General features: G+C 35.2%; 2 protein-coding genes and 2 long non-coding RNA genes across 4 annotated transcripts in view; 1 reads left to right on the forward strand and 3 right to left on the reverse strand.

The window, feature by feature from the left end:
- The window catches only part of LOC114319543 (protein FAR1-RELATED SEQUENCE 6-like), a 2,782-nt gene extending 630 nt beyond the window's left edge, over window positions 1-2,152 (forward strand). Inside the window, exons 1-3 of the mRNA XM_082873165.1 lie at window positions 1-1,524; window positions 1,624-1,728; window positions 1,847-2,152. The exon at window positions 1-1,524 is cut by the window's left edge and continues 630 nt beyond it. Of these exons, the coding sequence (XP_082729291.1) occupies window positions 1-1,524; window positions 1,624-1,728; window positions 1,847-1,984 (1,767 nt within the window). The 3' untranslated portion in view covers window positions 1,985-2,152. The remainder of the gene's footprint in view (window positions 1,525-1,623; window positions 1,729-1,846) is intronic.
- Window positions 2,153-23,786: 21,634 nt separating this feature from the next.
- LOC114323337 (pyruvate kinase isozyme A, chloroplastic) lies at window positions 23,787-43,752 on the reverse strand. Its single transcript, XM_028270910.2, has 6 exons — window positions 42,897-43,752; window positions 41,117-41,207; window positions 40,805-40,998; window positions 26,328-26,449; window positions 25,515-25,993; window positions 23,787-24,380 (listed from the first exon to the last, which is right to left on the reverse strand). The coding sequence occupies exons 1-6, from the start codon at window positions 43,506-43,508 to the stop codon at window positions 24,079-24,081; spliced, it is 1,800 nt and encodes a 599-aa protein (XP_028126711.2). The 5' UTR covers window positions 43,509-43,752; the 3' UTR covers window positions 23,787-24,078.
- A 2,743-nt stretch (window positions 43,753-46,495) lies between these two features.
- Window positions 46,496-48,263, reverse strand: LOC145793104 (uncharacterized). The gene is made up of 2 exons (XR_014333641.1): window positions 47,538-48,263; window positions 46,496-46,967 (listed from the first exon to the last, which is right to left on the reverse strand). It is a non-coding gene; the product is annotated as an uncharacterized LOC145793104 (long non-coding RNA).
- A 21,974-nt stretch (window positions 48,264-70,237) lies between these two features.
- The window catches only part of LOC145793101 (uncharacterized), a 2,151-nt gene continuing 299 nt past the window's right edge, over window positions 70,238-72,089 (reverse strand). The window contains exons 1-2 of the long non-coding RNA XR_014333637.1: window positions 71,860-72,089; window positions 70,238-71,211 (exon numbers count right to left, since the gene is read on the reverse strand). The exon at window positions 71,860-72,089 is cut by the window's right edge and continues 299 nt beyond it. This is a non-coding gene — a long non-coding RNA (uncharacterized LOC145793101). The remainder of the gene's footprint in view (window positions 71,212-71,859) is intronic.

Here is a 72,089-nt window from a genome sequence, read left to right on the forward strand (position 1 = left end):
AGGATGCAAGCACATAGTGAGAGATTCTTTTATGTGATTGATATTGATGACGAGTTTCGCATTAGAAACTTGTTTTGGGCTGATGCAAGGAGTCGGGCGACTTATGAAGCATTTGGAGATGTCGTTTCATTTGACACAACTTATTTGACGAACAAATATGACATGCCATTTGCTCCATTTGTCGGAGTTAATCACCATGGTCAGTCCATTTTGCTTGGTTGTGGATTGTTGTCTAGTGAAGACACAAACACATTTGTTTGGCTATTCAAGTCATGGTTAAGTTGCATGTCAAATCATCCGCCAAAAGCTATCATAACTGATCAGTGTAGAGCTATGCAAAATGCTATAGAAATTGTGTTTCCACAAGCTCGACATCGGTGGTGCTTATGGCATATCATGAAGAAAATTCCGGAGAAGTTGAAAGGATATGCTCAATATGAAGCCATAAAGTTGGCTATGCAAAATGCAGTTTATGACTGTTTGACAAGAGCTGAATTTGAGAGTAAATGGGAAGAGATGCTTGCAACATTCAATCTTTATGATAATGAGTGGTTGGGGGTACTATATGATGAGCGGAATCGATGGGTACCTGTTTATGTTAAAGACATTTTCTGGGCTAGCATGTCAACTACACAACGAAGTGAAAGTATGAATGCGTTTTTTGATGGATATGTAAATCCAAAAACTACATTGAAGCAATTCGTTGAACAATATGACAATGCCTTGAGAAATAAGGTAGAGAAAGAGAAGAAAGCAGACTTCAAGTCTCGACACAAATTGTTTGATTGCCTAACTATATACGGGTTTGAAAAACAATTTCAGCAAGCCTACACCAATGCGAAATTCAAAGAAGTTCAAGGACAGATGCAGAGATTAGTTTACTGTCAGGCGGTGATTGTGAAAGAGGAGGGATCAATTTGTACATATAATGTCCAAGAAGCGATGGTAGTTTCTGAGAAGATGAAGCATGTGGACTTTGTTGTCTATTTTAATTCAACTGAATGTGAAGTTCAATGCATATGTCGGTTGTTTGAGTTTAGAGGCATTATGTGCGCTCACTCACTCGCTGTGCTTGTCAGAAGATGCATAAATGAGGTGCCAAGTAAATACATTTTGCCCCGGTGGAGAAAAGATGTGGATAGAGAATACGCAAGCATCAAAACCACATATACCGGCTTTGGGAACGATTTCAATTCAAGTACCTATGAGAGGATGAACAAAAAATTGATTGCCATTGTACAACTTGCTGGTAACTCTGAAGGCAAAACTAGAATTGTAGAGCTTGGGTTGGATGAAATCAAGGAGAGAGTCATGAAAGAAGAATCCGGTTATGGGAGTAATTTACCATGTTCAACAAGAAGTCCGATTCACACCGGTTCTATACAAGGAGGTACTAGTAGGAAAGTGATTAGTCCTTTGGTTGCTAGGCGAAGAGGTCGTCCAGTTACGAAACGGAAGGTTGCCAAAGTAGATCAAATTGTTAATCGGTTCAAGGCAACAGCAAAAAAACAAACAAAAGCAAAGGTAAATTGTGTATTCAAATGTTTTTGTTGACAAACTATATTGAAGTATGTAAAAGCAATTCATACATTTCAATATGTAATTATTCTTCAAAACATGCAGGCTGCTAAGTTGCTCCGATTTGAACCTGAAGCTCAAGCTGAAGCTCAAGCTCAAACACCGTATTATCCTTATATGGTTGGCACAGAAAATAGTATTTATGCACCGGTACGTGTTCCAAAGAGGCCTTCATGTACTTTTCCAAAGTGTATTCGAAAGAGTACTTCATGTACTTTTGCATCTTTCTATTGTTCTAACATGTACTTTTTGCAATGAATTGTCATAGGTGGCCCATGGTATTGGAGGCACATCTCTTACTCCATCGGACTTCATAAGTGGCACACAGGGAAGTTTGATGAGTGCTCCAACTCAGATTTATGGTTCTGCATCGGGAAACTTAGATATTACAGACTTGTTTGACTAGTTTCTATGTATTCCAACTGTTTGTTTTTGAGATTGGAAATTATGTAGTTTCTATGTAGTCACTACTTCATGTACTTTGATGTTGAGAAGATTGAATATTATGTAGTCTACTATTATGAGTTTCAAACTTTGTTATTTAATATATAGTGTTTATTTAGCATGTTCAATTTACCATGTTCAATAGTTTACCTGTATTCAACAATAGTTACCTTGTATTCAATAGTTTCCTGTATTTAACAATGTCCATTCAATGCGTAATGAAGAAAGTGTACAAATTTGAACAAGCCATTTTCCATTCCACTAACAACAAAAGAGGTACAATAAGTAGGTTTCAATACACAAGAAAACATGACTTCCTCCAAAACATCACAAAAGTATGAAGTCTACGTCAACAAGTTAAAGGAGACATGTACTTCTACTTATTACATATTCATAAGTTTAAAGGCACCAATTACAAACAACACGGACAACATATATATCAACTTCTGCATCTTTGCGATCTGAATTCGAAGTTGTTCCGTCAGCTGTATTTGTTGTTCAGTCATAGCTTGAAGTCGTTCGGTCATAACTTGTTCGCCAACAGTTGGGACTTCGTCTGTTTGAATTTGATGACCTCCATATTCTGGATTCGTAGGTAAACACCATCCGATAAAACCACAAACATTACAATAGTAGAATAACTTGTTCTTGTTTAGCTCGGTTTGTGATATTTTGATGGTGGCTTTTTTGTTACATGTACGACAAATTCTGTTCACGTATGTCAACCAACCTGAGCTACTGCCACTAACACTTGAAGTTGACATCTGCAAAGAGGGACAAATAGCAATTAAAAATAGAAGATGAATGCTGAAGATGAATGATCTTATATATTCAAATGATCTTATATATTCAATTAAAAATAATACATAAATGGAGGAAATTTCTGTATACAGAAGATGAATGCTGAGGTCACTAATGCTACTTGTCTTATTCCTCCGTTGTTTTGAAATTTGCCCCTCTGATCTGTTGGTCTGCTCCCTGGTTTAGCCTCTTCTATTCAGTTGCTGGTTGTGGGTTTCTGGGTTGGTCTGTTCTGTTGGTTTCTCTGATCTGTTGGTCTGCTCTCTGGTTTAGGCTCAAGTCTTTGTGCTGTGTTGTGGTTCAGTGGTTCACTGGTGTGTGTTAAGGTTGGTTTTGGTGCCTACCAGCAATATTGGAGTATTTCAGTGGTGTGGGTTATGGTCTACCATTCAAGCAACATAGTTATGATCTTATGGAGTCTGTTGTGGAATGATCTTGTTTGTGTCTACACTGCTGCTGTGTGTGGTAAGGGCTTTGGTGCATGACTCTGTGCAGTGCAACTGTATGGGGAGAAAGTATGCTGCTGATCTAGGGTGTTGCTATAGGATTGGGTGTAAAATGTGGATCAAGGCTGTGGTTTCTCTGTTAATGATCTTGTGTGTAATTAGCATCATGTGTATTGCTGCATTGGGAAAGCCCCGTGGTCTAATGCATGACTCTATGGCTTAGAGGCATGCTAATTAGCATCATGTGTATTGCTGTTTGCTGTAGCTTAGAGGCATGCTAATTAGCAGATTTTTGGGTTGTAGATTTTTGTGTCTGCACTGCTAAAAAAATACAATAAAAAATGAGGTCTGCTGCTGTGTGTGGTAAAGGCTTTGGTGCATGACTCTGTGCAGTGCAACTGTATGGGGAGAAAGTATCATGTGTGTATCATGTGTATCAAGTCAGCCATAGACTTGATATATCCTTCTCATTGATACCAGGACTGTATAATTGAAACAGGCATTCTTGACAAATATGCATCTTCCCTGACATATAACTCAGGATTAGATATGCATAAATGATAAAAAAGTAATGCTGATGGAAGAGTTAGCCAACCCAACACCACCCCTTCCATGAGCATATGGGGAGAGGAAAGATAAAGAAAACACAAAAATAAGAACGATGCTGTTAAATTTAAGAGAAGAAAGACTTTGCATATTAGAGTAATTTCACTGTTGGGCCTAGTCTTAGACATTTAGTAGACTCCTATTTTATGATTATCTAGATTTTAAGAATTAATATCATTTAAAAAAAAAAAAATCAAATTAAGTGTTAATATGATAATCTTTACATACACACACACATGAATATATGTAATTTTAAAGAGCAAGGTATTTTGGTAAATTTAACATTTTCTAGACATGGGTTGCCCGGGTCAACTAATTTTTTTTTGTGATCAGCTGGGTCAACTTATGTTATATTGTCAACTTTTGGGCTTTATTATGGTTCTTATTGGGGTTGTACAGGTCACCTAATGTTATCTATGCATTCCTTTCCAACCAAATCTTCCAAATATAGCAAAAGTTACACAATCCCAAAGAGCATGTGCATTGCTATTGGCACCAAATCCCGTATACTAAATCAAAAGCATCTGTATGTTGTAGGGAGGAGTCACACCTACACCACATCCACCATATAAATCAATTTCCCCTAGAACAATAAAGCCATCGGACATTGCAAAAAATGATAGCCAATACTTTCCTCATCCGTCCTACATGACAAGCTACACAACTGTGGAAGCAAAGAGTCATTGGGGGGTCTCCTTTAAAACAAATCATTGACATTAATCTTATTATGAGCCAATTACCATGAAAATACTTTCACAATATTTTCACTTAGACGAAAAGGAAAATCACCATGCATCATAGCACGATGCCTCAAATATGAGAAGACACATTTACCCAAATGGAGATAAAAACTTACGTGCAAGAAGAAACAAACACATCTGAAGATGTTTCTGTATAATGAAGATGAATTACGAAATTGATTTAATGAAGAAATTATGCACCTTCAGAAATTCCCCAACCAAATGAACCAATTATGCACAGAAATTTCTGTATAATCAAGATGAATTACGAAATTGATTTAATGAAGAAATTATGCACTGGAGAAATTAAACCAATTGATTAAACATTTCGTTGGGGAATTTCATCGAACACGTTTAAGGCAATGAAAGACTCCAACTGAAAAGGCCACAATTCGTAAATGAAAATGCCACAATTCCCAAATCAAAAGGAAATTTCACAGATATAGAAAATTCACAGATAATAAATATATATATACATATATATATACTCAGATATACATACAGCTGCTGTGAAGGGAAGGAGAGACAGAGAGATTCGCAAGTGAAGGGAGGAAACGAGCTTGTCGGTGTCGGAGTGAAGGGAAGGACTGGTCGCCGGCGTCGGAGTGGGAGTCAGGCGTCGGAGTGGGGGGTCAGTACCTGTTACCGTTGTTTCAGGGGGGAGGGCACCGTTGTTTGAGGGGGGAGGGGGGAAAATTTCAAATGAAATGGAACCTGTTTGTTTGGTCTTACACCCCAGTCACGTGACTATCACGTGAGTGCCACCTCACTGGGTGTCACTGGGGGTCGGGGCAACTGGGTGTATGAGGCATTAGTGAATTGAGAATAATCCCATCCGGATAAGTGTGGTGGCCTACCGAACCGACTCCTAGTATTAGGACTAGTATTGTATGGGGCCTGTTGTTCCATATAAATTTTTATAAAATTATTTTGATTAAAAAAATATATATATTGATGATAAGTCCGATGCTATAAGTTGTACAAGACATTAAATTCAGTAATTATTCTATTTTGATTTTAAATAAAATATATTGGCAAAAAATAAAAAATTATTGTTTTGGCGGGTTTTTTTATATTTTATTTTTACCCTTGTATTTTCATTCTCACATACTATTGTCAATTACTAATTGCCAACTGCTGACTACCTCCACTGTCTGCTTTCGCCAAGTCATTGCAAACTTGCTATAAAAATAGCCGAAAATTAAGGAAGTTTGACTTTTTTTTATTTTATTTTTTCTTTTAATATAGCTAATGAATTGATTTTATATTTTATAAGAAACATTGTACCATTCTCTCACATAGGTGTAGACTACACGTGTGTGTGATAGAGCACGATAATATACCCGTTATACAAACAGTCCCATTTCGCAGTTCGAAATGGCGTGGGTCGAAAGGCTCGAATTGCTTTGTACACCCACCCCTTTTCTTTGTACACCCACCTCTCTCTGTTCATCTCCTCCCTCTAGAAAACTCACACACACACACACAGCTCCGTTCATCCCCTCCTTTTAGTGTCATTTTTTTTTTTTTCCAGAAGAAGTAGAAAATCAGAGGAGGAGGAGGAAGAAAGGAGGAGGAGGAGGAAGAGAGAGGAGGAAGAGGAAGAGTAAGGAGGAGAAGGACTGGAGGGGGCCCAATTATTAGGGCTGGAGGCGGAGGCAGGAGACGGAGGCATGATCGGGCGGAGGCGACGAGCTGTGAGCTGCGACGGCGGGCGGAGGTGACGAACGAGCTGCGAGCTGCGACGAGCTCTTCTCTCCTCTCCTCTCTCTTTCTCCCTCTCTCCTCCTCTTCCCCTCTGTTCTCCTGTGTTCAACGAAGTTCAACGAAGAAGAACAAGAAAATCGCAAAACGACGTGTTTTCAAATTTCGGGTTATTCGATCCTCACCCATTTCGAGCTACCACCTATTTTTCTTATACAAAATATCACTACCAAACAATTATGTGTTACAATTGTTTTATTTATTTTGTTTTGGGAGAGGTTTCGGGAAGGGAAAGAGGACAAAAATCCAGAAGGAGGTTGGCCCTTAACCATTTTAGATATTCAGTTGGCCAAGAAGGTTTCGCCAGAGGTTGCAAGAGAAGTAAGGTCCTTGAAAATGGACCCCAACCCCCAAAGGATATGATAGTACATTTAATTGTAGCAATAATAATTTGTAGTCCCATTACAATGTCCTTGGAAAGTTGGTAAAAAATTAATTTTTTTATTTTTTGATTTTTTTGAATTACAACATCTCTTTATTTTTTTACATAAAAAAGTTTTAAAAAATCACAAAAAAATTTAATTTTTTACTAGCTTTCCCAAAACACCACAATATAATGGAACAAAACAACCAACTATAGTAAGAAAATAATTGAGTCTCATAGTAACCCAACTTTGCATAAGAAATTGAGGGAGGGTTTGATATTGAGCTAAAAAAATCATATATATATATATACATATATAATTTTATTTTTTAATTTGTGTTTAAAAAAATTATTTTTTCAATCTGTCCAGTGTAAAAAAATATAAAAAGTATGTTTTTTTAAATCCATAAAACCAACCTGTTTTTTATTTTGATTTGTTTATTAATTTTTCTAATTCATCTAGTCGAGTAGATTTTAAAATGTGAAACTTTTTTAATTTAAAAAAAAAGGGATTCATTGGGGGTGTTTGTTTCAGTTTTTCAGAGCCAACTTATAGCTTTTAGCTTTGAAAAAGTTATTTTGGACTGTTTGGTTAAACTTATTTCAAACAGCTTCTGATTCTAACAGCTTATTTTAACTCAAAAAAGTTGATTCTGAAAAGCTGCTCACCCCTTGCTTCTGATTATCAGTTTCTGCTGTGGACATGTTAATTTATGATTATACTCTTAAATTTTTTTATTTTTTATTTTTTTAAAAATAGAAAAAGACTCAAATGTACTATAGATTATTATTATTATTTTTTATGAGAAATGTAGACAAACAAAAAATAAAAATTAATTGAAAAAACTATTTCATAGCTTATTTAACAAACACTACTCAGCAACTTAAATCTATAATCTAACAGCTACACCAAGCAGATTAACAACTTCTGATTAAAGTCATAATCTATAATCTGTTAAGCTATAATCTATAAGCTGTTTTAACAGCTACACCAAACGGGGCCATTAAAGATGAAAAAAGTTAGTAAAAAATGTCAATCCCAAATAATTACTTTATTTTAGAAAATAATAATTAATAATAATCATATCCTACTATATAATTTAAGAAAATTGTGTACAAGTTCGCTTGATAGACTCATTTCTAAACTTAGTGAATAGTCAATAAGATAACTGATTGATGATTAGAGAATAAAAGAGAGAGAGAGAGAGAGAGAGAGAGAGAGTTGACTTAGCTATTTTAGTAGAGTGCCAAATCATTCGGTCTATAAACTACATACAAGCTCACTTTACAGACTAATTTTTTAAACTCAGTAATGTGTCAATAAGATGATTGATAATAATTAAAAAATAAATGAGAGAGGAAGTATTAACTTTAATATTTTAATAGAATGTCAAATCATTTGATTTAGAAATTGGATCTATTTTTTGAAAATAACAATATTCATTTAAATTTATTGATTTTTTGTTAGTAAAGGATCTCTACTTGCGCAATGACGTTGGCAGAGTTGTGCATCAGAAATATGCACGGAGGAGACTTCCCTGATTTTTTAATAGTAATTAATTGTTAAAAGAAATCGTTTTAGTGATATCATTATTGACTTCAAAATTATTATAAGTAAAATAAATGAATATGATTCGAAGTTAGCAACAACTTGTAGAACGATGTAACTCATAAGAAAAGCATCTTAATCAACCCAAAACCTCAATCCAATCAACCTTTATATTATATAATTAACTGACTTAAATCTTGAATTGGATACGAATCTTTTCTTATAATATATTTTGATTTTAACCCTGCAATTTGCTGATCACCATAGAGAAACCACCCTATTATACCCCAATAATAATAATAATAATAATAAGGTCACCATAATAACAATTAATCTTAAATTAGAAATTTTTATTTATTTATTTATTTGTATTTTTTAGTATTTAGTATAGTAAAAAAAGAAAATGTTTCTCCTACTATTTTTCACTTTTAAAAAATTAAAATAAAAAAGAATCAAGTTAAAATCTTATCTCTGCAACTGCCACCACCACTACTACTACTGAGCACCACCTCTAATATAACTATCAATACATTATTTTCAAAGTTATAACCAAATATTGAAAAGTATATTTTTAAATAAAAAAAATTGAAAAAATTTAATAAAAAATATTTGTGATGATTTTTTTTTTTTTTTGGGGTCTAAATAAATAAATCGCTAAAAAGAAAAATCAATAAAAAATGCAATCTTTTCATGATCACTGTGTGGAGAAAAATGATATGTATATGGAATCATGTAATGCAGACTGTTAAATCAGATGGACAATCTACCTAATGTGAAATTCATTAATTCAATCATTGCAAGGACCACATGGTGTAACTTGAATTCCATTGGCCACTATCATCCAATTCAATAGTAATAATCTAATCTAATCAACAAATATAGATAAATATATAAGCAAGGCCAGTTAGCAAATACTAGCCAAAAATGTACAACCAAATTTCTTGGGCAAAGGTCATACACAGTGCCATTGCCCAATCTTCCTCCATAAGACCCCATTTGTTAAAACCTACCAATCCCTAATCTCTCTATCTCTTCCCTTAAATTTTAATAAGAAGAATAAAATGTATTTACGGTTTATTTTAGTCTTTCAAATTTTAATTTTATTATTTTTTCTTTGAAATTTTTAATTTAGGCCAAAATGGTCTAATTTGAAATGGTTGTTTAAATCATTAAAAGAATAATTATAAATTTTTATTATGATTATTAAATTATATATTTCTGTCATTTTGGTCCTAAAGTTTAATTTTGGCAAATTTTTCCCTCACTGTTGTAAGATTGAGGGAACCAAATTAACAAAAATTAAAAAATTTAAGTACCAAAGTGATACGGAACACATATTTTAAGAACCATATGCGTATTTCTGAAATTAGACAAAATGACTCAAATTACAAGTTTTAAGAACGCGATTGACAAAATTAGAATTTAAAAAAATGAATACTTTGAAAACCATAAATATATTTTATCCTTGATAATAATTTTGATAATTATCAATTAACACTATTTAATTGATGTAGTTATCTCACATACTCTAAATAATATAGAGGTGATGTGTGTGGCCCACATAGAAATAAATGTCTATGTCTATGCTCTTAGGCACATCGATAAGACTTCATAGATATTCTTTTTAATTATCTTTTGTACATTATTATATAATGCTATAAACTTTTAGCTATAAAAAGAAGCAATTTTGTGGTAAATGAAACTCCATCATTGTTGATGAGTACTCACGCATCTTACTTCAAGTAAAAAAAAAATGTTTGTTGCAGATAACTTAAAAATAATCTATTCGTAAAAAAATTTAAAGTTAGATTTTTTTGGGTATAAATGGTAACAAATGATCTAACACAAATTTTTTAAAAAATAAAGATAAAAATACCTAAACTATAACAAACAAGGATTAATTACTTTTTTTAATTCTCAAAATATGCATTGTGTCGTTTTGATCTCTAAAGTTCAAATTGTGTCTATTCAATTATAAATGTATAAAAAGTTTTTTGGTTTGATCCTTTCACTTAACTTATATTGGTAGATGCTATTAAAGCCAACAATTAATGTAAAAATTTAATTAAAAAATTTATTTTGTCTTTAAAATATATAATTTATGTCATTTTAATTCTTAAAATTTGAATTTCATCAAAAAATTTGAAACGGAGAAAGTCAAAACAAATCATGGGTAAAATAAAAAATTAAAATTAAAACCACATCATTCATGATAAGGTGCTGGTCCATTGTATATGATCTCAATTGAAGAATTTGATAGATCTGTTTGTTTGTGTCGATAACAACAAAATTGTGTTTAAACAGTATAAAATAAAATAAAGATTTATTATTTAATAGCGATGACGACATAAAGGTGTTTGATAGCGAAAGCTAACGTGAGATTATGGTACTCACCAAAACTTATTTATATGTAAATAAATAAATATATTGGGCACCGTAAAAAAAAAAAAAATATGACGTATTTTGAGGATTAATATGGTTCAATTATTGTTTTTAAATGAAGTGATAGTTACAACCTGACCATTGGATTATGTTACTATTTTAGAGTATTTTCAATTATTTATTAAATAAGTTGTTATTGCTAAAATATTCAAATTTGTCTCAAAAAAAAATGATCTCTAATTGTATGGTATAACGGTTACAAAATTACAACATTACTATTTTTTTAGGGTCAAGTTATAATAATTAAATTGATAAAATCTATTATTGGATGCTTTGTTCTTTGGCAAAGCCAAAAAAATGAATTTGTTCTGACATTATTTTATTTATTTTGTTCCTTGTTAACGAGGTTTAGGTCACTGTTAAAATAGGACAGAAGAAAATTGTCCGTGGGATAGAATTTAATATTATGGGTTCCGTGGGATGGAATTTATTATTATGGGTTGAATAAGTCTCAATACTAATCCCATCATAAAAATTAAAAAAATAAAATAAAATTTATTTAATAATGAATTGATGGATCATTTTAGTCTTCGCTTAAGATGTGATATGGATTGATTTTTTAATTTTTTACTTATTTTAATCTGTGATTAAAAAAATTCATCTAGGATATATTTTTTACTTTTTAAAATTTTTGTAAAAAAATAAAATAATTAAATTTAAATATAATATTCTATCTTATTAATTTTTTAATATATTTTATGTTATTATTTATTTTATTATTTTTATTTTTTTGTAACTCATGAGCTCTGTAGGGCATGGCCTAGTGATGATGATGGACACGTATCATCAGCTGTCAAATCCATATAATAGATGGAATTGTTATAAAAAAAAAAAAAATTTGGGCTTGGCCCCCCCTTGTCGCCATAAAAAAAATTGTATAAAAAATGAAAAAAAAATAATTATAATTATTTTGTAAGTGGAAGTTAAGTTTAAATTAGTTTAAAATGAAATTAATGATAAGAAAGTTACTTAGCAGGTAGAAAATAAAGATTCAAGGGCACTAGCCCCGTCTGACAAGAGATAATTTTAGTTAAAAAATCAAAAAATTATTAAAAAAGTCAAAAAGTTAACAACTTATATCAAAAAGTCTAAAGATTTCATTTTCTCTTTACTTTTTGCACATCTTTTCATCAAAAATTAAAAAATTATCCCAAACATATATTTTTTTTACATCATATTTTAACCAAAAAATTTAAAAGTTACTAAAAAAACCTGTTTCCAAACGAGACCTAAATCAAGTCTTAATCTGACGCCGTAATGTTTGGTTAAAAGATCTATAACTATGGGGTGTTTTGAAATGATGATTAAAAGTTGATTTTCTAATTTTTTTGACTTTTTTCACTGTTTCATGTGAGAGGTGACGTGAGTCAAAATAAATTAAAAGCTGACTTTTAGTCTTTTTAGTATGTTCCCAAAATACCCCTATATCTTCTTTTTTTTTCTTATATATTTATGAGTAGTACTATATGAATAAAAAATTAATGTATAATGATATGATTGTTGGAAATGGTTAATTTTTCCTAAGTTAGGTCTATTTTTTAGGTGGGCCCCGAGTGTCGATTTACTCGGGTCAAAGTGGTAACGCGTTCTATGCCGCGTTGTGATTCACGTGGTATATTTGGTTGCTCAAAACCATTACCGAGTGAATGGGAATTTGAAGCCAAAGTGTGCTCCTTGGAAATGGAGTTTTGGTGGAAATTCCTTAAGGTTGTAAATTGGCTTATCCCACATTGATTTGGTGGGAGGTTTTGAAAGGGTTTATAAGGCTTAGGGTGAGATACTTGGGGTGTGCCCCAAGGGGTACCCAAGTGTTTTAGAGGGAGAGGTTATGGGCTAGACCCATTGGACCCAAAAATCACCACACGCGCGCGCCGCCGTCCGGTCGGACGGGCTGGGCTTGGGCGCAGGTGCGTGGTTGGGTTGGGCTTCTAATCTTTTTGGGCCAAAAATATTTGAATTTAATTTTATTTTTTATTAAAATAAAATCCATAATTCAAATTAAATTGGTTTGGATTTTTTGTTCATCCAAACAGGGCCCTTCCCGGTTTCAAACAGAAATAAACTGTTTTGGAATTAGTGCACACCCAAACAGGGCCCTTCCCGTTTTACTATATGTTTGAATTGATTCAAATCTGTTTGAATTCAAAACCCAACAGGTATGATACCTGTTCAATTCAAAACCAAGAGCTACATACCTGTTTAATTCAAAACCAAGAGCCACCTTCACATCTATAAATAAGACCACCCTCATTTGATGCTTTCCATTCAGAAATTTCGTATTTCACCTCTGTTAATTCTATTCTTCATCTTGCTGCATTTTATTTCCGAAAGAAAGAGTGTAAACACTTAGTGTGTTCGTAAGGCAAACAGTTAGTAGTGCTGCTATTGTTTGTGGTAGATCATTTCATCCTGGGAGATAGACGTCCGAATTCTGAAAGTACCGTGGAGAGGACGAATCTGTCTTAAGGACATAGTGTTAAACACTGGACTTGATCAGAAAAATAATTCGAAGAAATTAAATCAAGTAAGTTATTTAATTACTTTCAGTGTTGTTTTTATTTGTTTATTTATTCAGATTTTAATTTTGTTTTTGTAACAAAATAAAATCTGTTTTTTATTTATTTATTTTTATTTCGAGTTTGATTTTAGTAATCAAACATATTCTCTCCTTTTCTCTATTTCTTTTATTCTTGTTGTTGTTTTGTACACAACAGAATTAAATCTTTTTAAATACAGTGAAGATTGTCCTACAATCTTAAGACAGATTCCTTTTTGGGTATCTTCATTGTATTTAATTTTCTGTGTTTTCAAATTAATATTCTGGTTGGAAAAACAAATAGTGATTTATGCTATTTGACAGATAGTAGTAATATACTGTCTCTTTTCTTTGACAACTACTAGTAGTACAATACTGGTGTCATTAACAATTCAGAATATTATTTGGTATTACAGAAAATTCTTGGTATTTTATTTTTCTAGTTTTAGTAACAAGGAAAATAAAATTATATTATTTTCTAGTTTTAGTAACAAAGAAAATAAAATTATTTTGTGTTTGTTCTGATTTTTGTAATCAGATAGTTTTGTGGTATTTTATTTTCTAGTTTCAGTAACAAGAAAAATAAAATGATTTTGTGTTATAATTTATTTTCTGGTTTAAGTAACTAGAAAATTAATTTGTGGTTTGGTTTTCTGATTTTTGTAATCAGATATTATTTCGGTATTTTATTTTACTAGTTTTAGTAACAAGGAAAATAAAATTATTTTGTATTGTAATTTATTTTCTGGTTTTAGTAACTAGAAAATTAATTTTGTTAATCAATCATGTAACTTTGTGACTCGGTCACAATCTGTTAATTTTATAAGTGACTTATGGTTTCGTTTGGTAGACCACTTATTTTTTGAACCCTTTGTGAAAAGGTGTTAATTCTTTTGACTTTATCATAGTTCATTGTGAGTATACATGGAAGAATTTGTTTCTAGAGTAAAATATTAGTTTTACAAACTAATTTTATTTTTATTACAATGTGGATTCATAGTCTTGAATTGTTTCTGCACTTGAGTCGGAATATATATATATATATATATTCACAAGAACATTTTAATGCATATTTAATTTGTTTATTTATGTACAAATCAAACTTATTAAATGAAGGTATGTTTTGTCATTTTGAAGTTTAAAGTTTAAATGCGTTGGATTTTATTTATGAGTTGAGAATCCTTTTATTTCATGATGCAAGTGATGGGATCGTGCATGATTAATTTATTTTGTTAATTCATTATTTTTAGTTGATGCGTTTGATATGCATGTATGATATCAACTCAAGTTATTTCTTAACAATAATTTCAAGTGATTTGGAATGATAAATTGTTATGTCGACTTTGGACATAAGCATGTTAATTTGAATATTTCTAATCAATTTTGAAATGGGTGTTTGAACACCAGAGAAATTTAAACATGAAGATGTATGTAATTATATCGGTCCGTTTAATTGGAAGGTAATTTAAGAAATCTTTTATGTTGATTATTGAATTGTGTGACATAAGATGTCATTAATAATTATTTTACTTACGTAGTAGAATTTGTTAAACCATGAACCATTTTATTAATATGGGGGTGTATCTCTTGCATTAGTTGAGATAATTTAATTTTCTTCTGTCACAAATATTTTTATGACAGTGACATTTATTGGTTATTGAGTTGAAAGAATGTATACAATCAAATGGGTTTTTGAATTGTTTGATTCTTAGGCAAAAATTTTTATGAGGATATGATTTTGTCAAAACATTAATTCTGACTTGAGTAGTCATAATTATTTTGATTTTTTCTTGAATTTGTTTTAAAATTCATTGATTTATATTAGAAGTGGTAGGGGTGGTGAATATGATGCACCATTAAATGATTTTTGTGCACAACATGGTATTATTCACCAAACTACAGCCCCTTATTCTCCACAGCAAAATGGAATTGCTGAAAGGAAGAATAGAACCCTAAAAGAAATGATGAATGCCATGTTACTAAGTTCAGGCTTACCACAGAACTTGTGGGAGGAAGCAATATTGTCTGCTAATTATGTTCTTAATAGAATACCCCACAAGAAAACCAAAAGCATTCCTTATGAATTGTGGAAAGGTCGACCACCTTCCTACAAATACTTAAAAGTGTGGGGGTGTTTGGCAAAAGTTGAAGTACCTGTTCCTAAAAAGACTAAGATTGGACAAAAAACAGTAGATTGTGTGTTTATTGGTTATGCTCAGAATAGTAGTGCATATCGGTTTCTGACTTATAAATCAGATATACCTGATATAAATGTGAACACTATTATAGAGTCAAGGAATGCTGTGTTTTTTGAACATGTCTTTCCTTACAAGGAAGGACAGGAATTAAGTTCACAGAAAAGAACTTATGATTGTACACAAAGTCAAGAGACTAATGACAATCAAACACAAGAGACTAGTAATAGTCTTGACCAACAGGATTTAACTAATGATGAACCTAGACGAAGTAAGAGAGCAAGAATATCAAAATCCTTTGGTCCAGATTTTCTGACATACTTGTTAGAAGATGAACCTCAAAGCTTTAAGGCAGCAATGACAGGTCTTGAAGCACCTTTGTGGAAAGAGGCTGTTAATAATGAAATTGAATCCATTATGCAAAATCATACTTGGGAATTGGTGGATCTTCCACCAGGTTCTAAACCTCTTGGATATAAATGGATATTCAAGAGAAAAATGAAAGCAGATGGGTCAATTGATAAGTATAAAGCAAGACTTGTTGTTAAAGGTTACAGACAAAAGGAAGGTCTGGACTATTTTGACACATATTCCCCTGTGACAAGAATAACATCCATTCGCATGCTTATTTCTATAGCAGCGTTGTTTAATTTAGAAATACATCAGATGGATGTTAAGACAGCTTTCTTAAACGGTGATCTAAATGAAGAGATCTATATGGAACAACCCGAAGGGTTTGTAGTATCAGGGCAAGAAAAGAAAGTTTGTCGACTTGTAAAATCCCTTTATGGATTAAAACAAGCACCTAAGCAATGGCATGAAAAATTTGATCATGCAATGCTTGCTAATGGGTTTAAGATAAACGAATGTGACAAATGCGTCTATGTTAAAAACACTGACCAAGGATATGTCATAGTTTGTTTTTATGTGGATGACATGCTTATCATTGGAAGCAGTCAAAACATGATCAAATCAACTAAGCAGATGCTTAACAAAAGATTTGATATGAAAGATATGGGGGTCGCAGATGTTATATTAGGAATGAAAATTACTAAAACATCTGACGGATATGCATTATCTCAATCTCATTATATTGAGAAAATTCTTGATAAATTTATCAAGGATGATTTGAATTTAGCTAGAACACCTGTAGACATCAGTCTTTATTTATCAAAAAATAAAGGTGATGCAGTGTCTCAGTTAAAATACTCCCAAATCATTGGAAGCCTAATGTACCTAATGAATTGTACTCGTCCTGATATAGCTTATGCTATCAGTAAATTGAGTAGGTACACTAGTAATCCTGGAGAAGACCATTGGAAAGCGATCATTCGGGTTCTTAGATATCTAAGATTTACTCGTGATCATGGTTTGAACTTTACTCGATATCCAGCAGTACTCGAAGGTTATTGTGATGCCAATTGGATATCGGATACTCAAGATTCAAAATCCACTAGTGGATATGTCTTTACTCTAGGAGGCGCTGCTGTTTCTTGGAAGTCCACGAAACAAACTTGCATCGCACGATCCACAATGGAATCCGAGTTTATTGCTTTAGACAAAGCAGGTGAAGAAGCAGAATGGCTTCGTCACTTCTTAGAAGACATTCCAATGTGGCCAAAACCTGTGCCAGCTATTTGCATTCATTGTGATAGTCAATCTGCAATAGGCAGGGCACAGAATCACATGTATAACGGTAAGTCACGACATATACGTCGTCGACATAATACCGTAAGGCAATTGTTGTCAAATGGAATAATCTCAATAGATTATATAAAATCTAAAGAGAATATTGCGGATCCGTTAACAAAAGGTTTGACAAAAGAGCTAGTGTATAGTTCATCGAAGGGGATGGGATTAAAGCCTATTACATAAGAGTCGTCATAATGGTAACCCTACTTATATGACTGGAGATCCCAAGAACTAAGTTCAAAGGGACAACTAAGTTATGTATGGCTCACCAGAAATCACCAAGGGATTAAAATTCCTACCCATTCCTATGGTGAGAGTGATATCTGCAACATATGTTGGCTAAGCTTTGCTTTTAATGATTACTTATATCTTGATTAAGGCATAAAATCAAGACGAGTATAAAGAGATACTCACAATAAGAATCACCTATATGAGTGTTGAACTGGGGCTGGTTCTATGAGAATGCAAAGGCTAAATTCTCTAGAAACACTTATGAAAACCAGGGGCGTTCAAGGCCAAAATGAACACAACAGTGAGAACCACGATGTGTTAGAAGATATTTTGTGTGAAATCTATTGCCTTGGCTTACACAAACGGCTGAACAATTCAAGGCATCGCGTCCATTGGTTAGCCAGTAAGTCTGATAGGTTATCACTAGGGAAGGTTCAAGGCCGAAAACTACCTATCCTGATGCAAGATATTTTCGACTTATACTCTTTCGTTAAGTCTGCATATTGTTGCATTTCCGTTGTCATCAAATTCCATTCATGTGGGGGATTGTTGGAAATGGTTAATTTTTCCTAAGTTAGGTCTATTTTTTAGGTGGGCCCCGAGTGTCGATTTACTCGGGTCAAAGTGGTAACGCGTTCTATGCCGAGTTGTGATTCACGTGGTATATTTGGTTGCTCAAAACCATTACCGAGTGAATGGGAATTTGAAGCCAAAGTGTGCTCCTTGGAAATGGAGTCTTGGTGGAAATTCCTTAAGGTTGTAAATTGGCTTGTCCCACATTGATTTGGTGGGAGGTTTTGAAAGGGTTTATAAGGCTTAGGGTGAGATACTTGGGGTGTGCCCCAGGGGATACCCAAGTGTTTTAGAGGGAGAGGTTATGGGCAAAATGGGCTAGACCCATTGGACCCAAAAATCACCACACGCGCGCGCGCGCCGCCGCCGCCGTCCGTCCGGTCGGTCGGGCAGGCTGGGCTGGGCCTGGGCGCGGGTGCGTGGTTGGGTTGGGCTTCTAATCTTTTTGGGCCAAAAACATTTGAATTTAATTTTATTTTTTATTAAAATAAAATCCATAATTCAAATTAAATTGGTTTGGATTTTTTGTTCATCCAAACAGGGCCCTTCCCGGTTTCAAACAGAAATAAACTGTTTTGGAATTAGTGCACACCCAAACAGGGCCCTTCCCGTTTTACTATCTGTTTGAATTCAAAACCCAACAGGTATGATACCTGTTCAATTCAAAACCAAGAGCTACATACCTGTTTAATTCAAAACCAAGAGCCACATTCACATCTATAAATAGGACCACCCTCATTTGATGCTTTCCATTCAGAAATTTCGTATTTCACCTCTGTTAATTCTATTCTTCATCTTGCTGCATTTTATTTCCGAAAGAAAGAGTGTAAACACTTAGTGTGTTCGTAAGGTAAACAGTTAGTAGTGCTGCTATTGTTTGTGGTAGATCATTTCATCCTGGGAGATAGACGTCCGAATTCTGAAAGCACCGTGGAGAGGACGAATCTGTCTTAAGGACACAGTGTTAAACACTGGACTTGATCAGAAAAATAATTCGAAGAAATTAAATCAAGTAAGTTATTTAATTACTTTCAGTGTTGTTTTTATTTGTTTATTTATTCAGATTTTAATTTTGTTTTTGTAACAAAATAAAATCTGTTTTTTATTTATTTATTTTTATTTCGAGTTTGATTTTAGTAATCAAACATATTCTCTCCTTTTCTCTATTTCTTTTATTCTTGTTGTTGTTTTGTACACAACAGAATTAAATCTTTTTAAATACAGTGAAGATTGTCCTACAATGATTCATTATGAACTTTTCACTTTAAAACAAAGCGTCATTAAAGATAAATTTATTTACAATAATTGTATTGTCATATCATTCTTGTTAAATCTTTTGTATAAATTTTATACATATATAGAATTATTTATTTATTTATTTATTTTTGACAAATACCTTAAAATTATTGAAATGGAATTGAAGTAAGTGGGTGGATGTCCATTAAAAGTGACGGAACAAGGTGTATACTACCAGAGTCTACACATAAGTGTTAGTGAAGCGTGATTAAATTTAAATACAAAGAAGATTTTTTAGAATATGATATAGATGTAAATTTAACTCACATTAAATGTGTGTAAATCTCACATTTATATTTTATTCTATAAAAAAAAATTGTGTTGAACGCACTATTATTACAACCCATTTAAAGAAAATTTTCAAAATATTTTAAAGATATTTATAAATGTATTTTACATGCACATTAGATTAATATATACCATCATTTTAATGATAATTTATAGATACGGAAATATATAGATACAGGCATTGAAGTCACCTGCAAAGCTTTTTTGAGATTGTTTTTTTGGCAAAGGGTAAATGGAAAAAGATGGGCCCACTTTTTGTGAAAACCATTGTGTGATAGTTTGTGCCTCTCTCTCCCTCTCTCCTCTCCTTTGTAGCTTTGTGGTGATGATTCTGGGGTGGGGTGGGGTGGTTATTTACTCATTTGAGGCCGGTCTACGTCCTACTCAAAATGAAGCGTCTTTGCCCAATTTTAATAAGATAGTTAAAAGTTAATTTTTTTAATTTTTTTTTAAAATTATATTATCATTTTATTTTATTTTATATGTTTTTTTAAAAAAAAAAAATTTAAAAATGAACTTTTGGCTAACTTCTTAAAATAATCTTTTGTTTTCAACAACGTTATAGTTTGTAAAATTTCATTAAAATATGAGTTGAAACAATAAGATGTATTAATAAATTTACTACATCTTCTGCTGGTGATGTAAATAAATTATCAAATCAAAATTATTTACAATTCATATTAGTTATGCGACAATGCTACGTAGCTCAAATTTTGTGGCTCAAAAGTGGCTCAAATGGTCAAAACGACGTCGTTTTGAGTACAGAACAACATAAAAATGGCCAAAACGACGTCGTTTTGGCCATTTGAGCCACTTTTGAGCCACAAAATTTGAGTTACGAGGCATTTTCCTTAGTTATGTTTCATAGTTGTATTAGTTACGATTTTGGAATGACAACTTCCATTATGATCACACCAATTTTTGATAATACTAAAGCGATGTCGATTACGGCCAAGTGCGATGCGACTATAATCAATGGGGGTAAGAGGTCCATGCAGTAGGAAGTTGTTATGCCCCTTAGTGGACTCTATCTAAAATTTACCTTAACTATATATTATTTACATAAAAAATTAGAGTTAGTTACATATAGGTCTTAATAAGTGGACTTAATTATCTAATAGATTTTATGGAAAAAATTTGTCATAAAAAACGCCACTAATTATAAGTTTTAGTGACAATTTATAAAAATCATGACAAAAAAGTCACTAACTATCACTTTTTAGCGACATAAAAAATTGTCATAAAAAAATTATTTTTAGCGAAAATTTTGCCATGACTTATTTTTAATATAACTTTATGAGAATTAAATCCAACTACTAGGACCTATTGGTAGTCTATCCAAAAAATTATGCATATCAAATAACAAAGATAAAATCAAATTTATCAGTAGTCATATAATCAATTATTTTTGTTTTAAAAAATATGAACGTTTTATTCTCAAAATTATATTTGCCGTTCATATCTTTCAACATAAATTTGATCCGATCATATGATTATTGATATTCAATTTATTTGTTCTTTTTTTTTTACATGAATAATCTTCTTGGTGATATTTAAAATATAAATAGTTCATATCGTTGAGAAGAGTTCAATGTAGAACCCCCCAAGAGGCAAAGTACCCCAATGGCTCAGATTCAATTTTATAGATGCAACGATTGAAAGTAAAAGTGCATATGGTAGGCGCTTCTGTTTTTTTCAGAAAAAAAAAAAGGGGAAAGAAACGATAGAAGCAAAAAAAAAAACTTCATGAGATGATGGCTTTGTCTTTGTCCCTCCCCACATCAAAACACTCTTGTGTGTGGGTGTTTTGGAATTATTGTGGTTGAGGTTGGATTCTAGTGTTTTAGGTTTGTTCTGTGAGTTGCCAAAGCCAAAAGCAAGCAGGACACAGTTGTAGCTTTGTTTTCTTTTGTTATAAATGATGCATATATATGTATGTGTAGGTCAGTGTTAATGCATATAACAACTGCTTTTTATGAATGGAATTCAATTCATGATGTGGTTTGAACAAGTCCAAACATTGATCAACTGGACTGCTGGCCCATTTGTGGCCTTTGTGGTGCCAGGGCTCCCACCATGATGAAGATGATCACAGACATGTTTACAAGATATAATTAACTAGTAAAAGATTAATTATTTTCGACAATGAAAGATTAATTAATTAAACATCACTCGTAATCTTGAGAAATTATGCTCTTTTTTGTTACTAAGAATTATATCAATACGCTATCAATAGGCACTCGACGTGTAATCAACCAAACTAATCAGATAATTTCTTCAATTTAATAGATTTACACTGATTGAAACCTGTGGAAGTGTGGTGCCTATCTAAATTATTGGTAGAAGGGATAATGATATCAAAAAGTCACCAAAGTAGCAGTTGTTAGGCTTTCAAGTCACCTCCAAAACTTCCTCAGATTAATTTGGCAAAAAGATATATATGCAACAAAAGGGTCCCACTGATTTATAGACTTTTTAACCTATCATCTTTGTGTCTTTGTTGTGATTTTTGTGGTGAAAGAGTGTGGTCATGAGTCATGTCCCTGTTGGGCTTTCTAGACACATCTATTTCCCCAAAGTCAAGATGTACTGATCTTATTTCAGGAAATATATAAAAGCTTTGTGCCTAATCCTTGAAAGATATTGTATTTTTTAATATCCAACTAGGAATTGATCGCAAAATAATCAAGCAATCTACATCTACACCTACACCTACACAGTTTGACTTTATGAGAACAATACAAGAATTTACCATTCCAATTTTTTAATCTGTTTTGTTCTGTTTACTTATTCTTTTTTTTTTTTTTTCATTTTGTGTTTTTGGAAGAAAAACAATAAAAAGTTTGAAAACACTGATCGTTCATCATATTGTGCGGAAAGGGGAAAAAAACAAGAAAAAGAAAGAACACAACCAAAAATGTCAGACTAGATCAAATGGCATCCACATGCATATGGTCATACTTCAAAATCTCTTCACAAGGTTGCCTAAAGCATCATAACTATAGCACCAATATATATATATATATATATATTATAAAAAAGTTGATATGGGCATTAGTCTCATATTTTTATAGGCCTTTATGACTATTTGATTCTGAGGCAGTTTGGTATTGTTTTCAACTTAAGGCTCCAGAAACCACCTAAAGAGATGAAAAGTGATTACTACTGACATACAGTTCTATAGTCTCTATACACAGCTCTATGGTCTCTTTTCGAAAGGTCTATCGCATCTTACTCGATCCTAAACTTCAAATTTTTTCTTTCTTGTGATAGGTAACTCCAAGATTGTATACTAGAGGTCACTAACTGCCATGCTGTACCATTATCAAATTTCCTAAAATGGGCTGTGGTATGTCATTATGTATATTTCAAGTCAAAATGAAAATCAATCAACTCGCACTAGAGCAAAATGGCAAAAAATGATTCATATGACTGACCCTATGTGGCTTAGTTTAGTTAGGTATTTTAACTGATACCTGTAGTTTGTAAGTAAATTGTAGGTATCCCATACGCAACCGAAAATGTACGCATGCAGGAGAGCTCAAAATGGTCACCAAGCAACCAGTTTAATTTAAGATTTTTGTCAATTTGCTTCTCAAAAGGGCTTTTCACTCTTCAAAATAGCTTATGATATACGGTCAATGTCCTATCATGAATGCTGTCTTTTGAATAATGAAGCAACTCTTTCAAAATCTCAAATTAATCTCTTGAATCATATCTTATTATACCTCAGTTTTCTGCATGGTTCCAATATACCTCATACACTTGTTCAATTGAAAGGGTCAAGATACATCTATTTTGCTGACTAAAAATTCATTGACCATAGTACATAACTCTCCCAACATACCTCATACACTACTTGTTCAGTTGAAAGGGTCAGAAGATATGTACTTCAGTCACTAAAATATTTTAGTTTTGACGAGCAATTTATGAAAAAACAAAAATCCGGATTAACCATAATTCAACTAATAGAAACAAAAAAGATGGGGATACATTCAAAACCAGCCATATATGTCTCCCTCATACACGTCCCGGTCATGTAGACTCGACTCACCGCCTCATCAGAAGATGTTTTTGTCAAATATGAAGACATTATTTCGTTTTAACCGGTCAGTTAATGAAGTCACTAGAAGAGGGGCGCCTTGGGAATAAAGTCAAGACTAGATAAGATTGAGAAGTGGAACATTGACAATAGCTTCAAGAGGTTTACCCATTATAGTCCACAACGCTTAGTCCAAATCTTCGTAAGCAATAGAGATTTCTAATTGAATAAAAATATCTGAGTACATAAGCTACATTTGGGCAGATGTAACAAAAAGGACAAAATTACAATGCATAAGATACCTTAGAACCTAAAGTAGGTTGAGTTTTAAGATTGCCGGAAAAAAGATCTGACTATTGAACACAAAAAACAGGGCGGGCTCAAGATTAATTTCTATAAATTTTTTTACTAACAGCAGTAGAAGAAGCAATCTAAATAACATTAATATGGGCCCAAACAAGACTTGGAACTAGAACACACAATACATGTTCTTATGGGACATTCATAACTTGAATGGATTGCAACATATCAGAGACAGCAATGACAAGGTCACCTGATTTGATCATTCCCCGGGACTTGAGCAAGGAGAAAGTTCTGTTTAGGTTGCTTTCCATGTCATCGGAGAAGTTCAGGCGGAAAGGTATAAGACCCCACTGCAGGTTCAGACGCCTCCGTACAGATGTTGTGGTTGTGAAAGCAAAGATTGGGCAGTCAGGTCGGCAACGTGAAAGGAGAGATGCCATGTGTCCTGCCTTTGTGTAAACAAAGAGTGCATCCACCTCCAAATTGTTAGCTGAAAATTAAAACCCATATTAGTTAATTAACAAGGTCTTCAAACCTATAAAAAAAAAGGTACAGTTTCAGATTCACTGGCAGGTTTGAGATGGATAGTGCATGTGCCTAGCAAAAATTAAGAAAGAAAGGGTAATGTGTGTATGAGGGGCAGAGAAAGAGTGAGGGGCTCAACATTACAAATTGATACCACCATCAAAGGGAAATAATAAAAGCATAACATAAGCACAGAGCAAGAGGGCACTTGGACATTAAATCGGTCCTTCATGTTTTATACAGCATGATAATGCAAAATTTTGAACAGGACCACAAGTACATGGCCATATTCAAAAAATAAAATGAGGTCATTACTGATATCCTACAAAACCTTTTTTACAGTACTTCCAAAAACAAATAAAAGGAAAAGAAATTAGAGAAGCAGCAACTCAACAATGGACCCATGCCATCTTCAGGAGACATCTAAACATCCCTCAAGAAAGGAAAGAATATGATGACAATGATGATGAATAGGTTAAGCAGAGAATAATTACAATATTGACAATAGTAATAGAAAAAACAATTGGTTTTAGAAAGTAACATATATGCCTAGAGGATTTGGAGATAATGTTTGGGCCTTCAAACAATGGGATAATTGCATTGCTTACTGTAATATTGAGAAAATAAATATCAACTCATGATCGAACCACCATCTAATGGAATACGAGCAAAATATATAAATGAATAATCATAGACAAAAATTCTCTTATGCAATTTTATCTATAAAATCTGCAATTTTAATTTCATTTAGGCCGTGTTTGAATTATGGATTTGGGTAAGGATTTGTGGAGGAAAAGAAAAGGGAAGAGATGTGGGGGGGGGGGGAGGGGGGGGGGGGAAATTAGCTTAGATTTCATTCACATTTCCCTCTCCATTTCTGTTCCCTTCCCAAATTCAAGATCCAAACACATCCTTAAGCAAATGTGTTTAAACCCAAGTCCACTCTGCCTTTATTTGAAAGTGTCTATCACATAAGAGTTATACAAGTAATTACATTCATGTTTTCTTAATCTTGCCCATTATAGGGGCATAAAATAAAACTTGTATGACCTAATTTTTCAGCAGAATTTTAGCAAAATTTTAGTATAAAACTTCTTACCCATCTCAGCAGCAGAATTGCAAATCTCCTCTGAAATACTGTCCGCAAAAGAAGATGCTATAACTGGTAGTTCCATAGCTTCATAGCGTTTCTCTTCCCTCCACCACCTCTCAATTCTCAAACTAACACTTCTCAAAACTGTCAATGCCTTCTCAGGGAACTGGCCCATTGCTGACTCACTTGAGAGCATTAAAGCATCTGCTCGTTGCCTAACTGCTTCAGAAACGTCAGCCACTTCAGCCCTTGTGGGCGTGGGGTACTCAATCATAGATTCAAGCAGTTGAGAAGCAACAATAACAGGCTTATTTAGTTCCCTGCACAGCTGAACAATCTTTTGCTGGGCTGAGGGAACCTGTTCTAGTGGAATCTGGGCACCCAGATCACCTCTTGCTACCATAACTCCATCTGATGCTTGAATGATCTCCTCTAAGTTCTGCAACGAGTCAATACTCTCTATCTTTGCAATAACTGCAACATCACTGCATCATCACAAAATTTATTTTAAATTCTTAGCAAATGCAACAAGGGAATGAAAGTAAATTTATGATCTCCCACTATTATGTGAGCCAACATTTGGGTAATTTCTAAGCAATGGGAAGAAACCAGCCTTGACAACTGGGTGCATCAGGCCATAGCCCAATTAATGTGAGTGCAGATTGGATGCATGAGAGATCATGTGTAGAAGTTATTGTAGAGAAGTTTCTATCGAAAAGAGAATGATGGAGAGAAAAAAATGTGGGGAACAAAAGGAACCACTACCAGGTGTCATAACAAATGGCTTATAGAGAATAGACATATTCATAAAGTTCTTACCCATCACGAGACCGTGCTTTAATATAACTTTTCAGATGATTAATCACTTCAGCCGACTTGACAAATGATATTGCAATAAAATCAACGTTCTCTGTGATCCCAAAATCAATGTCCAACCAATCCTGGAAATACAGAGTACTTGATGTTAATTTTTTAGCATGTTATCAAAATACCCTAGCAACAAAGCACTGATCTAGCATAATAAAAAAGGGCAACCCAGCGTACAAGTTTCCTGCTAAAGCACTGATCTATCATAAATGCCACAAATAAAACACACCATATGAATGTAATCACATAAATGCCTACAAACATACAGAAATGCACCTAGAATATATGTTTATAGACTTATTCAGTACCAAATCCCAAGGCACTTTAAAATAGAGCTTTGACATCACTGCCAGTCTACACAGTTAAATTGAGATAAATTTCAAAACCCTAACACCCTTTGAACGGGAACAAACCCAATTACTGTTTCTCAATGTATTTAAGTTTTTCATGTCAAATATTGCCAAGCACTCAGTTTTTAACTGCACTCACAAATTTCAGGGAAAAAAAAAACATTAATTCAATGATATTACACAAACATGTTGGGGGACAAAACCTCAAATGGCCTACTCCATACCCTTCGGGGGTCTACAAGAGGATGCCTTGGAAAAAGGTCCCTCACTACTGACAGAATTTTTACATTCAATAACTTAACCCTTGGGTGCCACATGGGATCTTAAACCCTTCCCCATCCCACTCGGTCCAGTCCAAAACTCCTTTTTCGTGATTTCCAAAAGTGACAAAAAAACAATACAAGAAAGGAGTGCAGGATTGGCGTGGGTCACACACAGGATGCCCCAACTCCCAACTCAACTAGAGAGTGAATTGGCTCCCTGTGTTGATGATATACTAGTTGATTCAAGAATTGGCTAATTTATGTGATAAGATTTGTTCTGTTAGGCAGTTGTGGGTTTGTTCTGTTAGGAGGTTGTAGGGTCATCTATGAAGCACAGACACCTCTCCGAGGACTTTGTACCAGTGCCGGATATGTGTCGGACACGGACACGTGTCGGACACGCGGTAGATGTGTGTCCGACACGCACCAGAGAGTGTACTAAATTTTTTTTTTTGAAGCCGGACACGTTCCGACACTAGCGGGACACGTTCGGGGGTCAATTTCAGAATTTATAAAACATCTTTGGGGTCAATTTGTCAAAAAACAAAACCATATTTGCCCTAAATTGAGTCAGAAACAGAAGAGAAAGAGAGAAAGAAGAGAACAAAAGAGAGAGAGAAGATGAAGAGAACAGAAGAGAAAGAGAGACCTGATCGATTTTCAGTGGTCGGTCGTCGCTCCTCGTCGTCTGTCGCTCGTCGTTCGTAGCTCGTTATCTAAGGTACACCTTCGCTGATCTTCTTCGTCCTTCTTCTGCTTCGTTCTTCTTCGTTCTTCCTCTAGTTCGATTTTCGATCTTCTTCGTCTCAGTCGATGTCTCCCTCTCTCTATCTGAGTCACCCTCTCTCTGTCTCATTTTATTTCTTTGTTTTCTTTTATTTTTTCATTTATATGCTGATAGTCTGTCTCTCTCTCTCTCTCTCCGTCTTCTTTTTTTTTTTTTCCTAATTTCATTTTATATTTTCTTTTCTTTCTCTTTGCCTCTCATTTCAGTATATACTCTTTTTTTTATTATTAGTTTTGTTAATTTTAATAATGTGTGTTTATTAATTTTATTGTAGGAACAAATTTTTAAATAATGTGTTTATTAATTTTAATAATTTTATGACATAATAAGTAAAATTAATTATATATATTGAACGTGTCCCCTGTGTGTCGTGTCTCCCATTTTTTAAAAATTTGCGTGTCCGCATGTCCGTGTCGTGTCGCGTCTCTGTGTCCGTGCTTCATAGGGGGTCGTTATTCTGTTACGAGATCTGTTACAGGAAAAGGGGATTATAAAGAGGGGAGGGAGTTACAGATAGGGGGGTGGGTTGTATTCCTTTTTCTTTTTCTCTCTTGTTGTAAAACTCCATGGAAGAGTTCTTCCTTTCGTTTGATGAGAATTGAATAACAAAAGCTGAGTTCTTTTCTAATTTCTGAGATTATTTGCTAGAAGCTTATCAGTGGTATCAGAGCTACCGTTCTTCGGACTTGGGGCAAACCACTTCAGTAATGGTAGACGGTACACGATCTCAGGATATCAGACGAATCGAGGATGCTATTCGGCATCTAAAAGAAAGCTCGGATAAACAGGCCAAAGCCATGGCCGGATTTGGTTTCAACTTTGAACCTGAAGTACGAGCAAATCGCAGAAAAGGTGAGTTCTTCTTCTTCGATTCCTCCGATCATTCCTACACAAGAACCCACCAATAATCCAAATCAGTGGCACACTAGATTTGCCAAATTGGATTTTCCAAAAATTTTCAGTGAAGACCCTGAGGCTTGGGTATACAAATGTGAGAAGTTTTTCGAATTTAATCCGATCGATGAAACACAAAAAGTGTGATTAGCTTCAATACGCATGGAGGATAGGGCTATTCATTGGTTTCGATGGTATGACAAGTCCCATGTTCTCAGCTATTGGAGGAAATTTGTTGGGGCCTTGGTTGATAGATTTGGAGATAGCCTATTTGATGATGCTACGGGACAACTATCGAAATTGAGACAGATATCAACAATCCAAATCTACCAGGAGAAATTCGAAGAATTGGCTAATAAAACAAATGGATTATCAAAATAATTCTTTGTTAGTTGTTTTGTGAGTGGCTTGAAAGATGAAATCAAGGCAAGAGTACAGATGTTTAGACCAAGAAATGTGTCACAAGCCATGGGTTTAGCAAGGTAACAGGAAGACAAAATTAAGGCCTTAGCCAAGAAGAATAGGGTTTATTCCAAAAGCTACAGTACCAGTTTCCCTACAAGTAGCAAATCAATGGAGCCAGCTCCAAAACCTGTGGAGTCAGTAACTGCTGTAAAGAAAATGACACAGAAGGAATTGGAGGAGAGAAGAATGAAAGGATTATGTTATGGATGTGATGCGAGATATTTCAGAGGCCATGTTTGCAAGAAGAAGCAACTCTTTATGCTCAAAGCTGAGGATGAGGAAGATGTCTTTGAGGATGTGGTGCAGGACATGGACAAAGAAAATGTGCAAGAAGAATTGCAAATCTTAGTTCATGTCCTTTCAAGTTCTTTCTCTTATAAGACTATGAGAATTAAGGGAAAGGTTAAGAATAATATGGTCACTATATTAATTGATTTCGGTAGTACCCACAATTTTTTGGACCCAGTAATGGCAAAACGAACTGGAGCATCAATCCAATTCACCAATCCTTTAACAATGGCGGTAGCTGATGGTACCAAGTTACAAAGCAATGCTATGGTGAAGGATTTCCAATGGGTTATGCAGGGTACAACTTTTACAGCTGACATGAGATTATTACCTTTGGGGGTTGTGACATGGTATTAAGAGTCCAGTGGTTATCTACTTTGGGACCGGTGTTATGAGATTTCCAGAATTTGAGGATGGAATTCATTGCATTTGGCAAAAAACATGTGTTGAGAGGTGGTGCAACAAATACAACAAATTGAAGTCAAGGCAATGGAGAAGTTGATGCAGAAAAAACCACAGGGAATCATAGCTCACCTTTGCAGCCTACATTTTAGTTATGCTGAAGTTGACCACAAGGTTCATTCGGATCTTGATAGAATCTTACATGATCATGCTGATGTGTTTCAGGAACCCAATGACTTACCTCCAATTAGATCACATGATCACAAAATACCTCTCAAGGATGGTAGTCATCCCCAAATATCAGGCCTTATAGATACCCTTATATTCAGAAGAATGAGATTGAGAAAATAGTAAAGGAGATGCTAACTTCAGGGGTTATTAGGCATAGTGGGTCTCCTTTTTCTTCACCAGTCCTTTTGGTCAAGAAGGACAACACTTGGCGAATGTGTATTGACTACAGAGCTTTAAATAAGGACACTATCAAGGACAAATACCCTATTCCCATGATTGATGAATTACTTGATGAGTTGCATGGAGCTCAATTTAAGATCTGGGTACCATCAAATATGGATGCATGCTCCTGACATTGAAAAAACAGCTTTTCGAACGCATGAAGGCCACTATGAGTTTTTGGTCATGCCATTTGGCTTGACCAATGCTCCATCCACCTTTCAAAGTCTGATGAATGATGTGTTTAGGCCATTGTTGAAGAAGTTCGTGTTAGTATTATTTGATGATATCCTCATATACAGTAAGAGTTGGGCTGAACATATGTCTCATGTGACCTTGACCTTGGAAAAATTGAGAATCCATCAACTGTATGCCAAGATGTCCAAGTGTGCTTTTGGAAAGCAGCAAGTGGAGTATTTGGGGCATATTATTTCTGGTTCTGGTGTGGCTGCAAACCCTATTAAAATAGATGCTATGTCCACTTGGCCTAGACCTCAATCTTTGAAAGCTCTTCGCGGATTTTTGGATTTGACTGGCTATTACTGAAGGTTCATAAAAGACTATGCCAGGATCAGCCAACCCCTTACTACATTACTGAAAAAGGATGCCTTTAAATGGTCTGAGGATGCTGAACAAGCTTTCGTCCTATTGAAAAGAATTATGACTACTGCTCCTGTATTGGCTTTACCCAATTATGATAAAACCTTTATGCTGGCATGTTACGCTTCTGATAAGGGGTTGGGAGCTGTATTGATGCAGGAGGGACAACCCATAGCCTATTTTAGTAAGTCATTGTTTGCCAGAAGCTTTGGGTTATCTACATATGCGAAGGAATTCTTGGTTGTAGTTCTAGCTGTTACCAAATGGAGGTATTACCTTTTGGGTAGGCATTTCCACATTAGGACCGATCACCAAAGCCTCAAATTCTTGATGGAGCAGAGAATTACCACTCTCATGCAACAAAAATGGCTTTCCAAACTCATGGGTTTTGATTACAAAATTGTATATTGGAGTGGTAAAACTAATCACGCTGCAGATGCCTTGTCCAGAAAAGGCGAGGAAGATGCCTTATTGCTGCATGACCAAATGAGCAATATGTCAGCTCTCTCCGTTGTTCTCTGCCATTGGGTTAAGGATCTTCAAACCAATTGGGAACAAGACCCTTCTATCCAACAACATATCGCAGATTTGACTTAGAATGCAACTAGTCATCCTCATTTTATTTGGCTGCATCAAATGCACTATTACAAAACCAGATTGGTGGTGGGTAATTCCCCTCAGCTAAAGACCACACTCATCAAGGAACATCATGCAACTCCCACAAGTGTGCATTTAGGAAGGGAGAGAACTTATAGAAGAATCAAACAAGGCTTTTATTGGAAAGGCCTCAAGTCTGATGTACTTACGTTTGTGGCTGAATATGACGTACGTCAGCGGAATAAGTATGAAACAGTGGCAGCCCCTGGGTTGTTACAGCCCCTTCCCATTCCTACTAAGCTTTGGAGTGATATTTCGATGGATTTCATTGAAGGGTTACCTAGCTCTTCCCATAAAACTGTGATCTATGTGGTTGTGGACAGGCTTAGTAAATATGCTCACTTTATTTCCTTAACCCATCCATATACAGCTACTGCAGTAGCTCAAGCATTCTTATATAATGTGTTTAAACTTCATAAATGCCTCTTTTTATTGTGATCGGGACCCTGTGTTTACTAGTAAATTTTGGAATGAATTATTTCGATTGCAAGGCACTAGCTTGTGTATGGGTTCTTCTTATTACCCCGAAACGGATAGCCAAACGGAAGTAGTTAATAGATGCCTTGAGGGGTACCTGAGGTGCTTAGCGGGAGACAGACCTACTGTATGGGCCAAATGGCTATCTTTGGCTGAATGGTGGTACAACACCACTTACCATGTCACTACGGGAGTCATACCATATGAGGCCTTACATGGTCAACCCCCTCCCAGTTTGCACCATTATATTCCAAGGAATACTGCTGTGGCAGCTGCTGATACTCTGTTGCAGGGTAGAAATGCTATTTTGAAGTTGTTGAAAGAGCATCTAGTTCAGTCCCAGCATCGAATGAAACAAGCAGCAGATAAGCACAGGTCTAAGCGAGTTTTTTCAGTTGGGGATTGGGTTTTCCTTAAACTACAGCCTTACAAGCAAGTTTCTCTGGCATTATGGAAGAATGTAAACAAGCTCCCAGGTACTTTAGTCCCTTTCAAATTCTACAGAAGCTGGGACCTATTGCCTACAAATTAGATTTGCCATGTTCCTCCAAGCTGCATCCAGTTTTCCATGTCTCCTTATTGAAGCCTAAACTAGGTCAAGGTATTGTTGTGCAACCTTCCCTTCCACCTACCAGTCCTCATGGGCAACTATAATTGGAATCCGTTGCGGTTTTGGATAGAAAACTGATCAAGAAGCATGGCAGGCCTCTTACCATGGTTTTGGTACACTGGTCTAATTCTATTCCTGAGGATGCCACTGGGGAGACTTGGTACTCCTTGCAGCAGCGTTTTTCTCATTTTCAACCTTGAGGTCAAGCTTCCTTTTAAGGGGTGGGGAATGATAGGATTTGTTCTGTTAGGCAGTTGTGGGTTTGTTCTATTAGGAAGTTGTGGGCCGTTATTCTGTTACAGGATCTGTTACAGGAAAAGGGGATTATAAAGAGGAAAGGGAGTTACAGATAGGGGGGTTAATTGTATCTCTTCTTTTTCTTTTTCTCTCTTGTTTTAAAACTCCATGGAAGAGTTCTTCCTTTCGTTTGATGAAAATTGAATAACAAAAGCTAAGGTTGTGTTTGGTAGAGTTTTAGAATTATGATTTGAGAATAGAGTTGTATTTTGAGTTTGTGAGTTTTGGACTTATGATTTGAATGTAGAAAATTTGTTTAGTTATGAGTTTTAAAAAGGGTTTGAATTGAGTGATGTGACATATGATATTGAAAAGTGGGTGTTTTGAAAAGTAGGTGTGGAATTAATTTTCTAAAGCTGTAACCAAACAACACACTCAAACTAAGAGGTAGAATTAAACTTCAAAAGTTCTACCAAACAGAGCCTAAGTTTTGCTTTTCTAATTTCTGAGATTATTTGCTAGAAACTTATCATTATGCCTGATAGAATAGTCGTGTGTTATTTAATTCTATAATGAGGGTTATTATTGTCATATTGTGCCACTTGAGTTTAATATAAATAAGTGTTGAGGTGAAAGGTTAGTTTAAGCACCCAAAACCTAATTTCTACGTATTCTCTTTTCTTCTTTTCTTTCTTCTTAATCCTAATCCTAGTTTCTACAAATCTTTTCATTCAACTCTGTATCAGAGCACTGATTCTACTCACACAAGTGTTCAATAGAGCCTGGAGATCAGCACCAGGTGACAGCGAAGTGCTGATGTCATCTTCCATACGATGACATCAGCGTGACATCACTATCTGTACGGACATCGTGCTCCGGCGAACTTGTGGGGTTACTCGGATTTGCCTTCTAAGAATTATGGTGATTTTTGTGGAATTTTATGAAGTTGTTTGATGTGCCTTTTCTATTTTTGAATGTTTCTCGAATTTATGACACCTATTTCTGCAATCTGCGATTTCATCGCTTGTTTGGTGGTTTTGCTTGTTGGGCTCTACCCTATGGGAGCCGACTGCACCTTCGGAGGCCTTCTTTGGAGTTTGTTTTGTGTTTTGGTGCACCAACAGTGATCTTTAATCTTCAAGAGGTTCGTCCCCTTTTTGTTATGTTCTGCTGTCTCTCTTTTGTTCCTGTTCTGCTGCCTCTCTTCTGTTCTTGTTCTGCTACCTATTTATTGTTGGTAGAAGTGTTGCCTTGTTCTATCCATTGCATTTTGGTTGTGATTTTGGTTGTTCGGTGGTAGTTTTAGCAAAACAGAGAGTCAGTGGTAACCTAATTCCATCTTTTGCTATTGATTGTGTTCAACTGTTTGCATCTCATGGCTGAAAGTAAAACCCCATTGGTTAAGGATGATGCGTCTAACCCTCCATTAGTTAAAGATGATGATTTGCCCAAATCTATTGCTACCAAGAAATTGAATGGTCCGAATTACATGACTTGGGCACATGCTATGAAAGTGTTTTTGCATGGAAAGAAAAAATTGCGCTTCCTTATGGAGCTTCCTCCTTCAGTTAAGGATACGAATTATGATGATTGGTCTAGTTCGGATTCTTGTGTTATGGACGGCTGTGGCATAGCTTAGAACCAAATGTTGCCACCCCGGTTGAGTTTTGTGAAACCTCTAAGGAGATTTAGGACTCTCTTGATGAGTCTTTTTCCCAACAGAGTAAAATGTTTCTTGCGTGTATAAGTTGTTGTATGAGACCATCTTTGCTACTACGCAGTCCGGTCGTCCACTATCTGAGTATTATAGTTGTCTTAAAAATTTGTGGAATCAATTATTGCAACATTGCCCCTTTACTACAGATTTGACTTAGCAGAAGCGGAATTTGGAAGAGTTTATGATTGCCTCATTGCTTACCGGTCTAGATTCAGATTTGCGTGGATTCAAGGATCAGATTTTACCTTCAGTAGCTAATGCATATTCACGCTTATTACGATCTTCATTGAGCCAGAGTTCTATTATCCCTAGCTCCACTCCTCCACCTGGCTCCGCCTCTGCTGTGATTTCTGGCAATAGTAACACTCACAATAGGTCTCGTGGCTCACATAGTTCTCATGGTTATAGTGCTTATGGAGATGGGTCTTCCGTTGCTCACGTGGTGGCGGGACCCGTGGTGGTCGTAGTTCCGTTTCTCGTGGTAATCAAAAATGTGATCATTGTGGTTAAGGTTTTGAAAAGCGGTTACGGTCGCTGTAACGATTGCTGTGATGCAGTAGCGGTTGCGGGGTGTAAAGGCCATAGTGTAACGGTTGCAGTAACCGAAATTGTGATTTTTTTTATTTTTCGCACAATTTGAAGAAAACTTACCGATACACATTTTTTTTTTCAGAATCACATTTATTGAGGTTTAAAATAAATTTTGATCATTTTTTGTTAATTTTTAAATATGATCCAATATATTTCATATTTTCAAATCACTATAAAAGGAACTTTTTATATTTTATTTCAATAGTTAATGATTTTAAGAATAATTAATTTTAAATGTTTACAAATTATTTTTTACTAATACCTGAACAAACTGAATAAAAAATATTCACAATTATTAAATGAAAGGATTATAAAATAAAAATTGTGCCATAGATTAAAAAAAAATTATAAAGAAAAAATTCATATAAAATTTTTTCTTTAGATTTGGATCACTTGAATATTTGTTCTTTTTTTGTAAGTTTGTAGTTTTTGTTTTCTGCTTTGAAAAATGAAGCTATTCAAAATATTGTAAAAGGGTGTAACAATGTCTAACAGGCCGTTACGGTACCGCTACGGCCGTTACGGAACACTGAAACGACTGTTACACATGTGAATTTCCGTCACACTGTTATAGCGACCGTAACGGGTGGCGGTAACCACCACAATCGTTATGCAACAACGTTACGTAACGGTTGCGGACGCTTTTTAAAACCTTGATTGTGGTCATACTGAACCTTAGTGTTGGCAGAAGTATGGTAAGCCTAACCATGTGCATCAGGTCACTGATGTAGCTCCTTCTTCCCAGACATCTTCCTCTATCCATGTTGCTCCTTCGTCTAATTCTCATGAGGCACTCACTACTCAGATTAAAGAGCTTACTCCACTCCTTCATTCTACTTTTCCTCCATCCACCACTACCTTGGTTGGTTTAGGTAATATTGCATGTATGGCTCAGTCTAGCCAACCTTGGCTCCTAGATTCTGGCGCTAGTTCACACATCTCTGGTAATTCATCTCTTTTCCATGATTTACATCCTGTTACCCACAATATTGTTCTTGTAGATGGGTCAACCTAACCAATTCATAGTATGGGTACATCTCACCCTACCATCACTTTATCTTTACCCTCCCCTAAATTTCCTTTTAATTAACTGCCAGTTAGTCAATTAACCAAAGCTCCCCACTGTTCCATAACATTTTCTCCCGCTTCTTGTGTTTTATAGGACCTCCAGACCAAGAGAATGATTGGTTTGGGACATAAGCAGCAAGGCTTATATTATCTGGATAATACCCGCTCCCATATTCCTACTTCATCCGTTTCGAGTGCTTGCATCTCTCCCCTGCAATGGCATTTTCGTTTGGGACATCCGTCTTTGGCCAAGCTTAAACTTGTTCCTAATTTGAGTCATGTGTCTACACTAGAGTGTGAAGCTTATCAGCTTGGAAAGCATCACCCTAGTTCCTTTCCTAGTCGTAGTGTTAGTCGTGCATTAGAGTCTTTTAATGTAATCCACACGGACAGTCCTTCTCGTACTTCTACACTCAACGTTTTTTTTTTTTATTTCGTTATTTTTGTAGATGATTTCTTTCGAATGACTTGGTTGTTTCTATTTCTATTAAGTCAGCGTTCTGAGTTGCCCCATATATTGTCTAAGTTTTACAATGAAATTCATACTCAGTTTGGTAAACGTGTTAAAGCGATTCGCTCTGATAATGCTTTAGAGTATACACAGTCTATTGTTGATTCCTTTTGTGTTGATCGTGGTATTATTCATCTGATTACATGTACTCACACTCCTCAACAAAATGGGGTTGTTGAACAGAAACACCAACATATGTTAGATGTTGCTCATACCTTGTTATTTAACATGCAAGTGCCCAAGCACTACTAGGGTGACATTGTGCTCACCGCCTGCTCTCTCATTAATCGTGTGCCCTCAGTTGTGTCACATATCAGTCATCATTTTCCCTATTATATCCTACTCATTCCATGTTCCCTCTCCCTCCACGTGTCTTTAGTTGTGTAGCCTTTGCTCATGAGTTGTCTCCCCGTGCTCGTAAGTATGTTTTCTTAGGCTATGCTCGTACACAGAAAGGGTATCGTTGTTACCATTCTGATTCTTGTCGTTATTTGGTCAATGCTGATGTCACTTTTTTTGTGTCCACCCCTTTCTTCTCTTCACATGGTCAACAATTGTCTCCTGATCTTATCTCTTGTCGTGAGGGGGAGCCTTCTTGTCCCACTTCTACCCCCACTCCTACTCTTCTTATGCTAACTATGTCCTCTTCTCCTTCTCCTTCCCCTTCACCTTCACCTTCACCAATATCTTCTCCTGTTGTTCCACATCTTTCCTCCCCATTGCAAGTCTACCAAAGTTCCCAAACTCAACGTGTTGTTGCTTATGGCCCGGCTGGTTCATCTTTTTCATCAGAGGTTCCTATCCCATCATCTCCTCCAAACACTCTTGATTTGCCTATTCCTTTGCATCGAGGTAAACGTACTTATACTCAACATCCTATTTTCTAGTTTGTTTCTTACGCTCGTGTTTCTCCTGTTTTTCTTTCCTTTGCTTGTAGTTTGTCTTCTCTTTCTATTCCAACCTCTTATCGGCAGGCCTTGTCTAGCTTTGGATGGAAACATGCTATGGATGAGGAAATGAGTGCTCTTCATCAGAATCAGACATAGGAGCTCACTACTCTCCAGCTTGGAAAGCCAACTGTTGGGTGTTCTTGGATTTATACAGTTAGGTATCTTCCTGATGGCTCTGTTAAACGCCTTAAGGCTCGCTTGGTTGCCAAGGGATACACCCAAACCTATGGTGTTGACTACCATGAGACCTTTTCTCCTATTGCCAAAACCTTAAGGCTCGCCTCAATTCCATTCAGATACTTATCTTTGTTGCTGTCAATTGTTCTTGGCCTTTATATTAGCTTGACATCAAAAATGCCTTTCTCCATAGCAATTTGCAAGAAGAGGTCTATATTGATCTGGTAATGAACACCTTGTTTGGCGCCTACGAAAGGCTTTGTATAGACTGGTTATGTTGTGCCTTTCTCCCTGGTTATGTTGTGCCTGGTAATGAACACCTTGTTTGGCGCCTACGAAAGGCTTTGTATAGACTGAAGCAATCTCCTCATGCTTGGTTTAACCGCTTCAGTATTGTTGTGCTTGCCTATGGATTTAAGTATTCCACTTCTGATCATTCTGTTTTTGTTCACCACTCCTCTGGTGGGGTTGTCGTCTTGATTGTTTATGTGGATGAAATTATCATTTCTGGTAGTGACGGTACTAGGATTGCTGATTTGAACACTATTTAAGCCAGCAATTTTATGCTAAGGACTTGGGGACTCTTCGGTATTTTCTAGGGATTGAGGTTGCTCGTTCTTCTCAAGGGCTTTTCCGTTCTCAGCGAAAGTATGTGCTTGATCTTCTCTCCGAGACTGGCCTCTTGGGTGCCCGACCCTCTAATACTCCTATGGACTCATCTGCCAAACTTGATGGTGAGCATGGAGAGTTATTTTTTGATGTTGGTCAATATCGTCGCTTAGTTAGGAAGCTGATCTATCTCACTGTTACACGTCCGGATATTACATATGCCGTGAGTGTGGTCAATCAGTTTATGCATACTCCTCCTCGCCATCCTCACTTGATGCTGTGTGTCGTATTTTGCGTTACCTGAAGAGTGCCCCTGGACGAGGTGTCCTATATCGTCCTTCTACTTCTTTACATGTCATTGGTTTTATTGATGCTGATTGGGCTGGTAGTCGTACTGATTGTCGTTCTACTTCTGGGTATTGTACCTTTGTTGGTGATAACCTGGTTACTTGGCAGAGTAAGAAGCAGCATGTTATTGCTCGCTCCAGTGCGGAGGCTAAATATCGTGCTATGGCCCATACTGCATTTGAGATGCTCTGGGTTCATTCTCTTCTGCAGGATTTTGGGCTTCTTGTTCCAACTCCTATGTCCATGTGTTGTGACAATCAAGCGGCTATCTTCATTCCAATAATCTAGTGTTTCATGAGCGCACCAAGCATATTGAGGTTGACTGTCACTTCATTCAGGATTTATTATTACAGAAGCAGCTTGTAACTTCCTATGTTCGGTCTGATGATCAATTGGATGATATTCTTACTAAGCCATTAGCTCGTCCTACATTTCAATGCTTATCTGCCAAGCTAAGCATGTTCGATCTCCATGCTCCAGCTTGAGGGAGAGTTTTAGAATGTCATGTGTTATTTAATTCTATAATGAGGGTTATTATTGTCATATTGTACCACTTGAGTTTAATATAAATAAGTGTTGAAGTGAAGGGTTAGTTTAAGCACCCAAAACCTAATTTCTACGTATTCTCTTTTCTTCTTTTCTCTTTTCTTAATCCTTACCCTAGTTTCTACAAATCTTTACATTCAACTAGTGCTGAAATCGGTCATGAATCCGAAATGACGGCACAGCACAAGCTGCCATACCTCCAGATGCTCCGTTTGCTGCAGATCCACTCTGGTTTTGTCCAGAATCCCCCCTTGACCCATCCTCTTTGAATCTGATTTTGGTGCATTCAATGCACTTGATGTATACCAAAAAGAAGAGGCTTTCCTGTGAGCTAGGCTAGGAGAGTAGCCACCTTTTCACTCTCCTTCAGCCGATTCAGATACCAAATCCTACTTATTGGAGAGAGCTGCAGAAGCTCTTCCACCACTTCAACTGATGTGGATGCAGTCAGCAACAGATAGACGTAGACTACCATTTATCAAGTAAATGGTGATATGATAAACAGACTACCACTCTTGCAAATATTGAAAACTACAGTTGCATTGGATTGGTAGGACTCTAGGGCTAGAGTCTGAATCCCATGGTCATTCTACCCTTTTTCTAACTAGGAGATATGCTGTTAGTGGGTATCTCATTTCTCCAGAAGGGTAGTTTTCTCATTCCCACAAGGAAGAAGAAATATTGTGATTCCCGTCCTCATTGGAACAGAAGAGTGAGCACTAAAAGAGGTACAGCAGATATATATGTACTGATGTGAGTTTAACAGCTATAATACATAAAATTAGTTGACATAAAAATTTCACTGATATACTAGTGGGGGAAATTATTAAAATCCTGCTTAAATAAGATCTAACTTATAGAATTGTAATATTATGATCAAACTTTATTACCATCCTGTAACAAGTAACAGAATAAGGCATTCTCAAGGGTTGAATCATAGAGAACAAGTAATGTCAGTATGTTACACGAGTTAGATAAAGAGAAGGATTGAAGATATTAATACCGAAAATATAGCCATTTTTTCTTATTAAAAAAAAAACTTATAAACCATAATTATAAGGAAAGAGAATGATAGCATCTTAACAGTAGTATCCCTTTATTGGGCACCTAATTCATAGTAATGTGATACCCATTCTTGATGCCCCCTCTCTGCCATCACAATATAAAATGAAGAATTGCGCAAAGGCCCTTACTGTGGCAACCATTTTACATTCGGCATGACCTTGGACTAATTTAGAAGTCAAGGTAACATAATTCATACTTTTCTCCTTAAGAGATCTAGATACTAGGCGTTCTCACAGTTAACTGAAGACGTCAATTTTTATTTATTTATTTATTTATTTTTAAATTAACTGAAGAAATCAATTTCAAGGTGTAAACGTCAGACCTCAAGCTAAGGAAATCAGTTTTAAAGGAAGAAAGAGTCCCCAACCTTGGACGAAATAGTAGGGAGCATGGCATTACTTTCCCGCACCAAGCTTCCATCCCGCCAAAAAGTCAGATTAGCCCGAGGGAGCAAAAGTCCAGGATCAGTACACTGGCACTTGACATCTGGACCAATTTTCTCAATCACCTCAAACCTCACCATCCCACCATCCACTAGGAGTTCATCCCCCACTTTCACATCTGCCATATCAAATTTCAGTAAAAAAATCGGATGAACTTTAATGTTTGTACCAAAATATAATTTTTTTACAAAAAAATAAATAATCCTCTTTACAACCAGAATGTAAAAAAAAATGACCTTCGGCAAAACCATCATAGTTGACATTGATAGTGCGCTCTGGGCGAGGTGAATCAAGAGCTCGAACACTGAAAGTCCATATCTCACCATCCTGCATAAGAAGAGTAACTGAACAGAATAAGCTCCCTGGCTGTGAATTAACACAACTCCAATACAATAAGTTGTAAGTCACACTAGAGAAATCCATATCATTCTCAATATAAAACTTGGACAGGCTCCACAAATTTTTTAAGAATTTTGACCAATGAACCATTTACATTCATGCAAAACTGACTCTGTATGCGCTACCATCATCCATATAGTGAAAATGTGAGCCACAGCCAATAAAATTGTAAAATGACGTTTCCTAGTGATGTACAAGACTCATATTGATAAACTGAAATAGACTTGCTTCCAACTTATAAGACTTAATTGAAAATCTGGTGAATGTCAAAATTGCAAAGGGGAAGCAACTTTGATCAGCCACAAAACTACTTCTCAAAGCCCCAAATCAATAACTACTTAAAGTCTAAATTTAACTATCTGCACAAACAAGTAAACATCAAATACCAAATGCCATACAGGAAAGCAACATTCATGGTAGAAGCCTCTTTTGGCAACATTTAGTTTTAGCCAAACAGCCAAAAAGTCACTATAAGTTATCACATCATTCTCTCTACTTTTCTGCATATCTTTTCGTAAAAAGCCAAAAGTTATCAAAATAGCCTATTTCCATATCACTCTCTCTACTTTTCTGCATACCTTTTCGTAAAAAGCAAAAAAGTTACCAAAATAGCCTATTTCCAAATGAGGCCTGAGACTCCTATAAAGTTGCCTTGGTGAGGATGGCTACAATTGCTACACAAAATACTCACTCAATGTTTTAAATCATGCATTATTTAGTCGGCAACAACTAGATTGCCCTCTCTCTTTGAACCGGATTACATCAACTCCTGACAAGACTTTGCGAGCAAAAAGGAGTCCATTGACTAGTTGGATTTTCCAAACAGATTAAAGGAAAAAGTAAGAGCTGAATATGTATCAAGTTTGTGTCACATCTCATTGTGCATCAGACATATCATATTCAGATTCATATTGCACCTCAAACTTGGAGAGATATATGTTCTTAAAGTACAAACAGAAAGTACATCTATAAAAATAAGGGCAAATTTTATCACACAAAATATCACTATTATGTCTCCAAAAACATAGGACCTCCCTTAACTCAAATGGACAATATTTGCAAAATATATCAGCGTTATAACCCCCAAAATATAGATCCTCCTTAACTCATGCAAGTGTCTTATCTTGACACAGCACTTGTGGTAAATAGTAAAAGAGTCTTTCAAAGTCTCAAACACTCATAATTCACGCAATCATACTAAAATCAGATTGTTCTAGACGTTTATTAAATTTTGCTTCTTCGCTAGTTTGGCTGACATCATTGGGCGAAGAACAAAAAGAATAAAACAAGATAACCAGCACAAAAGGCCTTCTACAGCTACCAAACCAAAGGCCTACCCAATATGCAGTATTTACCAACACAACACAACAACCAACTCTATGATGGCATTGCAAGAGCAACAAAAATCATATTTTTCATCGAACTATCAGAATCTTCCATCAGACCAAACCAAACTCAACCAGATATCATCACAAAGCGTTCCTCAAATTATCTAGTAAATTAGCAAGAAAGAACCTAAAACAGTCAATTGAATTCAATAGTTTTGTTCACAATCAAAACAAAACGAGTATAATTTAAGCCAAATGACCTAAGAACAACCGATTTAAATAAATATACCTCGGCTTTTGCTGATGGAGCACCACCGAGGTCACCCATGTGAATCTCACTCCCTTCAGTATCCATCATGACAGCAACAGCATAACCTTTCTCTTCGTTCAACCTCCTCACCCGCTCGATCACCATCCGGTGCCAGTCCCGTGTGCCGTGACACATGTTGATCCGAGCCACATTCATCCCTCCCACAGCCAATGCCTCCAGCTGCTCGAACCCACACGTGGCGGGTCCGATGGTGCAAATTAGCTTCGTCCGCCTCGTGCTCCGAAACCCGTTCTCCTTCAGCTCCGCCTCCGTCACCGCATCCACCTCAATCGAGCTCGACCAATTGTACTCCGACGCCACCGCCGCTGCTCCGCCGTTGTCGGAGAGAAGCACCGGCGACGACGACGATGAATCTGGACCTGAACACGATGCTGAGATCGATTTACGCAGTAATTTTGCAGGAAATCGGAAATTGAAAGTGGATACGTAGGGTTTGGAATGAGATTGGCTTGTAATGGTGGAGTTCGGGGACCGAGACGAGGATATGGAGAAATTGAGGGATTGCGACATTGTTGCTTGAAAATATGAACAAATTGGGGATCTTCGGCTATAGGAAGTGTTGAATCGCATGTGAATTGTACGAAACAATGGATGATTTGGGAATTTGTTGATTGTATTTATGGCTGTCTCACTGTGGGGTATGTATAGACGGAGAGATAAAGGTGGGGATTTGGAGAGAGAGAAAGAGTGGGGGGCGGAGTAAGCGAAGTGCGAAGAGTGAAGTTGGAGCTTCGAAGTTGTCGCCTTGAGGGAGGTGACGATGGGGTTGTTGCGAAAAGGAAGGAGGGCTGATTGAGTGCTTCTCGGGCGAAGAGGACTATTGTATTGAGGGTGAATCGTTTTAGGTTTTTCGACTAATCAGCTTGTTTGATTTGGGTTTTTAAAATTTACTTTTTAAAAATTTAAAATATTTTATTTTAATATTTTTTAATAGTTTAAGTAATACACCTAATATAAATACATTTTAAAAAAATAATATTTTAAAAAAAAATTAAAAATTAGATATAAAAAATAAAGATTATAGGATTACCTCAGCACAAATAGATCATACACCAGCAGACATAGAAGAATTTAGAACACAGATTAAAGAATTACTAGATCTAGGAGTAATTAGACCCAGCAATAGCCCGCATAGGAGTGCAGCATTCATGGTTAGAAATCATGCAGAAATAAAAAGAGGAAAAGCTAGAATGGTGATAAATTATAAAAGATTAAATGATAATACAGAAGATGATAAATATAATATACCAGATAAAGACCAACTCATAAATAGAATACAGACAGCAAAGATATTTAGCAAATTTGATTGTAAGTCAGGATTTTGGCAGATAAAAATGGAAAAGGAAAGCATACCATGGACAGCCTTCTGTTGCCCTCAAGGACATTATGGCCCTGTTTGGTAGAACTGTGAGAAAGTGCTTATAGCTTATGCCTTAACAGCTTATAGCTTATAACTATGAACATAAGCTGATTTCTGACTTATAAATTAAGCATCTCCTGCCCCACTTAAAGAATAAGCTGATTTCTGACTTACAAAAAGCTATAAGCTGCATTGTTAAGCTAAACCAAACACATCAAAATAACTTAAATTAAGCTGAAAGCTGAAATAAGCAGCTTTTAAGCTGCACCAAACAGGCACTATGAGTGGCTAGTCATGCCCTTTGGATTAAAAAATGCACCTTCTATATTCCAACGCAAAATGGATAGTATATTTAATAAATATAGTTTTATACTGGTATATATAGATGACATATTAGTGTTCAGTCCAGATAAAAGTAGTCACATAGATCATTTGTATATAACATTAGAAGAATTCATAAATAATGGAATAATAATCAGCAAGAAAAATATGGTATTAAATAAACCCTACATAGAATTTTTATGAATGGAGCTAGGAGATGGAAAAATTAGGCTACAACCTCATATAGTTAAGAAAATTTTAGACTATCCAGATAAATTAGAAGATACAAAGCAACTTCAATCCTTTTTAGGAATTTTAAATTATGCACGAATGTATATTCCTAACCTTAGTAAAATAATAGGACCCCTTTATAGTAAGACCACACCACAGGACAGAAATATTTCAATCAGCAAGATATAGCTCTAGTTAGAAAAATAAAAGACATTTGTAAAAACCTACCAGACCTACAACTTCCCTTAGAATCTGAATACATAGTTGTAGAAACAGACGCAAGTCAATTAGGATGGGGAACAATATTATTAGCTAAACCCAGTAAATATGACAGTAAAAATAAAGAACGCATTTGTAGATACAGTTCTGGAAAATTTAAAGAAAAAGATACAACTATGACCAGCCTAGATTTTGAAATACTAGGAGTAGTATACGCAATAAATAAATTTAGATTATTTTTGTACAAACCTTTTACAATAAGGACGGACTGTGAAGCCATAGTTAGATTTCATAACAAACTAAACGAGCGTAAATTAAGTACTAGAAGATGGGCAAGATTTTTAGATTGTATAGTAGGACAGGGATATAAAGTAGAATTTGAGCATATCAAAGGAAGCGATAATAAATTAACGGACTGGTTAAGTAGAAAAATTTATTTAGAAAAAGAAGATAACCAGTTTAATTTTTGTGCAGATAATGGAGAACAGCAAGACTATGAACTTTGGGGGATTTTCTCTTCCCATTCATGAAGGCAGAACCAAGTTCAGACCCTTAACAGGGATTAAGCTAGACCCAGTTCAATAGTGTCTTTTAGATAACCTTTGGACCAGCCAAAACCACCCAGCTAAGCGCCTTTCAGCCCTAAACTCTCTCAGTATATATTTTTCAAAAATCCAAAATAAGCCCCTGTCTAAAAGTTTTTCTTTCTATGTAGTAGCTAAAGGAACCAAGCCTGGTATTTACCATGATTGGATAGAAGTAGAACCTTTAGTCAAAAATTTTCCCACACCTCAGTTTAAAGGATTCACTACAAGAAATTACATTTTTTGCGACGCAACAAAATATGTTGCTAAAAGGGAAAATTCGTCGGCAAAGAGTTTTGCCGACACACAAAGCTACGTTGGCAACCCGTAGGCAAAAGTGAGTCGGCAAAAGTTTTTGCCGACGAAATTATCATTGCGTTGGTAAAAGTAATGCCTTTAGCGACGAACATAGTCGTCGATAAAAGCCTTCCTCCATCGTCGGCAATTTACCTTGCGTCGGTAAAAGTCATTCAAATATGATGATTGTGTGGCACTTTTCGCGACACAAATTTGCATGGGCAAAAAATATACTTTTAGCGACAAAATATGCGTCGGCAAAAGTAAACTTTTGGCGACACATTTACGTCGGTAAATGTTGTCATTTGCCTATGATTTGTTTGTCGATAAAACTTCACTTTTGGCAACGACAAATTAGCATTGGCAAAATATACACTTTTGGCAACACGTTTACGTCGGTAAATATTGCCATTTGCCGACAATTTGTTTGTCGATAAAGGTTTACTTTTGACAACGACAAATTGACATTGGCAAAAAATACACTTCTAGCAACACAATATGAGTGGACAAAAATAAACTTTTGGCGACACATTTACAAACAAACATAATTGAAAATAATTTATATATTTTTATAAGATTTACAGATTTACAAGAGGCATCCCTCAGGCACCACTATTACAAACTAATAACATTGATATGAAATCACCTAAAGTTGATGTGCAAGCAAAAAAAACACTACTGATACTACTTTTAGAAGCAATGTATAAAACCTAAAAGTGTAAAGTCACTAAAATACCCAAATACATCCAAATTGTGAACCCACATTATAAACAACAGATAACAAAATGAAAACATGAAACTAACAAAGACAGGCAAAACGACATGAAAATCACCCATAAACTTATCCAGCAGATCAACATCTAGTAGCAGCCGCCTCACAGTAACATTGCAACAGCAGCAGCCGCCGCCCAGCAAGCATCAGCCACGAGGGCAGTAGTAGACCAGCAGATGCAGCAAACTAACAAGCAACAGCCATCAGCCATCAGCCACCAGCAAAAAGGAGGATCTGGTAGCAATCTGTATTGATCAATGACAAGTTTAAAACAAAGTCCATTAGCTTTTTTATTGATCTGGAAGCAGTCTTTGTGTGTGTGTGTGTGTGTGTATTAATAGATATGCAAGTGTAAGTACTGGCCAAAACATAAAGCTTTTACCATCATCCGGAAAAAAATAAAATAAAATAAAAACCTTCAATTTCCAACTATACTAAAACAATCAGTCGTAGTAGATCCAATGCATTCTACACTCCAGTGAAAAAAAATGTTGTCCAAGTTACAAATCATTCACTTGCAACAATGGCAATAATTTACACAAGGCAAACTAATTTCAGATTCTCTACTAATATTCAGATAAGGTCTATTTCAATGATTTCTGATATGGAAGGCAAATGCATTATCTCTGCGATATGTATAGAGGTTTCAGATTCTCTGTAGTCAGACAACAATATGATGATATTACAATACAAAACTACTAATCATTAACAAGTTCACATCATTCAATAATTTGGCAACAAGAAGAAAACAAATAAAACGATTGCATTCACTAAGAAACATAAACTTAAAAACTATAGGTAAGAGGCAACCATACTGGTGATCAGCTAGTAAAAAGTGGCACCCACAATGAGCTACATCTCAGCCTATCTGTCATCTCTTTGAGTGCTAATGCGAGCAGACATGCCTCCACACCCATGCAAGAGAGAGAGACTGAGACCGATCTTCCTTATAGTCCCCTCAACACAACCAAAGGACACTTTTTGAAGGTACTAGAACTATTCAGTAAGATTCAAGCAGAATGGTCATTTCTGACATCAGATCGTGGTGGTCATTGCTGACAAAGGCAACAGTATGAATAAGGGTCATTGTGATATATTTGTTTCCAACAAAAATGTACATGATGTTCAGTGGGATTCAGGTAGGCAAAGATGATGTCAATACTGCTGCAGTCCTGGTGATGATCATGGTGAATATGGTAGTCCCCCAGTGTTTATTGCCTCTGATTGCCTGCACCAATACGAGTTGGTTACAAATTTATTTTGGGTTGACAACGACAGCAATGAAATTGTTGCATTGACATCATTTTTTACCATTTCTTCCTTCTTATTCATTGAATTTACCCCTCATTTCAGTTTTCCCCTTTTCCTTGTGAGATTCTAATAAAATGAAATGTGCATGGTTAATGCAATACTTTTCAAAAAAAACTGTATGATGGAAAACAGAAAAGAAGAAGATGATAACAAAAATGTTTTCAATATGAGAAAACTAGGATTTCAAGAAATTGAAGGTTTTGAAATGGTCCCCCTAATGCATTCACTTACTCGAAAAACCCAATAAGAGACCAAAATAAATCAGAGAGACACATAGAAAGAGAGAATTAGTATAAGCATTACTATAGTAGGCTTAAAATGACACGATTTAAGTGCAGAAAACAAACCACATCAATATATTGTAAACTACATACTTCTCAAGCAAATCCTAGCAAACTGGGCACTCACAAAAACCTAAGGAAAAAGGAATCAATTTCCTCTATTGTGCCAAATTCAATGTATTCAAAGAAAAACTGAGATATCTAACCCTTGCTGCAAAAAAGTGGCTTATATGTTTTGGTTTTGGTAGCTGGCTTGGATATCCCTCTGTATTAGTTCTGCTGTGATGGCCTCATATCATTACATCATTATAGGGATTCTAGGAGGTCATCATATGACTTTTTGTTTAACTATATGATACACGATCATACAGTTTTCCGCTGGCAAAGAACATTATATGTATCTTTATAAAATCTCTAAAGACTCTAGTTCAGAATATGAAGTCTATTTTATATATAAACTTTGATTTATAAATGAGCTCTGTTTTGGTACATGTATATGATGATATCCATGTAGATTCTTTTGTGCACTTGGTATGCTATTATCGCTGAGCATTGGCTCACACCATTCCATCTTAAAAGTTTTCAGGTGATGGGAGTTCAGAAAAGATGTCAAGCGTTTATATGTATTTATGTACAAAGCTAAGGAGATCATTTCATTGATCTAGAAAGTAGAAACCAAGATGGAAGACATTGTGCATGCTATGATGTATATATGTATGGCCAATGGGTCCTTCAAATCGATCATGTCATATGTATTGAGGTCTTTGAATTATGGCCACTTATGTACAAAATCTACACCCATTTTGTACACAACATATAAACGACATTTAAGCATTTGCTCTGATGGGTTTATGGTACCACTACGATTACACAAGTTTTATTCCAACATGCTTTCGGTTGGTCCTTGAAATTGATTATCAGGTCATATGTATTGATGTCTTTGAATTATGGCCAATTATGTACAAAATGTACACCCACTTTGTAAATAGCACATGACTGATATTCTGACGTAAGCACATGCTCTAATGGGTTTATGGTATCACTAGGATTACGCAGGTTCTATTACAGCATGCTTTCGCTAAAGAGAAATTTTCAAATGAATCATATATTTCCAAATGCACATTTCACTTGATATAAGTAGGCCTTTGGTAGCTCATGGCTATCTACTGGTCAAATCCCTTATCCGATGACGGTGCAGTTTGTGTCATGAGTGTCACACATAATGCCTCCAATTCAGTATTGAATAAGCTTTAAATCACTTCCAGTGACTACTGTAGCTCTTTGGTATTGTGTGATGAAATTTAGTAGTACATGCAATGCCTAAAGGATTATATAGAGTTTCTTCTTCCCTTTTTTTTTTTTTTTATTCTAATTTTTTTACTCTTTCAAGTCATTAAGAGCCATAACCAAACCTTATTATGCCTCTACCAAGATCCAAACTTCATTTAACAAACCTAAATAATCTAAAACTAGCCAGGATACTGTTAACAGAACCCAGAACAGCCCTAAAATTTACCTTGCTTCTTTAGACTTCAAAATCCTAATTCCTTTGTTACATCCATTATAAACCCTAAAACCCTACAGGCCTAAAATCCCATCAATCATGTTGTCCTACATCAAAAAAAAAAAATAGTGAAGATAGCAATAATTTAAATTCAATTCAATACTGCTCTAAGAGAAAAAGAACTATGATAATTAACAGATGGATAACAGTCATTTGATCCAAATTAAAATATCTTGTACCATGAGAAAATAGATCACTGACTACAGCATAACAGTGATATGAAGCTTACAATTTTTCATCAAAATGTTCATCATATTCAGCATATTTCGGAAATTTTATATAAATCGAACACTTCATCTATAACCAGAAGTTTCTGGACAAAAATTTGCTCACCTGCTCCATGTACTTCCACATGACATTCAAAGCGAGGAGATTTCTTCCCATGAATTCTTAAATAAATAAATGTACATAAAATATGTGAAATGGAAAAACATGGTCTCAAAATGACTTCAAGGGATCAGAATAATAAACAGAAGATGACAAAGCAAAAAATCGAGTCACATTGACATCAACTAAGCCACAATTGACACATTAATCAATATGTAACTCTGAAAAACTTTAAACAACATTCAAGAACCTCCAAACGACAGAAGTTTCAGAATTTCACCAAAAAATTTTACAAAAGAGAGAATGGTGCATAGTAGTGAAGCTCTTGATGATAGAATATGAAGGATAAAACTGATTTCGTTCCCAGAAAAAAGATTCCTAAACCAAACCAAAACCATTAAATAAGTGAAATCATTAATGATGTTCCCCAGACCCTATTATTCAAACTAGCTTTGAGAATTGACAAAACTGTGTAATCATTTGTCAGTTGTAACAATTTGTGTTATTATAAAAATCTAACCATTTGATCAAAATCAATCAAAACAATAGATAATATCAACCTACGTAGAATATTTATACACTTTTCTTGGTTGTTTGAAACTTATACATTTGGCTGCAAGCTATTGATGACACTTTCAACAAGAACAAAATTATTCATTTGGTTATAGCAAGGGCTACACTGAATTAAATTATCAGCATTTTGATTTTCGCTAGAATATTGTTAATAGACTGCTTTAATGATCAACCTGATATGTATTTAAAATATTTCAGAATGGATTCATAATCTTGCCAAAGGGAGAACTTGAGATTCAAGAACATACGAAGTGGTAAAAGCATATTAAAAATAAAATTTAAACGCATGCTTCTGTAGAACATTAGGGGTCTGTTTTCAAGTGTGAACAAGAGTCTAAAGGACACTATGTATCAAGTGTAGGCCATTAATATAGTGGCCTCAATTTTCAGAAAAAATGGAATGCATTGATTGCTGGTCATCTTCAAATGGGGGCACTGAATGTTTGATTATTTCAGTTACAACTCTCTTGTTAATTTTGTTTTCATGGCATTGACATGTTGGTGGGAAAGCTTTGGTCCACCACTACAAATTTTGATGTTCATAAAAAAAATTTCCTTCCAAGTCCATTTGTGATGATACAGCCAACGCAATGGCTGTGCACGTGTTATAAGTGAGGTTGTCAAGAAATTGGGTTATATTGGTGGACAATCATAATTTTCATAGTTGAAGCTTCAGAATGATGAATGAGTTCTTTCCCCCTCCCCCAAAAAAAAAAAAATTACTACACTAATCAATGTAAAAAGCCCAATGCCTGAGAATATTCATCGATTATTTCATTACTTGTCAACTAAAATATATAAAAAAACAAAATAAAATAAAATTTTAGCAAATGTAAAAATACCAAATCTGTAAGAGCCATGAAAGATTGGAATTAGAATTCTGAGAGAACCAAACACAGAGAAAAGAGGGGAAAAGTTAGAGAGAAGAGGATTTTACAAGAGGGACGATTTCAGAGAGAGAAAATAGGGTTTCAGGAGAGGGAGGGTTTCAAAAATAATCAATTGAGAGAGGAATACCTTCAGATTTTCTGATTGTTCTTCAAATTCTTTTCTCTTTCTTTGTTGGATTAGGGTTTTAGGTAGAGTGAAATTACCCACAGCCACTCTAATCACACAGCCAACTACACCGAATGCGAGAGTGAGAGCGAGAGAGAGCCGAAACAAGGGTTTTAGGAACAAGGAAGAGAAGAGAGAAGAGATGAGAAGAGTGCCTTACCGTCGAATTAGTCTTGCCGCCGAAAAGATGAGAGTACCATTTGCCTCTCACAGCAAGATCCTCTCTTTGTTTTGTGTACGTCGACACAGCATATGGCTTTGAAGAACCTCCAAAGGGCTTCGAGACTACCGTGTTTGCCTCTCAATCTCCACCGATTCAATTGATAGTAGAACTTTGAAGAACAAGGGTTTGAAGAACCCTTTCCCCTTCCAACCAATTCACTGTCTTTCTTCTCCTTCTGTTTCTTCTATGTTACTCATGATTAGAACCCACTATCAGCGTCGTGTAGGTCGTCGACGTGGTTTGGTGAAAAAATCAATTTTATTGTAGTGTATGACCTAAAAGATAAAATTATATAAAAATAATAAGTATATTTTTTATTTTTTCACCTAAATTTTTTTTTTAATAGTTTTTTAGGAAAAAAAAATTAAACTAATTTATGAAAATAAAACCAAACATAAAACCACAATGAAAAGAATCTGAAAATAAAACCAAACATATTAAAATTGATAATCTAACCACATTCTTTCGAAAAATTTAAATTAACTCAAATTAGCCATCTCAATTTAAGAGTAGGTTTGGCCTTGATGGGTTCATTTTGTGATCTAATTCAATGATCACTTTGATTTTACAATTCAATAACTAAAATATTTAAAACTCTTTCAAAAATTATAATAAAAACACAAATCAACAAATCACCTGTTTCACTAGTAAAACTTTTACCGACGAACAGTGTTATCGTCGCTAAATGTTTAACTCTTTATCCACACCAACTTATCGTCGCCAAAAGTAAGCACACTAATAGCAATGCTTATTGTGTTGGTAAAAAATAAGCCTCGTAGCTAAAACTTTTGAAATTTTGGCGCCAACAAATAATTTTGGCGCTTAAAGAATGTTATGCTTTTTTAGCGACGATAGTAAATTGCGCCGGTAAAGGTCTACTTTTACCAACGAAATTCATCACTGTGTCGCCAAAAATATACTTTTGGCTATGAAAAATTGACGTCGTCGCCAAAAGTCGTTGCCAAAAGTGCAATTTCTTGTAGTGATTTTATGATTTTGAGTCAGCCAGTACCTATGCCTGAAGACAAATAGGAACCAGTTACTTTATTAGCCAGATAGCTAAAGATTACCTGGACACATTGAGCAAGATGAGATCTACCATCTTTGCTACCAGTGGCGTTCCAGTTAGCCAGACAAGTGGAAGCAATAGTACAAGCGGTAGTAGTTCTAATCCTCAGATAGATTCCCAGAATCCGCTCCAAATGTGCAGACATTGTGAAGGCCTTTCCAGAAATTTCAAGAAAATTATGGATAAAGGCAAGAAGGTCAGTGAAGAGCTAGACCAGCTCCGAGACGAAGAAAAACAATTGAGAGCAACCATTAGAACCTTAACCAACCAGCTTAAAAAATTAGCTCCAGAAAGAACACCTACCTCCTTACCTAGTCCAGAAATCAAACAACTCACCAGTGAGGAATTTGACCAATTGAGTGCTAAAATGTATTTCTTCAGGCATTCTATCATTCGATCCCTTTGTGAGAAAAGCCAAGTAATGGAAGACCTAAAACCCTATATTTATACCTTAGCTGGAGATAGCAGAAACGACGAGTTAGTCATTATTCAGCAGTTTCTTCAAGATCTCTCCATAGCAAGAGTTGACTGCCCCGGCCTAGCTTACCAATGGACCTATACCTATGAAGATGAAGAGCAACCCTGCTTAGACGAAGAAAGATGCAATAAGAGGTCAGAACATTTTGGTAGATGTCAGTGTAACCTAGACTTCAGCATTTGCCTTTACCAGATAAATTTAGCTACATTCGAGCCGCTGGAGATAGAAATTAGGGGCGAAACTCGTTATCTAACAGCTCCAAAATTGTTAGATTACGGCTTTGTCTCTAGACTAATTTTCACAGATCCAGATCAGACAGATAACTTCGGACACAAGCTTGCTCATGCAGTACTGTGCGTAATGGAAGAACATCATCCGTATGTGGAAGCCTTAATAGATAGCAAACTACCAGAGTGGAAGGAACTATGGTGCAATCCAGCCAAACACAAAATGTACCTCAGAGGAACCTCCACATTTCCGGGATACCCAGGACTTCTCAATAGGAGACCTTGGCCATGCAGAAGATTTTCACTCAAAGACCAGCTCAATAAATGGAGAAAATTTGCTAGAAACTCTCTTTTAGCCTATAATGGAAATTATGGACATCTAGTCTGTGAAGATAGACATCAAAAGATACATTGTAATTTAGCCATCCCAGGATATCCATTCAGCAAAGAGACATTTGTCGATGAAGGTCAGTACCCGAACTACCAGCATAGCGTCTCTCATGAATCACCAGTGATGGGAGAAAATGATCAAGAATGGAACGATGAACCACCCATGGGAGATGGGGATGACTTTTACGACCAACTCTTAGCAGCAGATCTTGACGACCTAGCAGACAGAATGTATGGATAAAAAAAAAAAACAGGGGGTCCCACTACAAGACTCATAATATATTTTAAACATGTTTCTTGACTCTTTACATTTTGAAGATTTTCCACAAAGACCCAACTTTGAAAGAATCACTCCAAGGGTCGACATCAATAATTGGCGCTCCAGCAAAAGAAGACAAAGTCCATAGAAGATAAGGATTCTCCTCAGATATCAGAAAAATGCACGCCAAAGAAAAGACAAAAAAGATTTTGCAAAGATTTTGTGTCTGTAATTATTTGTGTCTGTCAGTGATAAAGATTTTCCTTCACTCACTACTTTAATAAAGTAGATATTTCTTATCCTGCTTTATTAAAGAAAAGTTGTGAAAATCCTTATATGTGTCCTGTAATAACTTATAGTGTCAGAATTTTGTCAAAAAAGAAGGATTGAATGATATGCGATGGAGCCCAAAACAGTACCCGATATCATTATCCTAATCTTTTATTGATAAAATTTTATCCTTAATAGTAACTCACGTCCAAATCTATGCATTTATGGCATAGATATTATTAGTCTAGAGTCAAGATTAGAGTTAGAATATAGTTAATAGCCTTAGCCTTTTAGACTTTTTGTTTCTAGCCTTTTAGACTTTTGTTTTTAGCCAAAACATTTGACGTATTGGTTTTTGGATTGTATATATCAACTTTGTGTATAAATTGGCTTGCATGCCAACGGATGAAGCAGAATGAAAAACACCACTTCACTCTGCGTTGTAAATTTTCCAACCCCTCTCAAAAAACCTCTAAGTATATTAAGTTTTTCAGAGTTTCAGAGTCTGTAATATAATCTCTGTAAGTATATTTCTTATTAATATAAAGTGTGAGTAGTTTCTCTTTTTCCTTAAATATTTCGAAAGGGTAACTCTTCTATTCTAAAAATTTATTTTCTTTTTGGAAAAACTAAATTTATGGAATGCTTGTTTGCTCATTAATATTACATGCTTTGAACTTTCGTAGTATCTTCAGTTTTCTATTTTGTTACTGAGTGACCTTAGCTGAAGAGCCCGTGTGAGCCGTGGTTAGGCGTTGAAGGGCAAATTGTAGGCAGAAAGGGAAAAGTAAAAAATAGAAAATAAAAATATACTATGTTGAACGAGACTTAGTCTCAAGGTGGGAGTACATGTAATGAAAACAAACATTTCTTAAAAATAGTTTTTACCATAGAAAAGAATTTTAGAATAAAAGGAGTACAACCCAAGTAGAAATATTAAGGAAATATTGTCCATATAAGAATTTCAAAAAATTAAAATTTGCATGCCTTTAACATTAGAAGAATTTTATTAAAATTCTTCTAATAAATATTTTATTTGTTAGATACAAAGTAATAAAAATTATTTAAAATTTTAAAAATATTTATTAAAAATAAAAAATAAAAACTTAATTTCTAAAAAATTAAAATTAAACCCACTAAATGGTGTTTTGAGTTAAACGTACGGTTTTTTCGGACCAAGTTTTTAGGTTTTTTGACACGTAAGTTCAATGAGATTGAATGCATTTTAGTAGAGAAGTGTCGCGCTACTCGTATTCTTTGTTCGTGTCATATTATATATATTAATTAATTTATTAATTAGTATATTAATATTGGTTATGATATTACGAGTGAATTATATTAACAATCCTTATAATTTTAGATTTGTGTCACTTTAGTTTATGATTTTTTAATTATAACACATTTGACTTTTAATTTTAAATTTTGTTTCAAATAAGGATAATTGAAAATTCATTTCTCAATTTTAAAGACAAAATAGTCAATTTGATAACATATAAACTAGTTTGAGAAAATAAATATCAAAAAAATATTTTTTAATTTTTAAAGATTATTTATACCACCAACGATAAAATTATATCAAATTGATAAATTTTTTACATATTTATTTATTTATTTTTATCAAATTAATTTTTAATATATGTTTGGATTATAATCATATAATGAGTGGTTGTTTTTATTTTCATGAGATTAGTTTCTATTTTTTCAAAAGTTAAATATGGCGACAATTTTGATATCATTATAAAATCAATCCATTAAATTAAAAAATTCAAAACTAAAAACATTTCATATGTTTAATATATCGATTACACATTAAGGCCCCGTTTGTTTTGGGGTGCAATGGATGGGAGAAGATTAGGATGGAGTTGAAGTTATTATTGTGTTTAGTTGTAGAGTTGGGGACATGATTATGATGGAGGAGGGGATTAAGATGGAGGTTGGAAGGGAGATTGGGATGAAGAAGGTGGAAGTGGAGGTGGTATTAGAAAAGTAATGAGGGGATTAGAAATTTTTTTATTTTTTATTTTTTGCATATTGGAAATTTTTTTTTAAAACATTAATGTTTAATTTTTTATATTTTTTTATTTGCTTTATTATTTTATATAAAAATAATTTAACAATTCTTATACTAACAACTATCATCAAAACAAACACAATTTTACTTAATCCCCTCCCTATCTATCCCTTTACTAACAATTCTCTCACTATTAATTCCCTTATTATGAATTCCCTTCATTCTACCTCTCAAAACAAATGGAGTCTAAGCCTAATAACCATTCATTACATAATGATCATCCAAATATCTATTAACAACAAATACAGTCATCTAAATACATGATAACCATCGAAAAGCATAAAAAAAAACACCAACCATTATATAATCATCATCTAAACACATAACAAAAATTAATTTGGTATAAATAAATAAATGTGTAAAGGATTTATTAATTTTTCATAATTATTTTTTGTAGGTAGAAATAATTTTTAAAAATTCAAAAATATTTTTTTAACATTGATTTTTGTCAAATTAGTTTATCTTTTATCAAATTAACGACTTTGCCCTTGAAATTAAGTAATGATATCTTCAATTGTCCTTATTTAAAACAAGATTCAAAATTTAAGGTTAAATGTGTCACAATTGAAAAGTTATGGACCAAAGTGACACGAGCCTCAAACTATATGGACTGTTAGTATAATTCGCTCTGATATTATTATTAATCTCACTCATTATACAAAAAATAACAGTGGTGCTATATGCACCAATTAATATACTAACTAATATACCAACACAACTTGTGACATTATTATTGATTTCACTCATTAATTACATTACAAAAATTAAAAATCTCTTAAATTATGTCATATCATCAATTAGTACACTAGTTAATATACTAATTAGTACTTCTATACTATATATTAAGCAAAAGGGAGTTTTTAACCCCAAGCCTTGTGGGAGCTCCAATCTCCCAATCTAAATTTCCTAATTTTTTGATTTTAAAAAAAAAATCTTAGCATTTATTAACACTCTTAACTCTCAAGTCTTACCCTCATAATAACACTTTAATGCATTAAGAACAAGCATAAAAAAATTCTTTGAAATCCAACACATATGAATCTATACTATATATTAAGCAAAAGGGGGTTTTTAACCTCAAATCTTGTGGGAGTTCCAATCTCCCAATCTAAATTTCCTGATTTTTTTATTTAAAAAAAAAATCTTAACATTTATTAACACTCTTAACTCCCAAGTCTTACCTTCATAATAACACTTTAATGCATTAAGAACAAGTATAAAAAGAATTATTTGAAATCCATCACATATGAATTCATTGAAAAGTCCCAACACATAAGATTATTATCCCTCATAATAACACTTTAATGCATTAAGAACAAGTATAAAAAAAATTTCTTGAAAAGTTCAACACATATGATTATTATCAAAATATTAAAATTTAATATAATATAATAAAAAAAAGACATTTAATTCCTTGAAAAGTCCAATACATATGATTATTATCAAAATATTAAACTTTAATATAATATAAAAAAGGAAAAAAAAAAGACATTTAAAAAAAATATATTTAAAAATCACAATTCACATATATAGATAATTGTAAACACAATCTGTGCATAGCACGGGTGATATGCTAGTATAGTATTATATCAATTGGTACGCTAGTTAGTATATTAATTGGTATATATAGCATTATTTTTTATTAGTGTACTAAATAGTGTACTAATTGATGATGTGACATAAATTAAGAAATTTTTGGTATTTGTAATATAATTAATAAGTGGGGTCAATAATAATGTCGCATATTAATTAATACATATAGCACTATCGATTATACAAATTATCAATACTAAAAATATCTTCAATTATGATATATCATCAATTAATACATTAATTGGTACATATAATATTAGTTTTTTTTTTTTTATAGACCCTCGCCCAGCAAGTAGATGCGACTTTTATTGAGAACATCTCTGATTCTTTAGGTGGCGTTTGGTAACACTTACGTTTTTAGTTTTCAGTTTATATTTACAAAAATTTTAAAAGCTGTCATAAAAATTTGTTTGATAAATATTTTGGTTTATAAACCAGTGGACTCAGTTTATAAATTTTGCCAAAATTTGTAAACTCAAAAAATAAGTTTACGTTTTCAGTTTCAATTTTTTTTTTTTGACCACCCATCACTCGCTGCCACCAGCCACTATTTTTCACCACCGTCTTCCGCCGCCATCACCGTCTTCTGCCGCCACCACCCACTACCGTCTTCCTCCGTCACCACTCGCCACCACTTTCCACCACCTTCTTCCGCTGCCACCACCTGTCACCACTTTCCACCACCATCTTCACCACCACCCTCTACCTGCCACCACTTTCTACCACCATCTTCCGCCGCCACCACCGGCCGCCACCACCCGCCACCACAATCTTCCACCACTACCACTCGCCATCACTTTCCACCATCATCTTCCGCCACCACCACCTGCCACCTACCACCACTTTCCACCACCGTCTTTCGCCGCCACCCCCCGCCACCTGCCACCACTTTCCATCACCGTCTTCTACCGCCACCACCCGCCACCACTTTCTGCCACCACTTTCTGCCACCACTTTCCATCACATTCTTCCGCTGCCACCACCTGCCACATACCACCACTTTCCACCACCGTCTATCGCCGCCACCACCCACCACCTGCCACCACTTTCCACCATCGTCTTCCGTCGCCACCACCCACCACAACCATCTTTCGCCATCACTTTCCACCACTATCCTCCGCCGCTACCACCTACCACCACTTTCCACCACCGTCTTTCGCTGCCGCCACCACCCGTCACCACCTGCCATCTGCCACCACTTTCCAACACCGTCTTCCACCGCCACCACCCGTCACCTGCAACCACTTTCCACCACCATCTTCTGCCGGCATCACCCACCACTCGCCACCTGCCACCATTTACCACTACTTTCCACCACCGTCTTCCACTACCACCACCTACTACCACTTTCCACCATTGTCTTCTGCCACCACCGTCTTCCGCTACCACCCTACACCACTGTCTTCTGCCGCCATCACCTACCACCTGCAGCTATTACCCATCACCCGCCACCCGCCATCGTCGTCTTCCGTCACCACCACTCGCCGCTGCCACCCACCACTATCGTCTTCCGTCGCCACCCACCCACCACCACCGTCTTCCGCTGCCACTATCTGCCACCACTCGTCACCACCCACCACCCGGCGCGCCATCACTCGCCATTTCTTAATCTTTTAGTTTATATTTTTTAAAATTTTTAAACATTTTGTCCAAACCAAACGCGTTTGTATTTTATATTTTTCTAAAAATAAACAAAAATCAGTTTATAAAATTTTTGTAAATATAAACTAAAAACGTAAGTGTTACCAAATAGGCCTCTAGTATTTTTTTATTTAATTTAATTTTAAATTTAAGTAAAAATAATAATTTGATATGAATTATTTTCATTTTTTCATCAAATTTTTATTAAAATATTTTAAAAATTATTTTCTTATTCTAATTTTTTTTTTATCAAATTGTTGGGAAAAAAATCATCTTCAATGCGCTATCTTTTTAAATTTGATGAGTTTTCAATTTGGTTTTACAAAAATGACTCTTGATTTGATAAATATTTAATAAAAAAAATTGAGATAACTTTTTAAAACTTTTTTATTAAATTTAAATTTAATAAAATAAAAAACAAACGTTTAGAAATAGTTCAAACTCATACTATTTTTAAAATCAATTTTTCTGTATTAACCCCGACCTCCGATTAATGCTAAACCATGATTATTTATGCCTAACAGTAATTTAGAAGGAATCCGGAATTAAATTGCATATGTATTGCATTATCTTTGTGTTTTTATCTGTTTGCCATAAAATGATCTGTTCATGTTTTATGTTTTAAACTGTAAATTGAAGGCCTTATCGACGACCGAATCTGGAACTGATTAGTGTTTTGTGTTAATTAGGATTAATGTGATTTTATGGTAAATTTAGTTGAACTTCGATTTGGTATGATTAAATTGGATTAAATAAGTTACATTACATTAGTTGGACTTATCTACCATTTTGCCACTTAGTAGCTTGATTTGAGACCAATCTTATCACACCTTATTACACTTAGAAACATATCTCCCCAGCCATTTTCTTGACCAAAACCGTAGGAGAGAGAGAGAGAAGAAGAAGAACAAAATAGAGTTCACCAAGATTTGACTTGGAACTTAGGAGAATTGAAAAGGCTTTGCAAATTTGAGCTCTTAGACTTGGAATTCAAGGTTTAAGCTAGGAGATTCCCCTTTCAATTGTGAATTTAAGATTAATTCTTGCATGGTTCATGGAAGATTAGAGTTTAAAGTCAAGAATTGGTTGAAAATGTTGAATTGAGGCTTAAATCATGTATGCATGTATGCATTCTTGAATTGTGAGGTTGTTCTCATAGAATCCTCACATGCATGTCTATATTTTTGTTATAGTCCATGAATTCATCCTATTCTTGAGCTTAATCTTGCTTTGGATCATGTTTTGGAGCAGTAGAAGTCATGAGAATTCATGCATGTTACATTCAAGTTATGTTCTTGAAGTTTTATTTGAAATTGTGTTTAACTGACTCAACTTTGGGCTTGATTTTACAAATTGATCTTTGAAACATCTTATACTATGAGTTTACAAGTGTTTTCCAGAAAATGGGCCCAAGAGGTCGAGTTTTGAGGTGTTGAATGCTTGGTTTGAGCTTGGGAGGCAAATCTGGAAATTCCATAATTTGGCTTCCTCGCTCGAACGAAGGATTCCATGCTCGAGCGACCATCGTTTGTTCAGAGCTCCATTCGAGCGAAGGAATGGTGGCTCGAGCGTAAATTGCAAGCTCTCAGGTTTTTGGTGCACGCAGACGCACGCTTGAGTGACGAGACCTACGCTCAAGCTATGAGCTGTGTCTCATGCTCGAGCAAGTATCGAGCGGGCATCGAGCGTAAAATTTCAACAACCAGTACTTTTGCATTTTTACAGACCGCTCGAGCGAAGGAGTCTACGCTCGAGCGACCCCTCTGTTTTGACAAGCTCGCTCGAGCGAAGAAAGCCACACTCGAGCGAGACCCCTGTTTTCAGCAAGTTTTGAAAAATATTTTCCAAGACATCTTTGCATCCTCATTCCATCCTAGGCATTCCTAGGCCATGTTTAAGACTCTTTAGTGAGGATTTAAGGTTAGAAACACACTAAGAACCAACGACGTAAGTTTTGTGCAATTAGAATGTGTGTTTCAAGTGTGTGTTCGTTATGTGTTATGTAGGTCACGTGCCGCATATCGTGTGATCAATCTACTCCGTCTATCTATTTCAAGGCCAACTGTGAGTAATAATTTAATAAAGTTATGTTCAAACTGTATTTACTTTCTGTGTGATAAAACAAGATCTGTTTTTCGAAATGATATGTTCTTTACAATGAATGATTGTTTAATTTATGATATATATTCGTGACATCCTTAGCATCATATGATATCTGTTAGCTGTTACCCGGTATCGGAGGTTCCTTTATAGAACTTATTTCTGTCTGCACTCTGTTACCCGTACCGGAGGCCCTGTCACGGGGCTCAGCTTCTGTTCTGTTCTGTTCTGTTACCCGAATCCGGAGGTTCCTTTATGGAACTGGTTATTCGTAACCTCACATGTATACGTTACGTTCTGTTCTGTTCTGTTAATGCTAATGGATGTATCATGTAAACTTAATCATGACTTATGATTTCTGTCTATATATGATCTGGATAAATGATGAATTTGATACGAATCTGAATTATGATTTCTGAATCTGTACGAACTCATTCATTGAAATCCTTTACTCTATTATTATTCACTGGGCTTTCACTCACAGTTTATATTATGTATGTAGGTGAGCCGGTACATGACCAGGGCCAGAGTTGACGGCCTTTTGTTCTGTTTTTGTCAACCAACGGTTGTGCCTCCTGAGGAGGTTCCGAACGAAGCCTAATGCCATGGCTGTTTTTGTATTCATGCTAGTCATTGAGTATGCTCTGTAAAGTCAGGTCTTGGGAAGTACATTCTGTAAATACCTTGTAAATATTATATATCTGGACTGGCATGTTTGTGTATATATAAATAAGTTTTGAAATGTTCTCTTCCATGTACATTATCACAGCTCATTGGACCTTGTCTATTTTGTATTATTACTTCCGCAACCCCTTATTATTTGCTAATCTGTTCAGAGGCCTTTGGTAATCCACGAATTACTGGCCGGTTACGGTGCTAAACCTACAGGGGCGGATTTGGGTCGTGACATTTTCTTTTTTCTTTCAGTTATTTTTCAAATAGGTCATGCTTTTCTCCAATTTAAGGTTTGGATTGAAGGTTGTTATTCGGACTCATAAAGTCTATCATTGATCTCATTTTAATAATTTAAATCGTTCATTTTATAAAGATTTTCAAATAATTTATAACTTTTATTAAATTATTCACCATTTCATCTCTCTTTTCCTTCTGCTCACCACTTTAAGGCCACTACCAATGTCATCCGCCACATCTATTGTCTATGTCCCCACCTCTTGTTATAAATCATTTTTTTGTTGTCCTCTTGTTTTTGACAATTACCTCTGGATGTTAACGATCACTTTTTACTTATAACAACCCTTCAACCATCACATTTGGCTCTGGCTTTGATAATCACCTTCGTTCTCCAGTTCAGCCGACAATTACCTTTATCCATCCCTTTCATTTTTAAATAATGAAAATAAATATAATTATTAAATTTTTTATTATAAAATAAAAAATGCAAAGGTTATCAAACAGTACCTAAAAGACGTTGTTTCACCAAAAATACATTTTGTTAATAAGGTCTCACATAAGTAAAAGATAACAAACTCAAAAAGTACAAAATATTTTTTACTAAGAGATTGTTTGAGATGATCTAAATAAGGTTTTGTTTGAAAAGTTAATTATTTTTTGATTGTTTTTGTTATTTTAACACAGGCTAAAACGTTTGTTTAGGTTTATTTTTTTAATTTTTGTAAAAAAAAAAAAAATGATTATGGTTTAGATGTGACATTTTGTCTATTGACCTTTTAGCCTCTTTTGTCTTTTTATAACTAAGGGGGTGTTTGGGAAGAGATGGTTTTGGCTAATGTAGCCTCAAAAATAAAAATAGCCTAAAAGCCTCTAATCAAAAGGTTTTAAAAAAAAAAGAAAAAAAGAAAAATGTGGCCGGCTGTGGCTGCCACTGTGACAGTGGTAGGCTGTCACAGTGACAGGTAGTAGAATTACACTTTTGCCCCTAATGGTTTATTTTGAAAAATGTGAAAATAGGGATAAAATTGTCATTTTAATTACAAACATCATTTCAACACATTTTTCAATACACCAACTTAAATAAAAATCTATCTCATCTTCCCAAACATAAAAACTAAAATAGCCTACTAAAATAGCTAAAAAGCCAAAAAGTCTCTAAAATAGCCACTTCCCAAACGAGGCCTAAGAGTCGTTTAGGAACATCCTATTTTAATAATTTTTTACAAAAAGATGTGTAAAAAAATAGTGACAATTTATATAGGCTTTTTAATTTTTTAACTAAAAGTAAAAGTTGCCAAATGAGACAAGCGAAAAAGTCAACCCAACCCAATTGCCAAATGACACCTAATATACCTTTTGACTTTTTATGAAAAAAAATATGTAAAAAAATAAAAAGATAATGTGATCAAAATAAATATATTTATTCTAATAAGTACACTTATTTAATTTACGTCAAATAATACCTAAATTCAACAAATTTATACTTTTTAATGTTTTATATATTTTGAAAAAAAACATTACACTCTCCCTAACAATATTAAACAATGTTCATTAAATATTGGTTGCCATTTAGGGATATTTACCAATAAATCCTATCTTACAAAAAGTTGCACCAATTGGTCCCAATGTTGTTTCTATTGTTCTTAATAGTCCTATTAGTTGGGGAATATATCCCATGTGATCCTATTTCCTTTGTTTGTTAATATTTAGAGGTCAATTATACCCTTTCATTTGCTGGCGGACGATTTTGGTGGGATTACGTGTGCACTTTTTGATATTTGAATATTTTAGTATAAACATTACCATTATGACGCTACTCCAATTAGTTTCATTTTTTTTTTATTAATCTGTTAAGTTCTATTAGTAGAGAGTTTTTTTTCGTTCGATCCTATTTTTAATTTTGGTAGTGTTTTGGTGGACAGTTATACCGTTTTATTAATGTAACAAGTATGATGTAATATTCTAATGTGGCAAGTATTAATGTAATACTCCAACAATGTGACCTTTCAAAAAATTAAAAACTCATTACTGTATTTTTTCTAAATGTGACAATGAGGCACGTATGATATGACACTCTAAAACTTTTAATTTAAAAAAAATAATAAAAGCTTTTTAATGTACTTTTTCCTACTGTGACAACATGACGGGTATGATGTGACATTTAAAAAAAATTAAAACTCTTTAGTGTACTTTTTCCTTATGTGACAACGTGGTGGGTATGATAAGACATTTCAGGAAAAAAAAAATTACTTAGTGTATTTTTCTCAAACGTGACAACGTGGCAGGTATGATATGACACTTTAGAAAAAATAAAAACTCCTTAGCGTACTTTTCTCAAACGTGACAACGTGACAGATATGATGTGATACTCTTAAAAAAATTAAAAATTCCTTAGTGTACTTTTCTCAAACGTGACATGTGACACTCCGACATAATGGATATTATGTGACATTTTAAAAAAATTAAAAACAATCGTAACCCAGATTCAAATGTTGTATATTAAAAACAAACGTAACCCAGGTGTGTGGCATGTGAAATTAGCATACCAAATCCAAAACCCATAAAAAGCTTTAGTGCGCTTTCCTATTATGTGGCACCCAACACACGCGCCAAACAAGGCACTTGTGAAGCATTTGCCCATTCTACAAACTTCAACTGCAGCACATGACCCATACGCTCTCCAACTAGTCATGTTATACAAAAAATGAAATATAACCCTGCGCATCCAATCACGGCCGCACAATTGTCACGCTGTTAAATATTTCCACCAGTGGTATTTGTGTCTTTCCATAAAGAAAAGGATCAAACGGGTCAATAAAATTTTTATAGGACCAAATGAAATACAATTTCAACTTTTAGGATTTATAGGTAACTTTTCGGATTTATAGGTAACTTTTCCTTTGTTTAAAAAAAAAAACAAAAATGTCAAAGACACTAAAAATTTTACAAAAATTTTGGGACAAATTACACTAACAGTCCCTATAGTTTGGGACTTGTGTCACTTTGGTCCCTGACTTTTCAATTATGACACATTTGACCTTGAATTTTGAATCTTGTTCCAAATAAGGATAATTGATAATACCATTGTTTAATTTCAAGGGCAACATCGCCAATTTAATAAAATATAAACTAATTTGACAAAAATAAATGTCAAAAAAATATTTTTAATTTTTTAAAAATTATTTTTATCCACCAATGATTAAATTATAATATAATTTTTATTAATTTTTATCAATTTTACCAATTTTTATTAATAAAAATTACATTATTAATTTTTAAAAATTAATTTTACATGATCATCATCTAAACACATAATAAAAATTAATTTGGTAAAAAATAAATAAATAAATATCTAAAAGATTTATTAATTTTACATAATTTATTTTTAGTGGGTAGAAAAAAATTTTAAAAATTCAAAAATATTTGTTTGACATTTATTTTTGTCAAATTAGTTTACATTTTATCAAATTGACGATTTTATCCTTGAAAAATCTAATGATATCTTCAATTATCCTTATTTGGAACAAGATTCAAAATTCATGGTCAAATGTGTTACAATTGAAAAGTTAGGGACTAAAGTGACACAAGTCCCAAACTATAGGGACTATTTATGTAATTCACCCAATTTTTTTATCAAATATCTTATATGGTTGTGAGATCCACATAAAATCTACATTATGTGAATTCCACACTTATATAAGACATTTAATAAAACTTTTGATAGAATTTTTAAAGTTTCTACCATTATTTGAGAAGAAAAAAAAAAGAAGAAAGAAAAACCCCTCAGCCGCTAATATACGTCAACATGCCACAGTGGCATCGATAGCAATCATCTTCCTCCTTCACACATGAGTTCAGATACTCTCCTTGAAGCATTTGCACTGGCTCCCTATTTAGTGGGCTATTAGCCTATTTTTTGGTTTAATTTCAATGATTCGAACGGTTCATATTTTAGGATTTGTCAACTATATTATATTTGTAAAAAATCAAATTGATTGGTGTAAAAGGGGTTAACTTGAGCCCACTAAATTAATTGGGCCCAATTGAAACCCAATCAGAAAGTCCAAAAATTGGTGAGCTTGGAGAAATTATTGCCAAATAGACCCAAGTGAATTCTATTGAACGGGCCCATAAGAAAGCCAACAAATTAGGCCGAGGAAGACCCATCAAGCATATATCACTAAAGAAAGTCCAACAAGCCTATCTGAGGATACTCAGATCATACAGGTGTCCGAGGAGGTTAACCGTTGCTTTCAGAAGAAATAAAACCCTCGAAGGAGACCCATTCTCTGAGGTATTGACCTAGTCTTGAAAGGGTTAGAACCACAAACCTAGAGACTTATTTGAGCTCGGACTCGAAAGAGTTCAAATCCACGAACTTAGAGATCCGAAGCGCTTGGCTTTGAATGGATTCAGACACAATCTAGAAGTCGCTTCGTTAATGAGTCCCAGAACACTTCCAGGCTCGGAGCTTTCCAGGATCTATGCACCAGAACTATAGGCATAACGGAGTCCGAACAAAGGACCCGATCTCGAGGACGGTGAGTGGAGATAAATTCACTCTTCGGTTAAACTAGCCTATACCCGAGTTGATGTGGCACGATCTAGGGGGTCCCTAAGACTCGACAATATTTGCAGCAAGGCGTTCTCTTGAACTACCCCTGACCCTTATGTGGCAGGACGTCCTCTAGGACTACCCTTGACCCTTTGGGATGATTGGGGATCATTGGTTAGGTGTGGCTAAAAAGAAAGGCTCGCTGAGAGGTTGATTTCCTCTTCGAAGATTTGTTCATCCTCGAATAGGTCACCTCCTCGAACAAGGTGGTAAAGAGAATATTCCCCATGTGCCTTGCACATGGGCTCCATCCTACATCATGAGATGCCTATAAATAGCACCCATTTATAGCTTTAAAAGGGATAGATTTTGGAGAGACAACTCTTAGGAAAGAACTAATTTCCCTTCTCCATTATCAACCTTGAGAGTGAAAGTAGGAGATCTGTGGAAGAGCATTGTCATTATTCTCTCTCTAACTACTTTGCCTTCTTCTTCACCCAATCTCTTATCTCCATCATCTCTTTGTTTTTGTGTTCTTAGTTGTGACTATTGAAAAATCTAAGTCTATCATCATTTCTAGAGAATTCGAATATTCTTCAAGGATCTTCAAAGATCTTTGAATTTTTCAACAACATTCTTGAACCCTCTCATACATTTAATAAGTTCACTAGGGAGGCAGATTGGTTAATGGTCTCAACAAGATTCGAAATCTACACGACTTCGGTGAAAATGGCGAGAGAAGAAGAAGTTCATCAACAAGGTTTTTCCAATGGTAGTGATGAGAGGAATCAAGTTCAAGACCCATCTCTTATCCTTGAAGCCGTTCAAGGACTCCAATACACTCAACTAGAGATACTCACGACCCTTCAAAATCTCACTCACACTATGTTGGTGATGGGTTTAAATTTTGCACCACCGGCAACAAATGAAGGTTAAATTGGCGCCGACAAGCATCAATAACTAAATGGTGATGTTGAGAATGGTCAAAACCATCAAGACCCACACCCAATTCTCCCTGAAGTTACTCAAAATGGTATGCAAAATCAAGTGCTAGAAGGAATAAGTCATGGCCAACCTATGGCCCATAGAGCGCAAAATCATGCACCTAGAGGATCGAGCCATGATCCATTGGTGGTTGGAGGAGTTTCTGGTGCGATGAATGGTGTTCCAGCGGCTGTGGAAGTTCAATGAAGGCCTACAGAAATTTCTCTACAAAATGGTGCTCCATCCATGCCTAATTTTGTTCCACCGATTGTAAATTCTACTCATGTACTGAGCGGGTCTCCTTTGGTTTCAACAATGGCTTTCCAAGCTCAACCCGACATACCCATAGCGTGTAATAGAGTTTATGGAACTCAATTCAACGCTCCATTACTGAATGTCATATCCATAGATCCCAATGGTCAATATCACCATGTTCCTGCACCGATGGTGAATTCTCAACACCCAAATAGCCAAGTCGCTCCAGGCTCGGTCTTCGAGTATACAAACCAAGTTCTTAGAATACCACTATCAAGTTCTCTCCCTTAACAATTTCTCACTCTCGCCGATGTGCAAGCCATGTTCGATCTCGAACGGGGCAAAAGAACTTTACCTTATTTGCCCGATCCGGATATCAAACCACCATACTCTATCAAAATGTTGAGTTATCCATACCCAGAGGAGCATACGGTACCAAAGTTCATCAGATTCGATGACAAACAAGAAAATGTTCGAGAACATGTTGTTCGATTCATGGAGACTTTGGGGATTCATGGTCCAAATCATGTCCTCCGACTGAAAAAATTCTCCAAGTCTCTCACCTACCAAGCATATAGTTGGTACGTTAACTTGGCACCAAACTCTATCCGAAGTTGGGAGAAAGATGGTCAACAAATTTCACATCAAATTCTTTTAGATGGCCAAGAAAGTGACCACACTTGCCCTGTGTAAAGAAAAACAGCGGAAGGGTGAAGACATTCTCGAATATGTGAAGAGGTTCCAAGACAAAGCCGTGGACTATCACGAGGCTGTAGAGGAAAGCTACTTGGTCCAAATTTGTGTTGAAGGGGCATTGAACAGGTACAAGATGCTTCTTGATAATCACAAGTAACCCACATTTTCGACACTAATTGAAGCATCTCGGAACATCAACATACATCACTCTCAGGAGATTAGGTTCGAGACTAGTTATAAAACTAGCTTCAAGACATCCTAAGGACCTTTTGTCACTGCGGCTTCTGTGTCTTCTACCCGAAAGTCGCAGGGGAAGGAATTCAAAGGTCAGAAGAGGAAAAACTGCGAAAATGACACTCATTTTCCGTGTAGTGTTGAGGAAGTAAAGGCTTTAGTTAAAGAATGGGTGGTAGGTGGGGAACTGAAATTGCCTTATATCGAAGAGCTTTTGCTAAAGAAAGACCGCGAAGACCCTAATTATTGTGTTTTCCACCGATCATTAGAACATCCTACAGAAAAGTGCTGAACGCTTAAGAAGATCTTTAGAAAGAAAATCGAAGCAGATGAGTTAGAGTTCAAAGAATAAGGGCCTCAAGATATCTTAGAAGATGTGGCTATGATGGCGTATGACGGCCAAGCAGTTGGTGAAAATTTTCCGAATGACCTCACAACTTTGGGGATTAGGAGTAAGAGTCGACATTCCGTAGAAGAAGTCTATCTATGATATTTACAATTTGTATTTACTGTATTGCCCAAGAAGTTCTATCTTTCTTATGTTAAAAGTTCTATCTTTCTTATGTTATGAAGAAATTTATTTCCTCCTTATTGTGTATCTTCATTAGAAGTTTATTTTCTATATATTGTGTATCTTCATTGGGTTATGTTGCTTGAAGACTATTTTCATTTGTCACCTCTGGACAAAGAAAGAGAAGGATCTTTCTCCTAATCCCCACCAGAAAGGATCTTTCTTGAAGTAGAGTGTGTGTTTCCACTCAAACTTTCTCAATTGCCCACCAGAAAGGATCTTTCTTGTTGAAATAGAGTGTGTGTTCTTACTCAGACTTCCGAAGAACAACCCTTACTTCCATCAGTGCAAGCTCCGAGGATCTTTCTTGTTGAAGTAGAGTATGTGTTCCCACTCGGACTTTCGAAAAGCAACCCTTACTTCTATCAGTGCGAGCTTCGAGGATTTTTCTTGCCAAAGTAAGGTGTGTGCTACTATTCAGACTCTTGAGGGACAGCCTCGGACTTCTGGGGGACAACCTTGCTTCCATTCGGACTTCCGAGAGACAATCTTTACTTCTGCTGGTGCAAGCTTGGTAGTAGACTCGATTACTTTCCAAAGGGATCTTTCTTGCCAAAGTATGGTGTGTACTACTATTTGGACCCTTGAGGGATAGCCTCTGACTTTTTGGGGACAGCCTTGCTTCCACTCGGACTTCCAAGAGACAATCTTTATTTCTGTTAGTGCAAGCTTGGTAGACTCGATTACCTTCCACATGGATCTTTCTTGCTGAAGTAAAATGCGTGCTACTTTCGGACTCCTGAGGGACAATCTTACATCCGTTCGGACTTCCGAGGAGCGACCCTTGCTCTCATTAGTGTGGGTTCTGAAGGCATCGGGATCGTGGAGTTCTTACAAGAATTCATTTGCCTGAAATAATAAAGCCGACAAATGAGATGAGCAATATCAATTTCAGATCATGATTCAGGCATTATCGGAATAGGATAACATCAACAAATAATAATGATCTACTTAAGCTACAACAATTCTACTCCTCTCAACAAGTTTATGAAAATGCAACAATCAAGATTTTGTCTCTCCGGGACGGTTCCTCTCAAGCCGACGTAAAGCTACAATGATCACACAAAAGTTTAGCATCAACTATTTATTTCCCGAGCACACACAAGATCAACAACAACAACATCTCTGTTCTAGTTAGCCTCAATCAAAGCAAATATCAGAGAGATTCCGGAATTACAATACTCAAACATTCAACATTAAAATTCTAGCAACATCAAATTTTAATTACCAAAAGTGCTTCAGGCCTTGTTTCTATTTCAGAATAAGTTCAAGAATAGGAGTTCAGGATCCAGATATGGGATTGAAATATAAAATTAAATTATACAAATCCTGCATTATCTACCTCAAGCCGAAATTGCAACTTCTCAGAGTATAAATCAAGTTTTACAAGCGCAAGGGTTTACCTAGATTTGAAGCCAGAAAATCAAGAGAATAAGGTTTTGAACTTGTATTTACAAATCTGAGGCAGTAAAAAAAAAGGGGGTTTCAGAAGTTTACCCATGAATCGCTGAATCACGCAAAGAGGGTTTCGAATTTATACTCGCAAATCCGAAGCAACGAAGAGAATGAAGTTTATTGAATAAAGACCAAGACTCAACAAAATAGAGAGTTTGAGATGGCGCTGGAGGGCAGAGATGCAGCAGTGACGGTGGCATCGAGTGATGACAATGCTTAAAGTAGAGAAACAAGATAGGGCCATGGTGCGAACAAGGCACACGAGAGCCGAC

The sequence above is a fragment of the Camellia sinensis genome, chromosome 6 (genome assembly GCF_055761805.1).
Source record: "Camellia sinensis isolate YWXY chromosome 6, ASM5576180v1, whole genome shotgun sequence".
Classification (NCBI taxonomy): Eukaryota; Viridiplantae; Streptophyta; class Magnoliopsida; order Ericales; family Theaceae; genus Camellia; species Camellia sinensis.

Excerpts from the sequence above, each read along its gene's own strand:
- LOC114323337 (XM_028270910.2), bottom strand. The coding sequence starts at position 43,508 with ATGCGATTCAACACTTCCTATAGCCGAAGATCCCCAATTTGTTCATAT. Across the intron at positions 25,994-26,327 it reads AAAGCACGGTCTCGTGATGG|TGATGTTGCAGTTATTGCAA; the intron begins GTAAGAACTTTA and ends GTGATGATGCAG. Across the intron at positions 24,381-25,514 it reads CAATTCTGCTGCTGAGATGG|CTAACAATTTGGAGGTGGAT; the intron begins GTAAGAAGTTTT and ends TTTAATTTTCAG.